This window comes from Aquarana catesbeiana, linkage group LG05 (assembly GCF_042186555.1).
Source record: "Aquarana catesbeiana isolate 2022-GZ linkage group LG05, ASM4218655v1, whole genome shotgun sequence".
Classification (NCBI taxonomy): Eukaryota; Metazoa; Chordata; class Amphibia; order Anura; family Ranidae; genus Aquarana; species Aquarana catesbeiana.
In genome coordinates, this window is record NC_133328.1 from 401,029,726 (window position 1) to 401,101,814 (window position 72,089).

The following is a 72,089-nucleotide window of genomic DNA, read 5'->3' on the forward strand; positions in this document are numbered from 1 at the left end:
TTAATTTTTGTTTTTTTCTTTTTTTTTTAGTTGTCAGTATTTTCTTCCAATCTATTTCTTTTTTGTTTATCTTAGTTCAAAAGAATTGTGTCTTTGCATTACACGTCTGTTGTTCACAATGTTAATTAAATTAAAATTTTTTTTTGCTTACAGTCACCTAGGGTTTCCCCCTTATGAACATTGCTGATATGTCTCAAGTTCAAAAAATGCAACAGAGCATCATTAGCAGTTGCACTTTTAAAAACTGTCTACCTAACTTCTGCCATGTTGGTATTTCATCAGTGCCATCGATCCAGCAACTTCAAGGTTAAATAAAATCCCCCATTATACCATTGTACCTTTCTATATCTTATATGCTTATTCTCTACTTCTCTAGTCTGTAGGATCCTCCAGTATTTAACTTAGCAGCATTCACACTCATATGTGTTGATAGGGAACTCAAGCGATTTTCTTTCTTTACACCCGTGAGAGAAAATTGCATAATCTATGGCCTGCCCTAGGCATTTAAAGTGTTTGTAAAATCTTACATATACCTAGTGAAGTGACTAGCCTCAGGTGATACACAGAAATGAAACAAATACTCCTACATAAGTTGTACCTGTTTAGCGGCAATCTTCTCTTCTCTACATCCATTCAAAGATGCTGAATTTTTAAAGCTTGTCTGAGAGTTCAGAAAAAAGGGGGCAGAGAGCTCAAATTACATACTGCAGAGCTCAGTCAGGAGAGCCCTGAGAGCTGATTGGAGGGAAGATACACCCCCTCCAAACAGGTCACAGGAACAGGGCTGAGGCTGTCAATCTGCTGGAGGTCCTAAAAACCTAAAAAAAAGCAGCACACTAGTGGTCAAAATACAATACCTATCTTTAATAACTTAAAGTGGTATTAAACCTCAAAACAAGAATTGTATATATTGCGGCTTACCGATCCTTATACATTATATGGTGGTTCTCTTTTTCAGGATTTAAATCTACCTTCACCTGGTGATCCAGCTAGTAACACACTTCCTATCTTAGGGTGTCTCCATTCTGGATTAAAGGCCAAAGGAGACACCTATGGATAGCACTGTCAACCTGGGAAGAGGGTAGTGTTTGATGCAAGACAAGACCAGAGAAAATTCTTAGCTCAACTCACAAACCAGTCTGCTTACCAACCGAATTAACCCCTCTAACAGTATGTGTTAAAAACAGGGATTTAGTTAGCACACATTTGCAAACACATGCGTAAGCTGCAGGACCCCTTCGCGGCACCCTGTATTACCTGCAGTCCTAACCCATGTAAATTTATCCAACAGTGGGAGCACATGCATTCTAATAAATGGATAGAGGGCAGATGGACCTGGAGGTAGCCAGGGGCACACTTAAAGGCACAGGAGCACACTGTACACCCAGCACATAGCACAATTACAGCAAAGGTAATTTTACATCAATAACAAACAATTGGCCCCTGCCCCATCTATAACTGGCCTTCACAGCAAGGAAGGGCAGTGCATGCAAGACAAAACCCGAGAAAATTCCCAGCTCAACTCGCCAACCAGTCCAACAATGATGCCCTGGGCCCCATCATTGTTGTGGGACCCAAAACAGCTGTTTCATACGTGCCAACTATCCCAGTTTAAATTCCCTTGTCTCTTGAAGTTTTAGTCCTGTGCTGTGTCCCAATAACTTAGTGTGAAGTTCTGTTAGTAATGCTGCCCAGCTCTGCCCTATTGCTGTATGCAGATGACTCACCTACAGACCTCATGTTTACATGCAAATAACCTGCATTGATATGTAAATAGTGGAGGCATTAATATGTAAACAGCCATGGACCGGCCGGGGAAGTAAAGGGGCATGCTTGAAAGTCCGGCCTACAACTGTGGTCATTAAGCCCACCATCAGCCTGTTCTGCAAAGGTAAGCAACTTGGATGTGGAACCATTTTTCAAACTAACATGGTGCCACAGCACCCTGAATTTTGGTGCATGTAAATACGCACACCTCAGCAGGTGCGTGAGGGTGTCATTAACAATTAATGGCACTGCTGTGTATCTGCTAAAGTGCAGTACATTTCTGTGGTGTCAGGAAAGTGATTTTTTTTGCATGCATTCCTGACACACACAAATGTGAACGCAGGCTAAATGTCTCAGTTACATTGATGGTTACTGTGAATGCTCCTATTACATTGGTGGCCAGTGTAGAAACTCCTCTTTATATTGGTAATCGGTAAAAAATCCCAAACTGGCCTTTGTGGTCAGTTTCAAATCCTTCATTGTTGGTCCATGTAGAAGCCCCCTTTAAATTGATGGTGAGTGTAAATCCCCCCTTACATTGGTGGCCAGTGTAGAAATCCCCCTTTATTGATGTAAAATCCCCCATTACATTGGTTGTCAGTGTAAATTATTCATTACATTGGTGCACATTTCCCTTTGCATTGGTGGCAAGTGCAGAATTGCCCTCACACTGGTGGTCAGTGTAAATCCCCTTTTACATTGGTGGTCAGTGTAAATCCCTCTAATATTGGTGGTCAGTGTAGAAGTGGCACCTTACATTGGTGGTCATACAAATATCCTGGACAATGGTTGTCAGTGTAATTTCCCCCTTACATGGAGGTCATTTTATATTCCCTCTTACACTGGTGGTTGGTGTAAATGCTCCTATTACATTGATGGCAGTGTAGAAATCCCTTTTTATATTAGTGGGTGGTGAAAAATGCCCTGTTACATAGTGGTCAGTGCAAATTCCTCCTCACATTGGCGGTCAGTGTAAATCCCCCCTCACATTGGTGTTCTTTGTAAATGCCTGTGCAAATGCGCAGCTCAGAGCAAATGTATGGCCTGCTCTGTGTGCCAATGTGACTCCTGTGTCCATGCGTGGGGGTGAAGTCACCTCGTCCCAGCCATTCAAGCAAGGGACCAGAGCAGTGCAGCCAGGGCTGCTGTTAGAAATCACGAGGCCCGTACAGCCTATCTGACAGCCCCCCGCCGAAAGTGACTGGGGACATAGATTTATCAGTCTCTTTCTCTACAGCCTGCCAGATGAATGAATAGGAAGCTCTGATGCTTCCTGCTCATTCACAAACTGAAGCACAGTAAACACAGTGCTTCAGTGATGAATTGATGAAGGAGTGATTGGTACCAATCCCTCACTGTGTTCATTCAGGAAAGAAAGGGGCCAGTACATGACATCCACCTGTGTGCCCGCAGCAGCTACCGGTGGGAGAGGAGGGAAGCTGGAAGCGCTGTAAGGGAAAGGAGCACACAGGTGGACCCAGACTGCAGATCGAAGCAGCGCACGTGCTAGAGCCAATCCCTTTGCGGGTGCAGCAGGAGGGAGGGAGAGGAGGAGAGGCTGCAATGGGAGACAGAAGAGGATAAGTGTCTGCAATAAGACAGTACAGCCAGCCCTCTTGCTCAACAGGTCCCTGGGCCCCCCTTTTTGAACTGATGGGGCTGGCCGTACTGCCTTATCAGCGGCCCTGAGCGCAGCCTAGTATGTTATGACCTAAACCTGCAGGGAGGGCCATTTTTTACATTATTACAAAGTCCATACTACTGCTATAACACCTTTTAAGCAGTTACAGCAGCAGGTTTTCTGCTCTGGGATTAAAGATTTACATAAATGAATAAAGAAGCTGACCACTGTAGCACCACTTTTAGTGGTAAATGGTTTATCTCGCTCTCTAATTTCCACTTTTGTTGTACAGCTTGTTCTGTTGAAATTTAACAGACTTACTTGCTGCAAAGACAACAAGTGGGGAAGGCACAAACACCTAGTGAATTATCCAAAAAATATTTTATTAACCACTTCAGCCCCAGAAGAATTTACCCCCTTCTTGACCAGAGCACTTTTTGCGATTCAGCACTGTGTCGCTTTAACTGACAATTGCCCAGTCCTGCAATGTTGTACCCAAACAAAACTGATGTCCTTTTTTTCCCCACAAATAGAGCTTTTTTTTGGTGGTATTTGATCGCCTCTGCGGTTTTTTTTTTGCGCTATAAACAAAAAAAGAGCGACAATTTTGAAAAAAATGCTTTATTTTTTACTTTTTGCTATAATAAATATCCCCCAAAAATATGTAAAAAAACACTTTTTTTTCCTCCAGTTTAGGCCGATATGTATTCTTCTACATATTTTTGGTTAAAAAAAATCGCAATAAGCTTATAGTGATTGGTTTGCGCAAAAGTTATAGCGTCTTCAAAATAGGGGATAGATTTATAGCATTTTATTATAATTATTTATAGTAATGGTGGTGATCTGAGATTTTTATTGTGACTGCGACATTATGGCGGACACATCGGACAATTTTAAATTAAAAATTAAATTAAAAATGCATTGATTACTGTAAAAATGTCACTGGCAGTGAAGGGGTTAACACTAGGGGGCTGTGAAGGGGTTAACTGTGTTCCCTGGGAGGTGATTCTAACTGAAGGGGGACGGATTAACTACAGGAAGTGACAGATCGTGGTTCCTCGCTAATAGGAAGACACGATCTGTCACTCCTGTCAGAACAGAACAGGGAAGTGTTTGTTTACACACACTTGTCCCTGTTCTGTGTCTCCAGCTCACGATTGCTCGTGGCTGGTGGTCATCATGACCGTCGGCCACGAGCATCGGCACCCCCGCTGTGCAGCGGGCGAGCACGCACGACTGCTATCCGGACCCCGCAAGCCCATGTACAGTTACGTGGTTTCACGCAGGGGAGCCAACCTGCCGCAGTAAAACTGCGGTGGCTGGCCCGGAAGCAGTTAAAAGACAATAAACCAATGAAATGCATACTCACAAAAGTGCAGTGATAAACAACATGCAAGCTGGAAGATGTCATGCAGCGCAAGGTACCAATGCTCCAACAATTTCCCGTGTCCTAGCAAGCTAATGCATTTCCAGGGTGCACCCCCTTTCTCAGAGCTGTGCTAACAGTCATAGTGTCAGTTTATTGGAAGTTGCTGTATGGAAACAAACGTATGGGCAATCAACTTATTTGCTGCTTTTTTTTGTTTCTATTATTGGAAAATGTTTCAGTCTTTAGTTTCATTATGTGTTTGATTTAAGATCAGCAGTACCTTTAACTGTTGTCTCATCCATAACAAACTTGTGCTTTTGTTTCAGGTAGGTGGTATTTTAGGGTTTTTATTTATTTTAGGGACCTAAAACAGTTGTTCCCAGTGCCACAAAACCAACATATGCAATGCAGTAATCCCACAATCCTGTAAGAGAATGAATGCAGTTGAAGACACCCAGTGGACCCTGAAGCAGATTAACAATGAATAACATAAAAACAGCGCAAAACACACTTCACTAAGACATATCTCAATAAAAAAAGGTTGATAATCAAAACACATCAATAGTAATAAATGGGTTCTGAAAACCATGAAAAGAACATGAGTTCATGTAAAACAATCCATATAAAATAATCACAGAGTCCCAAGGTATCAGTGGTAGCTGTCAAACGCCCAAGCAATCTGCCTCAATCAAAATCACTACTATGGAACACTGAAGGTACAGCCTGGTAATTCATATGTAACTGACAGAGAGACAGAGGAACTCCAATGAATAGTATGCCATATGCTTTGTAAAAACAATTGTGCACCCACATAGAAAAACCATTGTGTGTGAAGCAAATTCCATGAAGTAAGGCGAGAGAAGAGCTGCAGCAGGGCACAGTGCTTCATCGAATGAGGGCTCAGTAAGTAAAATGGATAGAGGGGTAAGGGGGGACACTGATGCCTAGACATTTTTTACCTAATGCAAGGAATGCATTAATTTAAGGTAAAATATGTTAAGGTTTTATAACCACTTTAATTCTCAAGTAGGGTTTGATTGAAATTGGCCAATGGCAGGATAGTTTTGCATGAGCAAGAACAGGGACAACCTCAGAGAACTACTGATAATTTTTTATCTACAGTCAATGCGGGCCTTTTACTGATTGATGAAAGAGCATGTGTTGCTGTTAAAACTACCTGAAAAAAAGCTTCTTTTTTCAAAAGCAAAATTTCAGTACAAAATGCACTAATGTTAATTTTAGGGCAGACAACCACAATAAATTACCCAGTTTTTTGGTAAAATATAAAAGATGAGTAAATAGATACCCAATATGTAAAATCTTAAAATTGTGTGCGTCCGTGAAATAGCAACAAACTTCAGTACTCTATATTTATCATAGGCGATGCTTTAAAAGCCTCTACTGGTCATCAGTTTAGTGTTACACAGGAGCTCTGGTGCCAAAATTATTGCTTTCACTCCAGAATGCACGGCAATATATAACATGCGTATCACAATCAAAGTTTTCCTGCATAGGCGCCCGACACGTATGTTTAAGATCGTATGTGTGTGTGACTATGGGAGTGGGGGCCTTTGAAACATTTTTTTTTTTGGGAGTGATTTTATGTTCTTGGGTGTAACTTACATTTTTTTACTTATTTTTTTGTACCTAACTTTTTTTTCATAATTTTTTTCTTTTTTTTTAGTGGCAGGCTATTGTTAATGACACTTCCGGGTCAGCAAGAAGAAGGGAAGTCCCCTCAGCTCCCTCCTCTCTACTCAGCATCACCTACCATGCCAGTCCAGGACCTGCAAGCGGAGCCTGAGGTACATGTCGGGGACACGCATGCGAGAAGGGCAGTCATTACCGGGGTATTTGGAAGCGATCAGACAGCTTCTCAGCTGCTGGATTGATTCTATCTGAAAGCCAGCAAGCGACTTGTCACATATACACACACTTCCATACAACATATGGACCTGGCAGTGAAACGGTTAAAGGATTTGTGTATTTTCAATGTTGTCCTCAACTCTGCATGAAACAAGCCTCTCTTTACTGTAGAATTTTTTTCAACTTTTTTTTGATATGTGTCCCCCTTGGCAATGCCCAGTTCTCCATACTTATTTTTCTCTAGTAGGTTGCCTATTAGCCATGACAATGGCCAGAACTTACAGTACAAACAAGATTTGCCTCCTATAGCCTGCAATGGGATTTGCCGCTAAGTTTGAGTTTGCAGAATTTCAAATCAGATTCAGCAAAACCTCAATGAATCAACTCGGTCATATTCACTCATCCCCAATTACAACTCACATTTTCCATTACCCTCGCTATACCCTATAATTTCACCTCCATTAATTTACATTGCTGTCCCTCCTCCATAACTGTTGAAATACTCCTCCAACCTTCCCATAAACTTAGCACATGGGACCATTCTGTTGCAAACTTTATTAAACATATGGGCTGTACCCTGATAAAAAAGGATACCAGTGCTGTAGAAACCCAAACATCAAGACTTAAAGTGGATGTAAACCCTCACATATACCCAGTGAAGTAAACAGCCTCAGATGAAACAAATCCCCCTACATAAGTTTTACATGAAAATCTGCAGTCTTCAGCTGTATATATTCTTTAGAAAGTGCTCTTCATGTTACAGATTTTCTCTTCCTGTTCACCACTGGGAGTAGATTATTGGCATACAGACATGACAGCTGATTGGAGGAAAGGCTCACACCCCGACTCCACATTGGCAAAGGAAGAAAGGAATGCACAGAGCTCTACTCTGAGATGGCAAGCTGTGTGCTAATCTATTTATAGCAACCTCCTATGACACAAACTTCAGGCTGCAGTCTCAGAGAACTTGTCAAAAGTTATCAGGCTGATAACAGAGGAACTGAGCATGAGAAAGCTACGGGACATAGTGCTTTGAATAGAGATAAGAAAACACTACAGATATATGTGCCCAGCTCAAATTTCAGGAATCGGGTTTACATCCACTTTAAGTGCTGTGTTTAGCTCTGTAAGCTTCTGTTGTCATTTCTGTGTTGTGTATGGAACCAGCAATATTATACAAAATGAAACCTTGGAGACAATTTCATTCAACTAATACCTAGTTTTCTAAACTGATTTAGACGGAAGCTTCAACATCTATGTATTCTGTCATTGGTCCCAACATGGATTCAGGACAACTGGGTCATACCCAATCTTTCCAGTGATTCATTCAGTTGGGGAGATCTTAGTGACAACTTATTCTATCTGTCTTCTTGTTGATACAATTTCCCATCACTAACATCTGTACGATTCACAGCCAGACTAGATGGGCTAATGTTAGGGGGGGATTAACATCCAAGGCTGCCACACCTTGGCAACCCTCACAAATTCAGTAAAATTGACAAATATCTTTGTGTGCTTGACCATGGGATCACAGGACTGGCCTTCCTTTTAAAAGACCTTCTATAACTCCCTCTAAGTTTTTTTATACTACTTTGCTTCATAAACCCAAAGTAAATGAAATGTCTTTAACTATTCATTGAAAGCAGAAATAAACTGGCATATAGACTATCATTTACATAATCTACAAATCTACTCAAAAGCACTACACATTTTCAAATGGTGGATTGGCTGAGGCATGAAGGGTGAACCCATAGAGGGCCTTGTTGTTTTCTTTTGACAGGCGGAATGAATTGATCAAAATCCCCAAAACTATACCTCTCACACGTGTACAGATAGAGATAGCGGCGCTAATATAAATTATGTAAAATAATGGGTCAGAGCAGCATAATGCTTATGACCCTCTACTTATGCATAAAAATATTAATAATAATAGTGTCATGAAAAATATTAATTTTATCATGAAAAGAAATTTCTTTAACACCCAGTGAAAAGTGTCACTATAAATAATAAATTACAAGAAATGAATGATCAAGTTCAACAGTTGTTTTTCAATCTTCTTGTGAAAAATCTTCTACTCTTCCACCACACCACCGTGATAGTGACACCACTCCCTCTGAAGAGCGCACTCACCAGATTGTATAGCCTCCCACTCTCGTGTTTGTCAAAACAGCAATTGAACCACACCTGGGTTGCATGTGATGAACCGTGACTCCAATCAAGCCAGCTCCATATGTGAAAAAATGAATAAAGTGCTCCACATAGCTTGATACCATTTTGACAGATTTATTAAAATAACTTCAAACACACTTCAATGGTTACACTCACTTTTAAACTGAAACATAAAAGCCTTTAAAAAGAAATCCACAGCAAGCACAGCAAGCAACAGGATCAGTGATCCAACAGTGCACTGCGGTCACAGCGGACCTGAAGTGTAAACTGGTGTATCTCTCACCCAACCTTCTAAGGCCCAGCCATCCGATCGGTGTAGTCCTCCTCAGACAGCGGCATCTAATGTCAGTGCGATGGAATGCTGTGTAACCATGCCCAAGACATGTTTCGTCGAATAGACTTTTTCAAATGGGATTGGCTACACGGATGGTTCATCAATCCTTATATATTATCTATGATTAGTCATGTGATCACCATCAGTCATGTGATCACCATCAGTCATGTGACCTCCTGCTCTGCACATGCTCACACTTCATGTCCCCCTGACCGTGAAGCACAGGTACAAAGACTGAATGCATTAGTGGATCCCAAACATTTTTACGGTGTGTAGTTAGAATGCTGCGTCCAGCATTACCATATATGACATATGACATATCCTAACTTATAATCCACCACTAGTTACAGTGCTAATGTGGAAACGTAACCAAAAAAAATGAATATTAATAAATTAAAATGAACATTTCAACAGGAGATAATGAATTTGTCTGGTTTAAAAATAGGATTTTTTAAAACAGCTTACCTGTAAAATCCTTTTCTTTCGAAGGACATCACGGGACACAGAGCCACAGTAATTACTGATGGGTTATATAGGTATCACTGGTGATTGGACACTGGCACACCCTATCAGGAAGTTCAACCCCCTATATAATCCCTCCCCCTTGCAGGGATACCTCAGTTTTGTAGCCAAGCAATATAGTGTATTAGAAGAGGGGCGGGACCTCTGTGTCCCGTGATGTCCTTCGAAAGAAAAGGATTTTACAGGTAAGCTGTTTTAAAAAATCCTATTTTCTTTCTCGAACATCAAGGGACACAGAGCCACAGTAATTACTGATGGGATGTCCCAGAGCAATGCTACCTGAGGGGGGGAACCACGACCAAGTAGGGTGCAATCAGACCTGAGGACCCTGTACCGCTGCCTGCAGCACACTACGCCCAAAGGCGATATCCTCATGCCTTCTCACATCCACCTGATAGAATCTGGTGAATGTATGAACTGAAGACCAGGTTGTGGCCTTGCAGATTTGAGCCATAGAGGCCCGGTGATGCACTGCCCAAGAAGCACCAATAGCCCTTGTGGAATGTGCCCTGATCTGAAACGGAGGAATCTTCTGTTTCAAACCGTAAGCTTGAATGATCAACTGTCGAATCCATTTAGAAATGGTAGCTTTTGACGCTGCCTGTCCTCTATTGGGACCCTCTGGCAGCACAAACAAAACATCCGTCTTGCGGATCTGAGTAGTTGCCCCTAGATAGGCCTTAACTGCTCTTACTACATCCAACGAATGTAGAGATCTCTCTTCCGGAGAACAGGGATCTGGAAAAAAGGAAGGTAGAACAATGTCTTGGTTTAAATGAAAATCAGAAACCACCTTCGGTAAAAAACTAGGATGAGGGCGTAGTACCACTCTATCCTTGTGTATAATCAAATAAGGCTCCTTACAGGAAAGAGCTGATAATTCTGATACTCTTCTAGCAGAAGAGATGGCCACCAGAAAAATTAATTTCCTTGTCAACAAGACCAAAGGAATCTGACTTATTGGTTCAAAAGGCTGTTTCTGTAACACAGCCAGGACCAAATTCAAGTCCCAGGGGTTTAGGGGCGCTTTAACCGGAGGATTAAGACGCATCACCCCCTGCATAAAGTTTCGGACCAAAGAATGCGAAGCAAGTGGCCGCTGAAATAATACTGATAAAGCAGAAACCTGGCCCTTGATGGTACTCAAGGCCAGCTTCATCTCTAATCCCATCTGTAGAAAATCAAGGATTCTACCTATGACATATTTCCTGGGATGCCAACCTCTGGATTCACACCAGGTTATATAAGCCTTCCAGACTCTATGATAAATCATCCTGGAAGCTGGCTTCCTTGCATTAATCAAGGTAGATATGACAGGACCTGAGAGCCCACGACTCTTCAGAACGTGGGTCTCAATAGCCAAACTGTCAAATTTAGCATTTGTAAGGCAGGATGGAACACTGGACCCTGAGATAACAGGTCTGGGCGTACCGGTAGGGTCCACGGGGAACCCACCGTCATCCTTACTATTTCTGCATACCAAGTCCTTCTGGGCCAAGCGGGGGCCACCAGAAGTACCGACTTCCTTTCCTGCCTGATCCTGCGAAGGAGTCGTGGTAGTAGCAGAATAGGCGGGAATGCGTAAATCAGTGAGAACCGATGCCACGGAATCACCAACGCATCCGTCCCGCATGCAAGAGGATCTTTTGTCCTTGCCACAAATCTGTCTATCTTTTTGTTGAATCGGGATGCAAAGAGATCTACATCTGGAACCCCCCATCTTTGGCATATGGCCCAAAAGACGTCGGGATGCAGAGACCATTCCCCTGGAAGTAACTGCTGGCGACTTAGATAGTCCGCCTGCCAATTCTCTATTCCCGGGATGAAAACTGCCGATATGCATGGCACATGCATCTCTGCCCAGACTAAGATCTGGTTCACCTCTTTTTGAGCAGCTCGGCTCCGGGTGCCTCCCTGATGATTGACATAAGCCACTGCTGTGGCATTGTCGGACTGGATCCTGACCGGACAACCCTGTAGCCTGATAGTCCAGGCTTTTAGAGCTAGATGTATCGCCCGGATCTCCAGAATGTTGATGGGAAAGGTCCTCTCTGTCTTGGACCATACCCCTTGGACCGCAGCCTGTTCCAGAACTGCTCCCCAACCTAACAGACTGGCATCTGTTGTTACCACCGTCCAGGTAACCGGTAGAAAGGATTTCCCCTTCTGCAGGTTTTCGGGTATGAGCCACCAATTGAGGCTCTGACGCACCGCATGCGACAGGTGCATCGGAAAGTCTAATGCCTGAACCTTCTTGTTCCAGGTCGACAGAATACTGTGTTGCAGCATTCTTGAGTGAAACTGAGCATAGGGAACTGCTTCGAATGAAGACACCATCTTCCCTAGTAGCCTCATACAAAGGCGGACTGAGGGACCCTTCTTGGTCCTTACTGTCAGAATCAGCTCTCTCAAAGCAGTGATCTTTGCCTGGGGTAGAAATATTTTCTCCTGGCTTGTATCTATAATCAGACCTAAATACTCCAGTCTTCTTACTGGTTTTAGGAAAGACTTTTCTAAGTTGAGGATCCAACCCAGGTGTTCTAGATACCTGACCGTGGTCCTCAAGTTTCCATTCAAAGAGGCTACCGACCGGTCTATCAAGAGCAGGTCGTCTAGGTATGCTATGACAGCTATACCCTGAGCCCTTAATCTGGCCAGAGGAGGAGCCAAGATCTTTGTGAACACTCGAGGTGCAGTGGCTATCCCAAAAGGCAGAGCCACAAACTGGAAATGGCGCCCTCCTACCTCGAAGCGCAGAAACTTCTGATGAGCAGGAAAAAAGAGCACATGCAGATATGCATCTCTGATGTCTATTGATGCCAGAAATTCTCCTCCCTGCAGGGTGGGAACTACTGTTCGAATTGATTCCATGCGGAAGGATTGAATCCTTAGGAATTGGTTCAGATCCCTTAAGTCCAAAATGGGCCTGACATTTGGCTTTTGGACCGTAAAAAGGTTGGAATAGAAGCCCAATCCCTGGTCCTTTGCGGGAACTATCATAATGACCTCCTGCGACAAAAGTCGCTCTAACGCTAGAAGGAGCGACTGCTTCTTCTCTGGGTCTCTGGGAACATTTGATCTGAGGAACCGAGGAGAAGGGAATTCCTGAAACTCCAGCTTGTACCCTAAGGTTACCGTGGAGACTACCCATCTGTCCTGGAAGTCCTCGTGCCAGAGCTCTGAGAACTGTCGCAGTCTTCCCCCCACTCGAGTGAGCGGGGGCGCCCCCTCATGCAGAGGTCTTAGTGTTTTGCCTAGTAGGCTTCTTTCCCCAGGACTTCTTTTGTCCCTGGGGTTGACTCTTGTCTCTGGACCCCGATGGAGGGGGCCGTCGAGACTGCCTGGAGGCTGAAGCCCCCGGCGCTGGGGAAAGAGTCCGTTTGAAAGAGGGACGCTTACTCTTCTTCTTGACAGATAAGAGAGTGCTTTTCCCACAAGAGATTCTCTTGATATAGTTATCCAAGTCCTCTCCAAACAACCTTGCACCACGAAATGGAAACCCAGCCAGTAGCTTCTTACATGGTGCTTCGGCTGACCAATTTTTCAACCATAGGATTCTACGTATATGCACCAACCCCAGTGAAAGACGGGAGGTTTGCACGATAGAATCTCTAATGGCGTCAACCACAAAGCATAAGGCCGCTGGAAGGTTAGCAAACCCCTGGGCCTGCTGTTCAGGTAATACTTTGATGACCTGCTTAACATGGTCTCTTAAGTATTGACAGACTCCAATCGCTGCTACTGCAGGTTGGGCCACTGATCCTGCTAAGGAGAAAACATCCTTCAATAGGGATTCCATCCTTTTATCTACAAGATCCCTGAGCATCTGAGCATCGTCTACAGGACAAGTCAGGCTATTATTTACGGAGGAAATGGCGGCATCAATAGCCGGTATTCCCCACATTTTAATAAACTTTTCTTCCATCGGATAAAGTGTTGAAAACTTTCTCGGCGGAAAAAAACGTTTGTCTGGGTGATCCCACTCAGAATAAATAAGCTTTTCAAGTAAAGTATGAACAGGAAAAGCATGTGCTGCTTGGAAAGGTTTCAGTGACCCCAAAGCAGAAGAGGATTATTTAGCAGTTTCAGGTATGGGCAACTTAAATGTGGAGCGGACCAATCCAGTGAGGATCTGCACTAAGACTTTCTCCTCTTGGGAAGTCGCAGAGGGTCCCTCTCCACCTGAATCCTCCGAAGGGGAATCATCCATCCCATCCCGATCCTCTGAAAGGGATTCATCTCCTTTATCCCAGAGCTCCTCTGTCTGAGGGTCTTGGGGAACAGAGGAAAGCCTAGTGCGTTTTCTTCCACTGAGTGAAGACGTAATCACGGCCATTAATCTTTCCTCTAGACCATTAATGGTTGAGGAAAAAACCTCTTGTGTAATATATACAGGGGCTGAAGTGCCAGAAGCAGGTGTAGCCCCTGACCCCGATGGCTCTCCCTGGCTAGCCGTCCCTGGCCCATCTTTAGGGGGGGAGGATGCTGCCGACAGGGGGCCCTCAGAACCTGAACGAGATCCCCTAGTGTCTCTGGTTCCTGGGGTGCTTGAACCTCTTCTACCCATAGTGCAAAGCAACAAGGTGTGAGGTATACAAATGAACACTGCCCGCTGAGCGATGTAGTCTGGCTAAAAGCCTTGCTACCCAATGCTCAGTCTGGTGTTACTTCAGTAAATGCTGCCTAGGAGAATGCCTGTGTCCCACCTTACATGCGACCGTCAGCTCTGTGTCTCTCAGAAGGCTGAGTGCACCTGTACAGAGTGCCTTTAATAGCCTGCAGCTGGCCTGAGTGGGAGTCTAAACACTCTGTGCTGACGTCCCGCCCCCTCCTCTACCGCCCCCCCCCTCGAGTTTTGAAAAAAACGAGCGCTTCCCGCACTGCCGACTCTCCTGTCATGCTTCTGGAGAAAAGGCTGGGGATGGGGGGGGAGGGAGGGAGGCTGGTAACAAGATCTGCCTGAACGGCTATCTTCAGAGATGGTGGCCATTAGGCCGCAGAGCCCGGGTGGTATAACCACTTTCTAGACCCCTGTGGCCCCTCTCTAGCCTGGGGGGAACATTCAAACATGAGAAATCCCCCTTTCCACCTTACCTGCTTGCAGCCTGCTTTGAGATGCTGGGACATAATCAGCACTGAACACCTGAGACAGTCAGTCAGCATGTGTAGGTTTGTGCTCTTGGCAGCCCCCGGTGGTCACAATAGGCATAGCATGCATTTACCTTAAAGGAGAAAAGCCACTAGAACTCAAAAATTCTGTGGAATCTCCTCTTACCTTATCCAGCCGCAGGGTGCTGTTTACACAGACCCAATCTTCACCTCTCACGGTGGGCTCCGTTTGAAAAAACCGTCAGAGACTGGGGCCCCCATCAGTAGGGGGATCCAACAGTTCTGGGACCGTAAAGCACCTCGCCAGAAATTAGGAAGTTTAAAGCCATTTTCTGATCTGCGGGGTCCAGCTCTCTAAAAAGATAAGCATTACGGGTAAAACCTCGTTTCTTCGGACACGAGGCCCGGGTACCATTCAATTCGGCCATGAAAAGACACTTTGAATGGATCCGGTTCGCCTGGCTTGCCCCAGTATAGGATCTTAGGATATTCCCTTTGGAGCTCAGCACAGGACATCTTTACACGTCCATCACCTAAGACACTGGCGTAAAAACTGAGGTATCCCTGCAAGGGGGAGGGATTATATAGGGGGTTGAACTTCCTGATAGGGTGTGCCAGTGTCCAATCACCAGTGATACCTATATAACCCATCAGTAATTACTGTGGCTCTGTGTCTCGTGATGTTCGAGAAAGAAATACAAGCTATATAGATTAGTCATGATACTATCATACAGCTGCATAGGACAAACAATGACTGAAACACAATCTGATCCTATTAATAAAAAATATGGATGACTGCAGACGAGTCTAAAAAAAAAGGAGAATAATAATGATACATCATCAGTGGTCAATGAATAAAACCACCTCAAACATGAAAACATCCCACCAAGTTTTAACTTGTTTACAATTAATGGCATCTAAGGCTGCAGGTGGTAAATAAATAGACAATGGTTTGTAGCAAGAGATATACAAATAAACCGCCCCTGAATCTCTCTTACTCCACTGCGCCAAAGAAAAGTGCAAAGCTATATAAAAGATGTGTAAATGAATACAAAATATGTGTACATACACAATGTACAGTGAAAAAAAGCTGCCACTTAAATAAATACATAAACTGATCAAAATCCCCAAAACTATACCTCTCACACGTGTACAGATAGAGATAGCGGTGCTAATATAAATTATGTAAAATAATGGGTCAGAGCAGCATAATGCTTATGACCCTCTACTTATGCATAAAAATATTAATAATAATAGTGTCATGAAAAATATTAATTTTATCATGAAAAGAAATTTCTTTAACACCCAGTGAAAAGTGTCACTATAAATAATAAATTACAAGAAATGAATGATCAAGTTCAACAGTTGTTTTTCAATCTTCTTGTGAAAAATCTTCTACTCTTCCACCACACCACCGTGATAGTGACACCACTCCCTCTGAAGAGCGCACTCACCAGATTGTATAGCCTCCCACTCTCGTGTTTGGCAAAACAGCAATTGAACCACACCTGGGTTGTATGTGATGAACCGTGACTCCAATCAAGCCAGCTCCATATGTGAAAAAATGAATAAAGTGCTCCACAACTGGTGTAACTGTTGTAAACTGGTGTATCTCTCACCCAACCTTCTAAGGCCCAGCCATCCGATCGGTGTAGTCCTCTTCAGACAGCGGCATCTAATGTCAGTGCGATGGAATGCCGTGTAACCATGCCCAAGACATGTTTCGTCGAATAGACTTTTTCAAATGGGATTGGCTACACGGATGGTTCATCAATCCTTATATATTATCTATGATTAGTCATGTGATCACCATCAGTCATGTGATCACCATCAGTCATGTGACCTCCTGCTCTGCACATGCTCACACTTCATGTCCCCCTGACCGTGAAGCACAGGTACAAAGACTGAATGCATTAGTGGATCCCAAACATTTTTACGGTGTGTAGTTAGAATGCTGCGTCCAGCATTACCATATATGACATATGACATATCCTAACTTATAATCCACCACTAGTTACAGTGCTAATGTGGAAAAGTAACCAATAAAAATGAATATTAATAAATTAAAATGAACATTTCAACAGGAGATAATGAATTTGTCTGGTTTAAAATACAAGCTATATAGATTAGTCATGATACTATCATACAGCTGCATAGGACAAACAATGACTGAAACACAGTGACACTTTTCACTGGGTGTTAAAGAAATTTCTTTTCATGATAAAATTAATATTTTTCATGACACTATTATTATTAATATTTTTATGCATAAGTAGAGGGTCATAAGCATTATGCTGCTCTGACCCATTATTTTACATAATTTATATTAGCGCCGCTATCTCTATCTGTACATGTGTGAGAGGTATAGTTTTGGGGATTTTGATCAGTTTATGTATTTATTTAAGTGGCAGCTTTTTTTCACTGTACATTGTGTATGTACACATTCTTTGTATTCATTTACACATCTTTTATATAGCTTTGCACTTTTCTTTGGCGCAGTGGAGTAAGAGGGTACCTCTGAATAACTTTGCTGCATGTATCCCTATTAGAGAGATGTCTTTCTATTCTCATCCTGCTCACAATTGTCACTGGGACACAAAGTAAGGGGAATTTCTCCAATATAAACATATACAGCAATAAAATCCTCCAGAGCAGGGAAGTGTTAAGTTTTCATTAGGTTTATATAGCTGTTGAGGTCTCCTTCGGATAGGTTTTTTTTAAATCTCTCTTCTTGCTCCTTCTTGACCACTGTCCCAACAAAGGCAATTATTCACAAGGCGCAAGCACTCTAACAATGTACAGACATAATTTACAAAAAGTGTCATAGTTACTTAATAAGGGGGAGAACATGGGGAGAACAATATCAATCATCATCAAAGCAAAAAAAAAAAAAGAAGAGAAATCATCCACACTGTATGCATTTAACCAATAATGATATGCAAATTACATTTAAGCTAATGTAATATTCCTCAATAAATGGTTATTTGGTTACACTGCATATGTAATGAATATTTATATGAATGCAAAAGACGACATGCCATTTCAAAATGTTTGTTTTCTTTATTATACATTCCAGTTTTTCTATATCTTTATTAAATTGGTGCTAGAAAGCCCAAAAGTGTAATTTCTACACAAAGACACAAAGATTAAGGCATTCTGACCTTTACATTTTAACACATACTAAACAGTTAAGTGTTTATATGTAACTTTTTAGTTATGATATTTACATTATTTTGAATTTCTAACATTCAGTGGACGACATTTAATAATAGAACTTGATTTTTAAGCCCAATGATGACATGACCTGGTAGGAATTGGGAAACCTTTTGCTGTATAAAAGGAACAGTAAAACATAATATTTCTTGTCATTTAGTACACTTTTGGTTTTGCATCAAAGAAAGACCATTACCCTTTCTTCAATGCACAACCCTGGGGCTGCATAAATTAGTTTATTCCAAACAGTACAAAGAGATGTGCATAATAATGGACAATATACAAACAGCTAAGAGGAAAGAAAAAATAAGTGCCGCCACTGGGGACTGACCCAAGCTGTGTAGACAGACTTTTCAAACGAACTATCTTCTTATATATTTTTTTTTTCTGTACACCTCAGTGCTCTACTGATCATTTTACTGCTCTAGCTATAAGAAAGGGATGTGCTAAATATTAAAAGGCATATGTAAACAAACAAAATAAACGCTAACTGTGGTATGATCAAATGTTCTATTGGATAAAAATATCTGTAAATGTAAAACTTTGTAATGTCATATAATGCAATTATAAATGTAACCTATAGCGTATTTAACCTAAAATTTTATATGCTGCAGAGAAGAAAGGTTATATATTTGTTTCTTGCACTTTTTAACAAAGTTTACTGTCTAGCATTAAAAAATTACAGTCACCGTGGCAAACAGCCGCCATAAAACCATAAATCATGTGCAGTTATCAAGGATTTTTTTTTTTATATCCTCTTAAAATCAATTTTTCAGTATGTTAATAGTAATAGGTCATGCAGCTTTACAAATAAAGAAATTGTAAATTAAATTATATTATTACTGTATACAGTATCTCACAAAAGTGAGTACACCCCTCACATTTTTGTAAATATTTTATTATATCTTTTCATGTGACACCACTGAAGAAATTACACTTTGCTACAATGTAAAGTAGTGAGTGTACAGCTTGTATAACAGTGTAAATTTGCTGTCCCCTCAAAATACCTCAACACACAGCCATTAATGTCTAAATTGCTGGCAACAAAAGTGAGTACACCACTAAGTGAAAATGTCAGAATTGGGGCCAATTAGCCATTTTCCCTCCTCGGTGTCATGTGACTCGTTGTTACAAGATCTCAGGTGTGAATGGGGAGCAGGTGTGTTAAATTTAGTGTTATCGTTCTCATTCTCTCATACTGGTTACTGGAAGTTCAACATGGCACCTCAAGGCAAAGAACTCTCTGAGGATCTGAAAAAAGAATTGTTGCTCTACATAAAGATGGCCTAGGCTATAAGAAGATTACCAAGAATCTGAAACTGAGCCGCAGCATGGTGGCCAAGACCATACAGAGATTTAACAGGACAGGTTCGACTCAGGCCTTGCCATGGTCGACCAAAGAAGTTAAGTGCACATGCTCAGCATCATATCCAGAGGTTGTCTTTGGGAAATAGATGTATGAGTGCTGACAGCATTGCTGAAGAGGTTGAAGAGGTAGGGGTTCAGCCTGTCAGTGCTCAGACGATACGCCACACACTGCATCAAATTGGTCTACATGGCTTTCGTCCCAGAAGGAAGCCTCTTCTAAAGAAAATACACAAGAAAGCCCGCAAACAGTTTGCTGAAGACAAGCAGACTAAGATCATGGATTACTGGAACCATGTCCTGTGGTCTGATGAGACCAAGATAAACTTATTTGGTTCAGATGGTACAACAAAAGTTACCAGTGCTCAATAGGTTAAAATGAAGGGAAGTTTCTCAATAGCAGTGATGCAATATGAACATTTTATTCAATAAGGATCATGTAGAAACAGTAATCCAAATGTCAAAGCACTTATAATATTGAGAAGGATAGGAGATAAAGGCTTGCAGTGACGCTAGAAGGTCCCCAGAGCAAGGAGGAGCTGACGGCATCCATGGATGGAAAGAACCTGGCAGTGGGGGGGAGCCAATGTCCCCACTGTGCTCAGCCAAACTAGGGACAGCTAGGCCTGCTGGTAATGGAGGGGGAGAAGGCAGTGGTCTGGGGGAGCTCTGTGCTCCACGTGTCAGAGTACCGGGTCAGCCGGCGTGCTGTCGGGGAATGGAGTGGAGCCGCGGTCCACGGATGGATGTTGCAATGCTCTCTCCGTCTGAGCCCAAGCAGGCATGTGGCTGCTCCCAGATGTAGGTGGGGATGCCCTGGTCCAAGTGTGGAAGCCGGGTAGAGGGAAACGGAGCAGGGTTGGCTGGCGTGGATAGCATGCAGCGCTTGTTGAGGCTGTGGTGGATAGCCAGGCTCGGGGACCAGCGTGACCCGCAAGCTCCAGGATTGCCGTGACTCGGTTCAGATGGTGTCAAGATGTGTGGCGGGAACCAGGTGATTAGTACAAAGACAAGTGTGTCTTGCCTACAGTCAAGCATGGTGGTGGGAGTGTCATGGCCTAGGTCTGCATGAGTTCTGCCAGAACTGGGGAACTATAGTTCATTGAGAGAACCATGAATGCCAACATGTCCTGTGACATCCTGAAGCAGAGCATGATTCCCTCCAACTGTTATCCAAGCTGTACACTACGATACTTTACATTGTAGCAAAGTGTAATTTCTTTAGTGTCGTTACATGAAAATATATAAAATATTTACAAAAATGTGAGGGGTGTACTCACTTTTGTGAGATACTGTATGATACTTTTAAAACAAAATTGAAAGTGGAAAAATTCTCAGGTCAAGCCTAAATGCTTTCACCAACTAAACTCTCACACCCCAAAGATGCCAATGGCAAATCCCACCATATTTAGGACTTAAGTCTGGCATCTACTGTAACCACACTGTGATGAATTTGAAATATCCAACAAAGATAGTTTAATTCCTACATAACCAAACTAAAAGGGTAAACCTAGAAATTCAAGTACATAGATCTCTCCACAAAAATCCGCTACAACCTAAAATGCAGTTATTATCCTTTCACATGCCTATGACTGCTGATAGAGGCTGTCAAATAAAATATTAAATAGATATGGTTTAACCACTTCATGACCAGGTCATTTTTTGCCATTTAGCATCCAACACTGTACCCTAATGAAATTTATATAATTTTTCACACAAATAGAGCTTTCTTTTGTGGTGTTTGATCACCAATGTGTTTTTTATTATCTAATGGATGTGGGGACAGGGGATTATAACGGTGCTAAGGTCAAAGAATGCAAGAAGGAGAGAAAAGGTTTAAAAAAGCAAAAATTACAAAGTTTATTTATTAGTAATAATACATACATAAGAAAACACACTTAAATCGATTTACACTTAAAATGGATTTGTATATTGCATGCGACCCAGGATATAGTAGAGTAGGCCAGATGGAGATGGCCATCGAAATGGGGGCTCAATTTCCTACATGTTTCGCCAAGACATTGGCTTCCTCAGGGAATAAGAGCTCAAAAATGAATATATAAAGGGGTCTGTATATGGGGATACAAAAAACATCATGTGAACAAAATTATTTAACAGTACAGTATTTGATACACACTATGCGCTGTTCTAACTTCTCCTCCCTCTATCCATTTCTCCCCAGGACTTATTGCACCTGTTGCCCTTTCAATAAAACTCTAACAATACTCTACCTCATGCATTTGACTGCGTCAAACCAGCTATTTATCTGGTAATGTACCTTACTAAGTCAGTTTCCCTTTGGAGATTTTCTCCTTGCTATTTTTAAAATGACCATTAGTTTCCCCCCCTAAAGTAACTTATTTTCCCATTCAAGCTATTCTCCAATTGATTGCTGATCCGGTTAATTGCTCTGCTTAGTGTGTGCATCCATCCACAGGCACCTTGTACCCATTGCAACCTACTGTTTTTAAAGAATAGTGTGAGTTCTCTATACTTCTTTAAATAGATATATGTATAATTTTTTCGCTCTATGCAACCGATGCATAATTGCATCACCTCTAGTACTCCCTTGAACGTAACGTTCAACACCCACTTACATATCTTCAATACATTCCTTGGCCAGGTCTACTGTGTGCCCTGCAGGCACATCACATGGCGCGGCCTGCCCTTTTCCCCTGTGGTGACGCCTTCCGCGCCCCCCCCCCCCTGTGTGTCGGGTTTTCAGGTACGTCTGCGCTACCGGAACTAGTGGGGCCACCTCTTTGCATGATTGTCCAGCCACAATACTGAATTTATTTAGTGTGTATCAAATACTGTACTGTTAAATAATTTTGTTCACATGATGTTTTTTGTATCCCCATATACAGACCCCTTTATATATTCATTTTTGAGCGCTTATTCCCTGAGGAAGCCAATGTCTTGGCGAAACATGTAGGAAATTGATCCCCCATTTCGATGGCCATCTCCATCTGGCCTACTCTACTATATCCTGGGTTGCATGCAATATACAAATCCATTTTAAGTGTAAATCGATTTAAGTGTGTTTTCTTATGTATGTATTATTACTAATAAATAAACTTTGTAATTTTTGCTTTTTTAAACCTTTTCTCTCCTTCTTGCATTCTTTGACCCGTTATAATCCCCTGTCCCCACATCCATTAGATATTTGATTATTTTGGGGATGAGGTGCTGTATTCTATGGTACCATCTAGCCACCACCATATTTCCCTAAGTGTTTTTTATTATGTTTGCAATGTAAATAATATGTGTATATTAACTAGTTTGTGAGAAAGTTATAGAGTCTACAAACTATGAGATATATACTGGAATTTTTATTTATTTTTTCATTATACTAGTAATGGCAGTGATCAGCGACGTATAGGGGGACTGTGCGGCAGACAATTTGACACTAGCTGACGATGGGGGGAACTGGCTAACTGCCACTGGCATCTCCAGTGACACTAATACAGTTATCAGTTCTAATACTAAACACTGCCACTGTACTAATGACACTGGCTGGGAAGGGGTTAACATCTAAAGGCAATCAGGGGGTTAATTGTGTGCCTAACAATGTGTTATGCGTGTAATATGTGCTGATTTTTACTACAGATCGATTTGTTTCGATTTGTGTTGACCTGATTGTCAACACAGGCTCACAGCCGATCAGCAGTACCCAGCCACGAATCATTGGGTGGGATCTGCTGACAAACTTCTGCTGTATCAAATCACAGGGGAGCAGGCAGGCAGGGATGCCGGCACGTGCCTGAAACCAGGAAGCGATGGACGGGATCGTCGCTGTTCCTGTAGGAACCACCCCCTCACAGTATATGTACTGCGGCACATCGCCAAGCGGCTAAATTCACAAATTATAAGCGCACAACCCTATGTTTCCTTGCTATGCTTTAATATTCTCCCTCAATTCAAAAAATGTATAGTGGCAGAGTAGCTAATCTGTCATTGCACAAATTGTGTGCATTTTCTGATTTTAGTATGGACAGTATACTATAAATTCCTCTGGGGCAGGGGGCATATTTGTAAAAAGTGAATCTGTAAGTGCTTTATACGAGAATGAAATAAATAAATGGGTAATTATTACTTTGATGGATGTTTTTATATTTGACTTTACAAATAGACCATAGCTTTTGACCTATTTTTTTTTTTGTGATTCTGGCAGCATGCAGATCTCTGATTTACATTGTTCTGTGTCATTATTTGGAAATAGCATCTTAGCATAAATTACCTCTTTTCCAATATCTGCATGCTTACAGTTGTCTTTTATTCAAACACAAAGGAAGAAAGAGAACAGAGCTCAATAAAATAGGCACAGTATGAATAATTACAAGGTAAGTGCACGTAGGCTATAAAGAATGGGTTCATTTTAACAAGAGGTTGCAGGACTGTGTTCAGCCTGGGGCAGCACTAAAAGATTCTGTGATAAGTTGCATAGGCTTCTCATGCCATTAGCTCTGCTATTCATGAAAAATAGGTTGTTGCCTTAGCAACCCAGTTACATATTATGCATTATTTTAGCAGTAAGAGTCCGTACTGATTTCAAAAGAAAAAAAATTACTTGATAATTTTTCTAATGTGTTTTTTTTTCTATATTAACAGCCTGCTTTAGAACAGTAATTTGTTATGGAAATCATGGCTTCTTTAAGCTCTTTATGATCCTGGACAAATATTATGAGCAATTGCTTTTGTCTTATTTGTGTTGGAAGTTTTCTCCTGAGCACAATGGGAAACTGAGAGCTTTTTCTGGCAAACCAGGCTAAGTTTCTTTCATTATTTTTAGTTGATATTAAGGAACAAGGGTGGTAGTAAGAAACCAAATAAGGTGATTTCTCGTGTCAAGACCCATGTTTCTAGTGATCTCCTTTTGAATATGCATTTACATAATATGCAAAAGTATGTGATTTCTCAGAGAGAAAGACATGTATGTGTGTTGGTGACCTGATATTGTTGTTTGGATATACTGAATATACAAGCGCACACACACACACTCTAATATTAAAATTATTTTCTACTCTGACTGTAATCTGCATTTTTATTATTATTATATATGTCATAGGTCCCAACTGTTCCTGATTTCGAGGGACTGTCCCTGATTTGGAAAAACGTCCCTCTGTCCCTCATTCGTCCCTTATTTTAGTCTGATCTATATAGTTGTATATAAAATGCACTATTTATCTTTCAAAAAGTGTTTCCCAGTGCTAAACTTTTCATCCAATTTCTAAATTGTTGCATATGTAAATACCAAAAGCCAATATAAAGGGATAGTAGTTGTAAAAAGCACTTGTGGGTTTAACCAATCATTTTTTATTTATACATTTCGCCTTTAAGGGGGCGTGGCAGGGGGCGTGCCCTATGCCTACATACTTTTGCTAATAGGTTTCCCTCATTCCCATTTCAGAAAGTTGGGAGGTATGGTTATGTCCCTATGCCCTATGCTTGGTTTACCTTTCTTTCATCTGTAGAGTGGCACAACAAGTATCTCATACAGTAAATACAAAATAGAAACATAATAAAAATATAAAATCATGAGAATTTTCTTGCGTCAATATGTTATAAAAATTCAAATGTGTGTTACTAACCCCACTCAATTGAAAACAGTCACTGCTGGAAAACTCCAAAGTACCCCCGTATCATAATCCACAACACACTAAATTATACAGTAATAGAGTTATTTTTGAACTAGCATACATTTCAAATTACAATGATAACATGTATATGTCCCCATTTAAATTTAAGAAGTTGGTGGAGTATCAACAGGAGCAAAAAAGTTCCAAACCAAAAAATTATTTGATTGGCTCAAGCCAACTGAACGCAGTCCTTATTTGCAGACACTGTAATGTTGTAAAATCGAATTAGGTCATGTGGCATAAATTGTAAGCCCACATAGATCATACAAAAGCCCTTAGAAATGATTCTCTTAGCAAATACCCAAGTGATTTAATTAACACATATAGGGGGTCATTTATGAAAGCTGTGAGCCGTCAGTAGAGGCGCATGGCGAGGCGCAACGCACATTTCCATATTTACAGAATGGTGCGCCGGTAACAGAGCACGAATCCACCATTTACTATAGCGATCTCGGCGCACAGGAGAATGCAATCTGTGCACCAATATGGACATGGCGCACGGCATCTCCAAATCAATATTGACAGCAGATGGAGGTGCCAATATTATGGGGTGATGTGAGGAAGTTCAGTAACAACTGCCCAAGTAACAAATATGCCCAAAATAGAATGAGAAAGTAACTTTTTCAGAGAAAACCTGCTGTGCCCGCAAGTACGTTTAGAACTGTGTGAGATCAATGTAAGCAGTGCGCATGTGCAAGCAGCTCTTGCGCCCATTCACATGCGTTAGTTCACTGCATGGCCAAAATCTCAGTAAATGTTAAGCAATGTACATGCAATTGCATGGGTTGAACGGGCGCACCTCTAAACGTGACAATTTTTTTTACGCTGGTTCACCTTTATGTATTTTTTTTAAGGAGATTTGCACACAGGTCATGTTAGCACGTTACGTTGCCAACATATGACATGCACCTTGTTAAAATTATGTAAAAAGACTCTCGCTCCTCTAGCTCCTCATAAAAGGGCATTTAACCTTCTCACTCTAATGCATTTCATTTCCTTGGGCTAGGTTTTGCTTTTAAAGGGGAACTCCACACTCCATTCTCCAATGCTCTTGTCTCCCCCTTCTAAGCCCTTGGATTTCCATGGGCTAACTTTTGCTTGTAAAGGGGGACCCCACACTCCATTCCCCAATGCTCTTGTCTCCCCCTCTAATCCCTTGGATTTCCATGGGCTAACTTTTGCTTTCAAAGGGGAACTCCACACTCCACTCCATTCTCAAAAGGCTGTGTGCTGCCTTCACCAATCCAAACCACATCCTTTTTCAGAGCATACAACAGGGCCAGCTAGGAAAGGGGCGAGAAGAGCGATCGCCCAACTCCCTCCTGAACCATACAAGGCCACATGCACTCAACATAGCTGGCTGCCTTTGAGGCATGTTGGGCTCAGCCCAATACCAACCACAAAGCACCTTGTACCCACTAGTTTAAAGGGGCTTTCCACATTCCGTAAAGCCCCCTTTCTGTAGCCCCCCACAACCCCAGCCTATGACTGTGTAGAAGACGCCCTTGTCCCCCTGAATATGAGAACAAGATGGTTAACTTTTGGGGTGCCCGAGCCCCTCCTGCCCCCAAGCATCCACCCCCTTTAATGGTCTGGCTTGCTGTGTGTTTGGCTAGGGGTTTGTTAGTATGTGGGAGGGGCACAATATTATTTTAGTTTGGGTGGTATTTTTCATGTGGGGGTTCTCATTTTAAGCCTTAACAGACCCAAATGGCATTGTATGTATTGGGGGCAGGCTATTTTTTGTTTTGGGTTACAATCTTGCAGATTTATACGTTTTCTCTAAAGCCGTACATCTTTAAAGCAGCATTTTGGATACATGCTATAGATGCACCACTTTACAGGCAGAGTAAGCCCCCCCCCCCCCAAGTTATTAGCTTTTAAGCAATTTTTTTTAAAGGCACTTCTCCTTGTTTCGTTTTTGGGATTGTCCAAATTGGTGACATTGATATATGTCCCTCATAGTGGGACCTGTGCCCCCATACCCATTTTAAGGCCAATAACTAGAATATATGCCAGCCAAGTGGGGACTAGCAAAATGAACAGTCAGTTCCCATAGACTGCAATGGTATTTGCTGTATAACTTTTGCCCATCTTAGGCTCTTTGTTTGCCCCCCTGGACCGGGGCGGGGGTGTTTGTCCCATCTGTAATTTTGTAGCATGCTGGATGATGTGCTTAATTTTGGACAGAGGGGTGGCTTATTTTGTGCTAGCTGCATTTGGGTTGTTCTGGGCATGCTCAGGGACTTTGTTTTTTTCTTTTTTTGTGTTTTTTGTGTGTGAACAGCACTTGGATTTTTATTGGCATGCTCAGAGAGTGTGTTTTTTGGGTTAGTAATTTAAAGCGGGGTTCCACCCAAATTTTGAACATTATCTCTATGCATTCTCTTCCCTGCCTAGATGCTGACATGCTGTGTAAATAAATTTAAATCGCCATAATTACCTTTTTTTTCTAATCTTCTTAGCACTTCCTGGTTTTCCTACCATGGGAGTAGGCGTGTTTCTAGCCTCTCCCAGACCTCCCACAGTCCCCTGGGAGCTAGTCTCAGGCTTCCCAGCATGCATTGTGCAACAGCGTCATCACAACATCTCGGTGAATGCTGGGAGCACAGCAGTCACCGCATCCAGGAAATACATGCTTGTGGGCTTCAAATGCCCACAATGAAGATGGAAACCGCCTTCAGTGAATTTTATAAGTTATTCTTTACAACAAAATCAGACACAGGCGGACTTATTACACAGAACATGTTAGTAGATAATCATGAGAAGAAAAGTTTGTGAATGAACTCCAAAAAAAAAAAAACGATAGATAGGTGGACCCCCGCTTTAAGGACATCCATAACAGGTGTACCCACTTTGAAGTTCTGTCTCTACATTGGGTGAACTTGCATTTTGTGTGTTTCATGGACTGTGCATGTGTTTTCAATTGACTCATTAGCACACAAACCTATGTTATATAAAGCTTGCAGATAGCATTCTTTACCTTACCTTGCCTTCAAAAGAGTGTGTGTGTGTTACATTAGGGTGTCCTTATAGCGTTTGTAACACATGTGTTTTCTCTTTGTATTTTGTTTGTTATGTCTTTTAAAAATTGATGTGTTAGAGCAAGTATTTTTTACTTTTGTTTATTTATTTATTTATTTAATTTGGGAGGGGGATATTTTTCACTGAAATATTTTTTTTGTTGTCAAACTGTGTTGTTTGGAGGTTGTTAGTTTGACATTGATTTAATTGTCTGTGCTGCATTATCTTGCAAAATCTTCTTCAAGATATTGTAACTAATAAATGTTTAAATCCTTAAGAGACTGTCCATTGTGGGTGCAGTCCCTTTAACTCCTGTGAATTTCCTCTGCAAAATGGTCAGACCTCAAAACCATATTCTGTTAGTGTCTCAAATTAACATACATGTGTTTTTTGCTTTCCTTGCTCTTTTCCAAGTCCTGTTTTGTTGACCAATAAAATTTGTAGCAAATTTTTATGTTTATGTGTTTTGTTTATAATTTGTTTTGCAGATGCATGCTCAATCCAAGCATTTTACACTCCCCCCCCAAACAATTTTCATGCAAAAGATTTCCCAGCTGCAGCTTAACTAGGCTGATTGGCATGGCAAAACAAAATAAGTTGCGATTTGTCTAAAAGCTACTGTCCTGTTGCCTTCATGGTAGCATATGCATGGATTGTGTGTATACTGCCATGGATAGACACCAGGAAAGGAAAATTACAGAGAGGTAAGTATTCAATTTTCCATTTTAGTGCAGTGGTTCTCAGCCTCAGTCCTCAAGTACCCTCGACAGAACATATTTTGGGAATTTATCTTAGCTAAAATAGCTGTCCAAAATACCAAGTCATTGACTCTGATTTAAAGCACCCGTGCAAGATGAAGGTAAACCTGGAAACATGGCCTGTTGGGGGTACTTGAAGACAGGGTTGAGAAGCACTGATTTAGAGCACGGAGCTAAAATCTAGCTCAAGACAATCCTATTCTAATTGTGGGCATTTGAGGGAAACCAAGTGAGTGTTATAACCCCTGCTTGTCTTTTTTAGGTTGGGCTTTGTGCCCCTTTTCTGAAAATTGGCTTCACTTCCTGTCACATAGACAAACAGGAAGTGAGGGTAAAACCTTACCAATGTCTTTCCTTGGGGACACAGGTCAATCTAACTAGTGTCCCCATTAAGCAAATTGCACTCTAGCACTTTGTTGTGTACACCCCAAATTATTAGGTATTTTGGGGTATTTTAGAAGCAAAGATGCAGTTTTTTTATTTTCCTTGCATGTCCCCCTCGGATCTCCAGCAACTGCACTTCCAAGTGCACTTGTAGTGCAACGTGGATTTGCCTTTAGTAAATAAACCCCAAAGTCCAAGATACCTAATAATTTGGGGTGTACACAGAAAAATACTAGAGTGCAATTTACTTAATGGAGGGAACTATTTAGATTGACCTCTGTGTCCCCAAGGAACGACATTGGTAGAGTTTTACCCTCACTTCCTGTTTGGCTATGTGACAGGAAGTGAATAAATTTGAAGGAGAAGCAAAATTTGGGAGGTGGCTTCACCCTATCAGGTGTGCAGACATCCTCAAAAACTGACAAGATTTCTAATCCCTCTGCACTCTATCCCCAAGCAAAAATAAGAAAGGATTTCATTTAGTTTAACTTTGCAAAGACACATTCCTAAGTTCAACTGTGATGCATGTCAATGGCCCATTTAGTCCTTGTTTAATAGAAAACATCAGTTGCCTTTCACTAGAAACATTTGTTAGTCTAGTCTGGGAAATCTCTTTACTATTAATTTCCATAAAAATTGGGTTCCTGCAGCTAGATGCGTGACAACTAGGGTATGGCAGATATGGCAAGTGCCATGGGCGCCACCTGAAGGGGGCGCTGGTGAGTGGCTGGGCAGCAAGGCACTTTCCAGGGCATACATGCCAACAGTCAAAATTTTGCTAGGACATTTCTGGGCTGTGGCCATCCCGGGTAGTTTCCCTAAAAATTGTTTTTGTCCCAGGCAAGGATGGACTGGGTCGAGTTGTCTGATTCCCCCCCCCTAAAAAAGATGAACTGCTCCGGCTCGTCATCACCTGGCGCCGCCCACACAGTATGCTAACAGCCAGCTACTAGCTAAAAAGATAGCAGGGGCTACGCTCCGCCCTCACAGGTGTCAGCTGACTGCCATCACATGACAAGAAAGATGGCCGCCACATGCTGCATGCTGCTGGTTCCCTCAGCCCTGATGTGTCTATTATCCAGAGAACACTCTCTGGGAGCATCAGCACTGTGCCCAGGAGGAGGGGGGCCGCTGTATCCTGGGCTGCACTGAAGGATACCTGACACCATCAAGCAGAAGAAAGGGTGAGCAATACAGGCTGACTGTAGGAGGGAGGAAGGGATGGAGCTCTGCTAGATAATGTGATGGCAGGAGAAGGTGGGAGCTCATTATAGAGCTGACACAAGGAGGGGCATCCATTGTTTATGTGACACCTAAAGAGGATGGAGGAGTGCTGAGTCTCTCTCTCTCACACACACACACAAAATGCCAGCTGCAGATGTCTAAGCTCGCCTATCCTATATGCAGATCAGCCAATGCTCACACTGGTTAGGAAATGATTCCCCTTGCTCTTCTCTTTAGGCTCGGTTCACACTTGCTGCCAAAGTCCAGTGTGCTCTGCATGATTTGTTTGTTATTATATTGCCTTTCAGAATTTAGGCTGGTCAGGCTTGGATCTTCACAGACTTATTAACCATTTATGGTCTTACTAACAGTCTTACTAACTGTGCTTGGCAAATGGACTGTTAGTAAGACAGAAACTGCAGTTTCTGATCTCCTGTTTAATGTCTGCAGTATCTGTCTCCTGCACCATGTCTGCACATTCTCTAACCATCTCTTGTATCTGATGGGACCTGCGTAGGGGGATGGTGTTTGGAGTATCTTTATCTGCTGATTATTAAACTTTCTGGAATACACATACTGTATTGCTATTGTGGTCTAGGAACTGGGCCTGCTATCCTTCTATCCTTCTTTCTTTCCCTTCTCCTTCTTTCATCTGAGACTCTAACGACACCCCCTTTAGGTTATCTGAAAGATGAGTTTCAAATGTTTTGACAGGGGCGCAGTTTCAGTGCTTGCCATAGGCTCCATTTTCACTAGATATGCCTCTGGCGCGGAGGTATGTACCCGTGGCGCATATCTGGTTCCCAGATGCAGTGGACAGCACACAGGAATGACATCACACCCCTCCAGGAATTTGCTTGTACTGCTGCTAATTTCTTCCCATCACCATGTCCAGCTCACTGTTCTCTGAGGAAGAGATGATCCTTATTTGCAAATTAAGATCATTTTTAAATTATTTTTACATAGGATGGTGTTTGTGTGGGTCATATGTGTATGTCTAAATGATTTGGCCACAAACTATATATAGGTTCTTGTGTCCACCAGCAGAGAGAAGTTGGGTAGATGCCACACTCCCAATTCTGGAGGCATAATAATGGTCTAGCACAGGGGTCTTCAAACTACGGGCCTCCTGTTGTTCAGCAACTATAATTCCCATCATGCCTAGTCATGTCTGTGAATGTCAGAGTTTTACAATGCCTCATGGGATGTGCAGTTCCGCAACAGCTGGAGAGCCGTAGTTTGAAGATCCCTGATCACTCTAGCATGTCTTGAAAAAAGGTGGTTTTTCATGTGCCCTGTATAATGCCCTAGAAATATTGTTTGGAAAATACAAGTGGGTCATGGCACATCTACATTTCAAATTTGGCGCTTAAGATGGTCATGCACTATGAAATCTGATTGGCCAATTTCTGTTCAACTCGATATTTAGGCAAAACAGATAATAGGAAGACGCACTTGAACAATTAAATCAAATTATAGGAAATCAAACAGACTCTTGCACTAAATCTAATTTATTTAAGCTCTAATGGATTGCAGTGTATGGTCACCTTTAAAGACCAAGATCTGAAAAAATTAATTTATTGGGTTTAGTAACACTTCTCTGTTCTTTGTAATGTATTGAAAGATTTGGGTAAAAAAAAGAAAAAAACACAATTTCAAAGATATATTAGAAGTGATAGGTATAATATTAGCATCAAAAGGGTTAATTAACTGAGAACACCTACTAATTGCCTAACAAGACACATCCAATGAGATCAAATTAACCAATTGTATTGGATGTGCGCTATTATCAATGAGAAAATCGCAGTTACCCTAGTGACAGTTGCAGTTTACATATGCAGGTATTTTCTATCGCTATTTGCGCTTCAATGTGCGCCATTTCGGACATGCGAATGCGAATGACTTTTCCGGCGTAACAATTAATGTATGAACTGGTGCAGTGCCTTCTTCTTAGTAAATCACCCCCATGGTGTTATAAAGCTTAAGAATAACACCAGGAAATATTGATATACTTCCCCCACTCTTTAAATACAGATATTTCTGGATAGTTCTTTCAAACAAAAGTGTTTATCTATATAATGGGTTTTTTACTTTACATAGCATATAATAGGCCCCACAAATTGATAATCCTTTCCATGCATGATGTAAATTAGCACTTCTAGCAACGAATACATACATAGCTCTAAAACCTACATATGCTGCCACTACAATGTTAATTTAAAGGGTAGAGTCCCCAATAGACCTAAAGAAGTTTTATGTACACATCAAAGAAGTTTTAATGCATTGCTCATCATCATTTACTAACAGTATCTCACAAAAGAGTGTATACTCCTCACATTTTTGTGAATATTTTATTGTATCTTTTCATGTGACAACAATGAAGAAATGACACCTTGCTACATTGTAAAGTAGTGAGTGTACACCTTGTATAACAGTGTAAATTTGCTGTCCCCTCAAAATAACTCAACACACAGCCATTAATGTCTAATCCGCTGGTAACAAAAGTGAGTACACCCCTAAGTGAAAATGTCCAAATTGGGCCCAGTTAGCCATTTTCCCTCCCCGGTCTCATGTGATTCATTAGTGTTACAAGGTCTCAGGTGTGAATGGGGAGCAGGTGGGTTACATTTGGTGTTATCGCTCACGCTCTCTCATACAGGTCACTGGAAGTTCAACATGGCACCTCATGGCAAATAACTCTCTGAGGATCTGAAAAAAATAATTGTTGCTCTACATAAAGATGGCCTAGTTTATAAGAAGATTGCCAAGAAACTGAGCTGCAGCCATAGGCGTGCGCACAGGGTGTGCTAGGTGTGCCTGGGCACACCCTAATTACCCTGTGTGGTGCAAATTCCCCCTATTTAAATCACCTGTAATTTTACCAAAACCCCCTAGCAGTGCTCCCACAAAAAATTGTAAATAAAAAAAACAATAAAAAATGTATGTAAAATATAATTAAAAACAAATAATAAAAATAAAAAATTACTGACACCATGCACTGCCCTACTGACACTGTCCACTGCTCTACTGACACTATCAGTATACAATATATGCACATGCACACAGGTTTGAGCTTTGAGGTGCACACCCTAATGCAATAGGCTGTGCACACCTATGGCTGCAGCACAGTGTCCAAGATCATACAGTGGTTTAACAGAACAGGTTCCACTCAGAACAGGCCTCGCTATGGTCGACCAAAGAAGTTGAGTGCACATGCTCAGCGTCATATACAAAGGTTGTCTTTGGGAAATAGACGTATGAGTGCTGCCAGCATTGCTGCAGAGGTTGAAGGGGTGGGGGGGCAGCCTGTCAATGCTCAGACCATATGCCGCACACCGAATCAAATTGCTCTGCATGGCTGTCATCCCAGAAGGAAGCCTCTTCTAAAGATGATTCACAAAAAGCCTGCAAACAGTTTGCTGAAGACAAGCAGACTAAGGACACGGATTACTAGAACCATGTCCTGTGGTCTGCTAAGACCAATATAAACATGTATGGTTCAGATGGTGTCAAGCGTGTGTTGCGGCAACCAGGTGAAGAGTACAAAGACAAGTGCTGCCCGCACTGGGGAGCTACAGTTCATTGAGGGAGCCATGAATGCCTACATGTACTGTGAAATACTGAAGCAGAGCACGATCCCCTCCTTTTGGAGACTGGGCCGCAGGTAGTATTCCAACATGATAATCACCCCAAACACACCTCCAAGAAGACCGCTGCCTTGCTAAAGAAGCTGAGGGTAAAGGTGATGGACTGGCCAAGCATGTCTCCAGACCTAAACCCTATTGAGCATCTGTGGGGCATCCTCAAAAGGAAGGTGAAAGAGCGCAAGGTCTCTAACATCCACCAGCTCCGTAATGTCGTCATGGAGGAGTGGAAGAGGACTCCAGTGGCAACCTGTGAAGCTCTGGTGAACTCCATGCCCAAGAGGGTTAAGGCAGTGCTGAAAAATAATGGTGGCCACACAAAATATTGACACTTTGGGTCCAGTTTGGACATTTTCACGTAGGGGTGTACTCACTTTTGTTGCCAGTTTCTGGGTTTCTGTAAATTATGCATTAAATGAAGTGTACAACCCCAATAATGAATAATCAGATGCATAATAAGTATATCTTAAGCCACCTACAGTATCTCACAAAAGTGAGTACACCCCTCACATTTTTGTAAATATTTTATTATATCTTTTCATGTGACAACACTGAAGAAATGACACTTTGCTACAATGTAAAGTAGTGAGTGTACAGCTTGTATAACAGTGTAAATTTGCTGTCCCCTCAAAATACCTCAACACACAGCCTTTAATGTCTAAACTGCTGGCAACAAAAGTGAGTACACGCCTAAGTGAAAATGTCCAAATTGGGCCCAAAGTGTCAATATTTTGTGTGGCCACCATTATTTTCCAGCACTGCCCTAACCCTCTTGGGCATGGAGTTCACCAGAGCTTTACAGGTTGCCCCTGGAGTCCTCTTCCACTCCTCCATGACAACATCACAGAGTGGGTGGATGTTAGAGACTAGGGATGAGCTTCGTGTTCGAGTCGAACCCATGTTCGACTCGAACATCGGCTGTTCGATCGTTCGCCGAATTGCGAACGTTATGGGCCATTCGCGCTAAATTCGTGTGGCGCGTCACGGCCCATAATTCACTGCGGCATCGCAGTGCATTGCTGGCTGATGATTGGCCAAGCATGCACTATGACCCGCATGCTTGGCCAATCACAGCGCCGTCAGTAGAGAGAGCTGTAATTGGCCAAAGCCAGGGTGGCTTTGGCCAATTATGACTCAGGGGATTTAGTACACACCCCACACTATATAAGGCCGCCTGCACGGCGGCCCTGTGTAGTGTGTGTTCCGGTGTGCTGAGAGATAGAGAGAGAGAGAGACAGTGTCATTTGATTTGAGTTAGATAGATTAGGCAGAACAGTCAGTCAGTTAGCTGCACTTACAGTGTATTGTGTATATATATGCATCCCAGGTGTTGCATATATATATATACACTGTATTCAGTTTAGCTAGATCCGTTCCTGTTATCTTCTATCTAGACTATTTACATTTAATGCAGTGCGTCCTGCTCACAGTGTTCAGCTAGATCCGTTCCTGCTATTTACATTTAGTGCAGTGCGTCCTGCTCACAGTGTTCAGCTAGATCCGTTCCTGTTATCTTCTAGACTATTTACATTTAGTGCAGTGCGTCCTGCTCACAGTGTTCAGCTAGATCCGTTCCTGCAATTTACATTTAGTGCAGTGCGTCCTGCTCACAGTGTTCAGCTAGATCCGTTCCTGCTATTTACATTTAGTGCAGTGCGTCCTGCTCACAGTGTTCAGCTAGATCCGTTCCTGCTATTTACATTTAGTGCAGTGCGTCCTGCTCACAGTGTTCAGCTAGATCCGTTCCTGCTATTTACATTTAGTGCAGTGCGTCCTGCTCACAGTGTTCAGCTAGATCCGTTCCTGCTATTTACATTTAGTGCAGTGCGTCCTGCTCACAGTGTTCAGCTAGATCCGTTCCTGCTATTTACATTTAGTGCAGTGCGTCCTGCTCACAGTGTTCAGCTAGATCCGTTCCTGCTATTTACATTTAGTGCAGTGCGTCCTGCTCACAGTGTTCAGCTAGATCCGTTCCTGCTATTTACATTTAGTGCAGTGCGTCCTGCGCACAGTGTTCAGCTAGAGCCGTTCCTGCTATTTACATTTAGTGCAGTGCGTCCTGCTCACAGTGTTCAGCTAGATCCGTTCCTGTTATCTTCTAGACTATTTACATTTAGTGCAGTGCGTCCTGCTCACAGTGTTCAGCTAGATCCGTTCCTGCTATTTACATTTAGTGCAGTGCGTCCTGCTCACAGTGTTCAGCTAGATCCGTTCCTGTTATCTTCTAGACTATTTACATTTAGTGCAGTGCGTCCTGCTCACAGTGTTCAGCTAGATCCGTTCCTGTTATCTTCTAGACTATTTACATTTAGTGCAGGGCGTCCTGCTCACAGTGTTCAGCTAGATCCGTTCCTGCTATTTACATTTAGTGCAGTGCGTCCTGCTCACAGTGTTCAGCTAGATCCGTTCCTGTTATCTTCTAGACTATTTACATTTAGTGCAGTGCGTCCTGCTCACAGTGTTCAGCTAGATCCGTTCCTGTTATCTTCTAGACTATTTACATTTAGTGCAGTGCGTCCTGCTCACAATGTTCAGCTAGATCCGTTCCTGTTATCTTCTAGACTATTTACATTTAGTGCAGTGCGTCCTGCTCACAGTGTTCAGCTAGATCCGTTCCTGTTAAATTCCTACTGACAGGCAGGCTTGTCTGGTTACAGTATATAAAGCTACCTGAAGAAAATTACAGGTGTTCTATTTGATCCTATTAGTACCACGGTCAGGCAGCTAGACTATTTACATTTAGTACAGTGCGTCCTGCTCACAGTGTTCAGCTAGATCCGTTCCTGTTATCTTCCTACTGACAGGCAGGCTTGTCTGGTTACAGTATATAAAGCTACCTGAAGAAAATTACAGGTGTTCTATTTGATCCTATTAGTACCACGGTCAGGCAGCTAGACTATTCACATTTAGTACAGTGCGTCCTGCTCACAGTGTACAGCTAGATCCGTTCCTGTTATCTTCCTACTGACAGGCAGGCTTGTCTGGTTACAGTATATAAAGCTACCTGAAGAAAATTACAGGTGTTCTATTTGATCCTATTAGTACCACGGTCAGGCAGCTAGACTATTTACATTTAGTACAGTGCGTCCTGCTCACAGTGTTCAGCTAGATCCGTTCCTGTTATCTTCCTACTGACAGGCAGGCTTGTCTGGTTACAGTATATAAAGCTACCTGAAGAAAATTACAGGTGTTCTATTTGATCCTATTAGTACCACGGTCAGGCAGCTAGACTATTTACATTTAGTACAGTGCGTCCTGCTCACAGTGTACAGCTAGATCCGTTCCTGTTATCTTCCTACTGACAGGCAGGCTTGTCTGGTTACAGTATATAAAGCTACCTGAAGAAAATTACAGGTGTTCTATTTGATCCTATTAGTACCACGGTCAGGCAGCTAGACTATTTACATTTAGTACAGTGCGTCCTGCTCACAGTGTTCAGCTAGATCCGTTCCTGTTATCTTCCTACTGACAGGCAGGCTTGTCTGGTTACAGTATATAAAGCTACTTGAAGAAAATTACAGGTGTTCTATCCCAGCTTAGTGCAGCTACAGGCCATTAGTATGTCTGGAAGGCCAAGAAGGAGAGGCAGACAGTCACAAGCCAATAAGAGAGGGCAAGCAGGCTCTGTGTCTAGTGCTGGTCGTGGAGACGGTGCATCCTCATCAGCACGTGGCCATGGGACACGCTTGGCCTTTTTTTCGGCAGCTGGCCGTGTTGAGCCGCAACATGCGGAAGACTTGGTCGAGTGGATGACCAAGCCGTCCTCATCCTCCTCATCCTCTCTCACCCATGCCCAGGGTGCTTTGTCTGGCAAAGCAGCGGCCTCTTCCCTCAGCTCAATGTCATCAGTGACTCCTTCCCTAGCTCCACCATGTCCTCATGAGGATTCCCTCGAACTGTTTGACCACAGTGTTGGGTACATGCTCCAGGAGGATGCCCAGCGTTTGGAAGGCTCTGATGACGATACTGAGCTCGATGAAGGCAGTAACATGAGCGCGGATAGAGGGGGTGCCCAAGAAGGACAGCAATCTGGCAGTCATGCTCCCCCTGCTGCAGCATACTGCCAGGTTTGCTCCAGTGATGAGAAGGGAGGGGATGATGAGGTCACTGACTCAACGTGGGTGCCTGATAGGAGAGAGGAGGAGGAGGAGGAGGAGGAGGAGGCGGCAGCACATCACCAACGAGGCAGGATGCCCTCCAGGGGCCAGCCTAAGGGCAGCACATTGACTGCATCACACCCCAAAGCTCCACATGTGCAGGGCGCTGCAGTCTCTGCGCATTATTCAAAAAGTTCTTTGGTGTGGGCCTTTTTTGAGACGAGTGCATCAGATCGCACCGCTGCTATTTGCAACATATGTCTCAAGCGTATCTCGCGTGGCCAAAACATCTCCCGCTTGGGTACCACATGCTTGACCAGACATATGTTGACCTGCCATGCAGTTCGTTGGCAAGCGTATCTAAAAGACCCACACCAAAGAACAAAGAGGATCTCTCCTTGCTCCTCATCAGCTGAGATTTCCAACCCCACTAGACCTTCAGTCCTCTCTGAGACCTGCAGTGAGAGGAATGAAGGTGTAGAATTAGGTGTGTCACAGCCAAGTACTTGTGGGCAATCTGCTTTTGGTACACCGACGTCAGATTGTACCAGGCAAATTTCCCTGCCCCAGCTGTTGCACCGCCGAAAGAAGTTTGCTCCCAGCCATCCACATGCCCAGCGGTTGAATGCTAGCTTGGCAAAATTGCTAGCACTTCAACTGCTGCCTTTTCAGTTGGTAGACTCTGCCCCCTTCCGTGAGTTTGTGGAATGTGCGGTTCCTCAGTGGCAGGTACCCAAACGCCACTTTTTCTCACGGAAGGCGATTCCGGCTCTCTACCGGCATGTGGAAGGCAATGTCCATGCCTCGCTGGACAGGGCGGTCAGCGGTAAGGTGCATATTACCGCTGACTCATGGTCCAGCAGGCATGGACAGGGACGTTACCTAAGTTTCACGGCGCATTGGGTGACTCTGCTGGCAGCTGGGAAGGATGCAGGACAAGGTGCAGTAGTGTTGGAGGTTGTTCCGCCACCACGCCTCCAAAATGCTGATTGTGACACACCTCTCTCCTCCACCCCCTCCTCTTCTTCTTCCTCCATGGCCTCTTCCTCGGAACCAGCGGTGCTCCGTAGGCGTTCAAGGGGCTACGCAAGTACGCAGGCCAAAAGATGCCATGCGGTGCTTGAGCTGGTGTGCTTGGGGGACAGGAGCCACACTGGGGCAGAGGTTCTGTCAGCTCTGCAGGGGCAGGTTCAGAGGTGGTTGACGCCACGCCAACTTAAGGCAGGAATGGTGGTTTGCGACAATGGCACCAACCTCCTCTCTGCCCTCCGACAGGGACAAATGACCCATGTGCCCTGTTTGGCTCACGTCCTTAACTTGGTGGTGCAGCGGTTCTTGGGCAGGTACCCGGGCTTACAGGATGTCCTGAGGCAGGCCAGGAAAGTCTGTGTGCATTTCCGCCGGTCATATAATGCCAGTGCTCGGCTGACGGACCTCCAAAAGGAGTTTAACCTGCCCAAGAACCGCCTAATCTGTGACATGCCCACCAGGTGGAACTCAACGTTGGCCATGCTGCAGCGGCTGCACATGCAGCAGAGGGCCATCAATGAGTACCTGTGCGACTATGGCACCAGGACAGGGTCAGGGGAGCTTGTTTTTTTTTCCCCACGCCAGTGGGCCATGATCAGGGATGCATGCACTGTCCTGTCACCATTCGAGGAGGCCACGAGGATGGTGAGCAGTGACAGTGCATGCATCAGTGACACTGTCCCCCTTGTCCACCTGTTGGAGCACACGCTGCGTGGAATAATGGACAGGGCACTTGAGGCAGAACAGAGGCAGGAAGAGGAGGACTTCCTTAGCTCTCAAGGCCCCCTTTATCCAGACAGTGTTCCTGCGTGCCCGCCGATCACACAGGAAGAGGACGAGGAGGAAGAGGAGGAGGAGGAAGATTGTGTCAGTATGGAGGTGGAGCCTGGCACTCAGCATCAGCAGCAGTCTTTAAGGGATCAGTCCCAAGAAACACATGGACTTGTACGTGGCTGGGAGGAGGTGGCTGCGGACCATGTCGTTCTTAGTGACCCAGAGGACTCCGGACCGAATGCCTCAGCAAACCTACGCTGCATGGCCTCCCTGATCCTGCAAAGCCTGCGTAAGGATCCTCGTATTCGTGGTATCAAGGAGAAGGACCAATACTGGCTGGCAACCCTCCTTGATCCACGTTACAAGGGTAAGGTTGCGGACCTTATCTTGCCATCGCAGAGGGAGCAGAGGATGAAACATCTTCGGGAGGCCTTGCAGAAAGGTCTGTGCAACGCGTTCCCAGAGACTGGGAGGTTACAAACTCCTGTTTCTGGACAACGTGTTGCTGAGGCTTCGGTCAGTCAAAGAAGGAGCGGTGGAGAAGGTGGCCGTCTGACCGATGCGTTCAGACAATTTTTTGGTCCGCAGCCCCAAGGTATGATCGGTTCCAGCAACCATCGCCAGCGTCTGTTTTACATGGTGCAGGAATACCTAGGGGCAAGATCAGACTTGGACACCTTTCCCACCGAAAATCCTCTGGGTTACTGGGTCTTGAGGATGGATCACTGGCCAGAGCTTGCACAGTATGCAATTGAGCTACTGGCCTGTCCTGCATCCAGCGTTCTTTCGGAACGCACATTCAGTGCTGCTGGAGGCGTGGTAACCGATCACAGGGTGCGTCTGTCCACCGACTCGGTCAATCGGCTGACCTTCATAAAAATGAATGAGTCTTGGATCACCACCAGCTACCAAGCACCTGATGCTGATGTAACCGAATAATTTTTTTTGAAATCTCAGATCCCTTCAAAGACTGCCTATGCTGATGCTGAGTGACTATCCCTGAGTAATTATCCTCTTCCTCCTCAATCATCACGCTGATAGCTTGTAAGAACATTTTTGGTTCTGGGCGCCACCACCAGTGCCTAAGGCACAATTTTTCAGCCCCTGTTTAACAGGGGCGTGTAATTACAATTTTTGATGTAATACTTTGCAGCAGGGCTCGTTCCTGCATTCCAACTAGAGTGTCTGTGAGGGGTTGCAGTGTTGTGGCACCAGCACCAGTGCCTAGGGCCCAATTTTTCTGCCCCTGTCTAACAGGGGCGTGTAATTACAATTTTTGATGCAATACTTTGCAGCAGGGCTCGTTCCTGCGTTCCAACTAGAGTGTCTGTGAGGGGTTGCAGTGTTGTGGCACCAGCACCAGTGCCTAAGGCCCAATTTTTCTGCCCCTGTCTAACAGGGGCGTGTAATTACAATTTTTGATGCAATACTTTGCAGCAGGGCTCGTTCCTGCGTTCCAACTAGAGTGTCTGTGAGGGGTTGCAGTTTTGTGGCACCAGCACCAGTGCCTAAGGCCCAATTTTTCTGCCCCTGTCTAACAGGGGCGTGTAATTACAATTTTTGATGCAATACTTTGCAGCAGGGCTCGTTCCTGCGTTCCAACTAGAGTGTCTGTGAGGGGTTGCAGTGTTGTGGCACCAGCACCAGTGCCTAAGGCCCAATTTTTCTGCCCCTGTCTAACAGGGGCGTGTAATTACAATTTTTGATGCAATACTTTGCAGCAGGGCTCGTTCCTGCGTTCCAACTAGAGTGTCTGTGAGGGGTTGCAGTGTTGTGGCACCAGCACCAGTGCCTAAGGCCCAATTTTTCTGCCCCTGTCTAACAGAGGCGTGTAATTACAATTTTTGATGCAATACTTTGCAGCAGGGCTCGTTCCTGCGTTCCAACTAGAGTGTCTGTGAGGGGTTGCAGTGTTGTGGCACCAGCACCAGTGCCTAAGGCCCAATTTTTCTGCCCCTGTCTAACAGGGGCGTGTAATTACAATTTTTGATGCAATACTTTGCAGCAGGGCTCGTTCCTGCGTTCCAACTAGAGTGTCTGTGAGGGGTTGCAGTTTTGTGGCACCAGCACCAGTGCCTAAGGCCCAATTTTTCTGCCCCTGTCTAACAGGGGCGTGTAATTACAATTTTTGATGCAATACTTTGCAGCAGGGCTCGTTCCTGCGTTCCAACTAGAGTGTCTGTGAGGGGTTGCAGTTTTGTGGCACCAGCACCAGTGCCTAAGGCCCAATTTTTCTGCCCCTGTCTAACAGGGGCGTGTAATTACAATTTTTGATGCAATACTTTGCAGCAGGGCTCGTTCCTGCGTTCCAACTAGAGTGTCTGTGAGGGGTTGCAGTGTTGTGGCACCAGCACCAGTGCCTAAGGCCCAATTTTTCTGCCCCTGTCTAACAGGGGCGTGTAATTACAATTTTTGATGCAATACTTTGCAGCAGGGCTCGTTCCTGCGTTCCAACTAGAGTGTCTGTGAGGGGTTGCAGTGTTGTGGCACCAGCACCAGTGCCTAAGGCCCAATTTTTCTGCCCCTGTCTAACAGAGGCGTGTAATTACAATTTTTGATGCAATACTTTGCAGCAGGGCTCGTTCCTGCGTTCCAACTAGAGTGTCTGTGAGGGGTTGCAGTGTTGTGGCACCAGCACCAGTGCCTAAGGCCCAATTTTTCTGCCCCTGTCTAACAGGGGCGTGTAATTACAATTTTTGATGCAATACTTTGCAGCAGGGCTCGTTCCTGCGTTCCAACTAGAGTGTCTGTGAGGGGTTGCAGTGTTGTGGCACCAGCACCAGTGCCTAAGGCCCAATTTTTCTGCCCCTGTCTAACAGGGGCGTGTAATTACAATTTTTGAAGCAATAATTTGCAGCAGGGCTCGTTCCTGCGTTCCAACTAGAGTGTCTGTGAGGGGTTGCAGTGTTGTGGCACCAGCACCAGTGCCTAAGGCCTAATTTTTCAGCTCCTGTTCAACAGGGGCATGTAATTACAATTCTTGATCTAATATTTCACAGCAGGGCCCTGTGAGGGCTTACAGTGTTGTGGCCACAGCAACACCTAAGGCCCAAATTTCTGCTGAGTATATAGGGCAGGACCCTACTTTCAAACATCTAACTTACAAACGACTCCTACTTGCAAACGGAAGGAGACAACAGGAAGTGAGATGAAATCTACCCCTAGGAAGGGAAATTCTCTCCTGTAAGAGTTAATATGGGAAAACAATTTCTCCTTTCCACTGATGCTTTCCAATCCTTGTTCCACAAAAAAACCCAAATTTTCAAAAAACATTTTTCATTGGGACAAAAAAGTGAGGTGAAATCTTCTGAAGAGGAGGAAAGACAGCAAAACAAATGTCACAGGGGTGATAACCCTTCCCTATGTTTTCCAAAAAGCTTAGAAAAGATTTTTTGGCTGGAGCTAAACACGTTAAAAATGTTCAAAATTACAAACAGATTCTACTTAACAACAAACCTACAGTCCCTGTCTTGTTTGCACCGCCTGTATACTGCTGTTCAGAGTATATAGGGCCTGGTGGCCCCACACCTTTCCTTATTTTAATTTGGGTGCGGGGTTCCCCTTAATATCCATACAAGACCCAAAGGGCCTGGTAATGGACTGGGGGGTACCCATGCCGTTTGTCTCACTGATTTTCATCCATATTGCCATGACCCGACATGACATTAAACCCGCAAGCAGTTTTAAATGAGATTTTTTCCTTTAAAAATGCAGGGACTGTTCTAAACATGGGAAACACGCGTCACTTTACAGGCATACTATAGACACCCCCCAGGTACGATATTTAAAGGAATATTTCACTTTTTTTTTTTTACTTTAAGCATCATTAAAATCACTGCTCCCGAAAAAACGGCCGTTTTTAAAAGTTTTTTTTGCATTGATACATGTCCCCTGGGGTAGGACCCGGGTCCCCAAACCCTTTTTAGGACAATACCATGCAAATTAGCCTTTAAAATGAGCACTTTTGATTTCGAACGTTCGAGTCCCATAGACGTCAATGGGGTTCTAACGTTCGTGCGAACTTTCGGTCCGTTCGCGGGTTCTGGTGCGAACCGAACCGGGGGGTGTTCGGCTCATCCCTATTAGAGACCTTGTGTTCCTTCACCTTTCATTTGAGGATGCCCCACAGATGCTCAATAGGGTTTAGGTCTGGAGACATGCTTGGCCAGTCCATCACCTTTATCCTCAGCTTCTTTAGCAAGGCAGTGGTCATCTTGGAGGTGTGTTTGGGGTCGTTATCAGGTCGGAATACTGCCCTGCGGCCCAGTCTCCGAAGGGAGGGGATCATGCTCTGCTTCAGTATGTCAGAGTTCATGTTGGCATTCATGGTTCCCTCAATGAACTGTAGCTCCCCAGTGCCGGCAGCACTCATGCAGCCCCAGACCATGAGAATCCCACCACCATGCTTGACTGTAGGCAAGACACACTTGTCTTTGTACTCTTTAGCTGGTTGCCGCCACAAACGCCTGACACCATCTGAAACAAATAAGTTTATCTTGGTCTCATCAGACCACAGCACTTGGTTCCAGTAATCCATGTCCTTAGACTGCTTGTCTTCAGCAAACTGTTTGCGGGCTTTCTTGTGCACTATCTTTAGAAGAGACTTCCTTCTGGGACAACAGCCATGCAGACCAATTTGATGCAGTGTGCGGCGTATGGTCTGATGACTGACAGGCTGACCCCCCCACCCCTTCAACCTCTGCAGCAATGCTGGCAGCACTCATATGTCTATTTGCCAAAGACAACCTCTGGATATGACGCTGAGCATGTGCACCCAACTTCTTTGGTCGACCATGGCGAGGCCTGTTCTGAGTGGAACCTGTCCTGTTAAACCTGTATGGTCTTGGTCACCATGCTGCAGCTTAGTTTCAGGGTCTTGGCAATCTTCTTATAGCCTAGGCCAACTTTATGTAGAGTAGCAATTATTTTTTTCAGATCCTCAGAGAGTTCTTTGCCATGAGGTGCCATGTTGAACTTCCAGTGACCAGTATGAGAGAGTGAGAGCGATAACACCAAATGTAACACATATGCTCCCCATTCACACCTGAGACCTTGTAACACTAATGAATCACATGACACCGGGGAGGGAAACTGGCTAATTGGGCCCAAATTGGAAATTTCCACTTAGGGGTGTACTCACTTTTATTGCCAGCAGTTTACACATTAATGGCTGTGTGTTGAGTTATTTTGAGGGGGCAGCTAATTTACACTATTATACAAGCTGTACACTCACTACTTTACATTGTAGCAAAGTGTGATTTCTTCAGTGTTGTCACATAAAAAGGTATAATAAAATATTTACAAAAACGATACATAGTGCACACAGTGCATTCGGCGGTGTTCAGTTTCAAATACAGTGCAGGCGGTGTACACAGTATATAATACAGTGTGTACAGTTTCAAATACACTTCAGGTAGTTTACACAGTATATAATACAGTGTAGTGCAGTGTTAAAAAAAAATACCCATCATGTCAAGCAGCCTCTGAAATAAAATTTAACAGCAGGGACCGTTCCTACACCCAACAAGAGTAACTAAGGGGTTACAGTGTTCTGGCACCACCAACACCTAAGGCCCAATGTTTCTGCCCCTGTTTAACAGGGGCATGCAATTACAATTTTCAAAACAATATTTAACAGCAGGGACCGATCCTGCACCCAACAAGAGTAACTGTGAGGGTTTACCGTGTTCTACCACCAACACCTAAGGCCCAATTTTTCAACAGAGTATATAGTGCCTCCAGTGTAGTATATATAATACAGTGCAAGGTATATAGTGCAATGTTCAATATATAATATAGTGTATTGAAGTGGTTAAAGGGAGCCCTATGACAGAATTAAGAAAAAAACAGCATAGGTTCCCCCGTCCATACCAGGCCCCTTGGGTCTGGTATGGATATTGGGGGGGACCCCATGCCATTTAAAAAAAAAAAACTCGCATGGAGTTCACCTTAATATCCATACCAGACCCAAAGGGCCTGGTATGGACTAGGAGGGGAACTCATGCTCTTTTTTTAAATGATTTTTTATGTATATTGTCGGGATCTGGCAATACATTACAGCGTGAGCAATTTTAAATGTCATTTTTTCCTTTAGAAATGTCATTTTGCAGTACTTTTCTAAACATGGGAAAAATGTGCTACTTTACAGTCAGACTTAGGGGACCCCCAGGCACGATATTTAAAGGCATATTTTATTTTTATTGTTTCACTTTAAGCATTCTTAAAATCACTGCCCCAGAAAAAATTCAGTTTTAAAACCTTTTTTTTTTTGCATCGATACTTGTCCCCTGAGGTAGTACCTGGGTCCCCAAACACTTTTTATGGCAAAAACATGCATATAAGCCTTTAAAATTAGCACTTTTGATTTTTCGTGTCCCATAGACTTTAACAGTGTTTGCATGTTCACTCAAATTTTTTGTCTGTTCGCAAGTTCTGGTCCAAACCGAACTGGGAGGGGGGGGGGTGTTCGGCTCATCCCTAACTGTGACCAGTGGGCAGGTTTTTTTGCTGTCTGGTTCCATGTTAAGGAAATTCATTTGTCACTTGGACAGAAATCATTCTGAAGATCAAGTTGTTACATGAACAGGAGGTAGGGGGGAAATTTTCAAACAGGGACACCTGTTTTGATGACAGGGAGGAGGAGCCAGTAACCTCAGCGTGCAGACACTTGAACGGGCTGAGAGGACAAAAAAGCCTGACTGCTACACATGCTGTCCCATTCAGCGAATACAAGTGAGTGCATCAGCTTGAGACAGCTGATAGGAAGTCTCTGCAGTACTACACTATTGTTTTTTCTTTTCACATGTCTGAGCCTTGGAAGATATGGCGACCATCAGCATAGAGTAATCAAATCAACTGGGCACACTCCATCTGCAAGCCGCCGTATGCAAGAGCCATTGTCTGAAAGGATCTGGTACTTTTATTTGTTGCTATTGACATTTAAGTGTTTTTCACCTGGCCGCAGTTCATTCTATCGGCAGTAATAACTATGGATAAAACTCTTTATTATGAAATTTATTGAGTACCAGTGCTTGGTATAGAGGTTGTTGGTTTTTCATTAGGAGGATCCACTTTTGTGTGCGATATATATATATATATATATATATAATCCTTTATTTATATATACACATTTTTGTTGTGTTTTAATGGAAATTTATTTATTTATAGAAGATTAGCACACCATATTTCACACATATTTAGGCACATTTTAAAGTCAGAGATCACTAGTTTTTGGTTCCAGCTTTTCACCACGCAACATAGATATTATTGTTTACTATACCAGCGCATGAGTATCAATATTATTACTGTTTTGATGACAGTTGTCTTAAAGGGTATACCCCCTCGCTCATTCAGGACATGGTGTAAACGGAAATCTCAAAAATAGGACATAGACAAGTTAAAACAAATCTAAATCTAATCTACTCTATCCAAAACAAAATGTAAACAAATGTTACTATAGATATGTTTTTACAATAGATTCCTCCTACCTCTCCTTTTTAGCCATCTCCCATTTCTACTTCACTTAAGAATCGCTAAACTAGTTTACAATTAGTACATCAGATTAGTACATCAGAATACAACCCGTTCTAAACCATCCCCTAAAGAAGGAATTACATATCCAAGTATATGCTGTATATTCCGAAACATGTTAGGATCCTAGGTATCCATCTACACTGTTTTAACCTCCAAACTGTGAGATCATCATATGGTCTAGAACTCAACTGTGTTTATTATAACTTCCATATGAATATCTTTTTGTGTTTTTAAATTATTCTATGCGACATTTATGTCATTTTTTTGTATATATATATATATATATATATATATATATAATTTTGTACTCAATAAATTTGTACTTTACTACACTTTTTTCTACTCTACTCTGTATCTGGTATTTTTCCTTGCCCACAAAATCCCTAGGGGCATCCCTTTTTTTTTTTTCTTTTTCTTATACACATCAAAACACCAACAAAGGTTGGTCCTTTTAGTAATAATTTCCTAACATTATATACTAGCTTTTCCAAAGAAAATTAAAAATCATTAAAGGAATATTGAACTAACAAAAAAAAATCACTAAACAGAATAAAACAGTAAAAAGCAAAATCAGCATGTTTGTAGTACTGTATTTAGACAGGTTATTTTCATAAAGGTGCAAAAAATGTAGCGCTAGCAAAATATGTGTACCAATAAAAAGTGCACAAAAAGTTCAAAAGTCCAACATATTGAAAAGGACAAATGTAAAAGTTTATAAAATCTCATAACTTGAATCCAAAGGGATTAGGTGAAAGTCCAATAACGAAGTGATATTCATCAAAGATGCGGGTGTAGTGTGGAGCATCAACCATAAGTGAATCCAACAAATGAATAAGATAGGATACCCTTACCAGAGCAGTTTAACCCGGATGTCAGCGACACCGAATCATAAAGGCTTGTATATAAGGATAGATGGTTCTTTCGGATGAGTACAGGAACCCGAAGTCTCCAGGGATGTCTTCCAATGACCTCCAGGATCTTGACCAACCTGGAAAGGTAGTTCATCCAAAACGCACGCCACGACCACTCTCATCCAAATAGTTGTATATAAAAAAAGAGAGAGAGGGGGGCTCCAAATGGTGCAGGTCAAAAAGGTAGGTTTATTAAAACCAACATACAAAATCGAATAAAATAAAACAAAAGTGATCACAATTGATAAAAGCAATGTGGGGAGTGATGAACCTTGTCCGACGCGTTTCGTTCTAATGGGACATCTACAGGGGCAATTATTTCACATATTTTCATAAAGCCATTTTGGCTCTTACTCTAAGACTTAAGAGCCCTTTTCACATGCTTCAATTAATAAAAGAACAAATCTTAAAGGACTGTTAGAAATCAGAAACATTTATACATTCATCATTTGACTTTTCAATAAACCTACATATATTGCAGTCACATATTTGAACATACAACAAGGCAAAGTTCTTTTTTTACACATCTCTTTTTTACATTAGCATCTCCCCATTCTTCCTCGCTGTGAGACAATCGCGGGTATCCCCGCGGACATCGGGTCCGCGTGATCTGCGATCACGGTCACGGAGCTCCCAGCGTACACATGCCCGCAAGCCGCCTCTTAAAGGGCAACGTACAGGTAGGTTAATCTGCCTGTACATGCCCTTCTGCCGCAGTATATCTGCGTGAGGCGGTCAGGAAGCGGTTAAGCAGCAAGAACACGACAAATTTTTGTCCATGTATACTGCTGTTTGTTCAACAGAAGCCGGTCTAACAATTGGCTTTTGTTGAATGGTTATGCTAGAAAACCAGCATTTGATCAGTGCTTGCAGCCAATGGCCTATGGTAAAACATATTAACATAAACCTCTCTACCTTAACATAGGTTTATGTTAAAAAAAATATTAACAGCTCTCCTCCCACCTTTATAAGAAATAGGGAATTTACTATATTTAGCTTTAGGCAATCAGATATTTTCCAGTCCAATAGTACCAATTTGGGCAATTGTCAATTTTACACCATTTTCCCTCTACTTACATTAGTATAAACCTGAGCCCCTTCACAATACGTTTCTATGCTTCATAATTTAACTAGGCTCTGGAATCTTATTATGCCATGTCAATTTAAAACTGATTCATTATTTTCACTTTTTAATTGTACACACTGACTACTGGCATACTTTTTCACTTGTTATCCTGACACCTCTCATGTGCTAGAAACACATCAACGGTGTGTGTGTACGTACTTACAACTTTATTAATTTAATTGGAGCGACAACACTGTTTAAAAAAGTAATACATTTACAGTTCTCATGATCTCATTCTTAATAAAATTAGAAATATTTTCTACACCAAATACAATATAGGAAGGAGAATTTTTGCACAGTAAGTAACACAGTATCACTTGAACTGACAGGTACACATTCGTGCACAACAAACAATGTATTATGACTTTCTACATTTTGAATGTATAATGAGTTCATTCTAATACTCTTGTACAGAATTGGCTCAAATAGTACATGGATCATCTAAAGTCCAAATGAACTCTCAGTTTAAGTAAGTACATTTAAGTATTTAAGTATTTAAGTACATTAAATACATTTCAAAATGCGCTCCTGCTCCATAAACGCGTCGCCTATTGGTTCTTCACAATCCGGAAGTGACGTCATCCCTCGGCTCCCTGCGTGTTCCAGATCCAGGAAGCGTTGGCGACCACTGGCACAACTCGCTCTGTGTCACCAGCAAGCAGCTCCACGGATGCACCCCCTTCTCAGGACACTCGGCAATTTGTGCCTAAAATGCCTGTTATTTCCCTACTTTTCTGAGTACTTATATCCGTTTTGTGCATTAAATTTACTGTTATACTGCACTTAGAGTGGCACCTGTGTGTTTTATCCTCAGCTTTTCCAAGAGCCCCTTCTTATCTTCCACTGGGAAGCCTCCAAGGTGCTATCATACGGACTATTTGGACTTTTTCTCAGTTATCTTTTAAAATTCCTCTCAATCATCCCCCATCCCCTATGTGTGTATTAGGCTGGTGGGCTAACACTGAGCTTGGTACAAGCGCCAACTTTATTCTATGTGTATTACAAGGTTTAGGAGTGTGTCTATGGGAATGTTTAACCATTCTTCCAGAAGCGCATTTGTGAGGTCAGGCGCTGATGTGGACGAGAAGGCCTGGCTCGCAGTCACCACTCGAATTCATCCCAAAGGTGTTCTATCGGGTTGAAGTGCAGGCCAGTCAAGTTCCTCCACCCCAATCCCGCTCATCCATGTCTTTATGGGCCTTGCCCTGTGCAATGATTTAAATCATTTGGTGGAGGGGGGATTATGGTGTGGGGTTGTTTTTCAGGGGTTGGGCTTGGCCCCTTAGTTCCAGTGATGAGAACTCTTAAGGCATCAGCATACCAAGACATTTTGGACAAATTCATGTTCCCACTTCGTGGGAACAGTTTGGGGATGGCCCCTTCATGTTCCAACATGACTGTGCACCAGTGCACAAAGCAAGGTCCATAAAGACATGGATAAGCGAGTTTCGGATGGCCTTGTTTACAGTCTTCCCAGAAAAGGTAAAGCTGTTATAGGTGCAAAGGGTGGGCCAACTCAATATTGAACCCTACGGACTAAAATTGGGATGCCATAAAAGTTCATGTGTGTGTGTAATGGCAGGTGTCCCAATACTTTTGGTAATATAGCATACAGTATATGCATGCATGTATGTTATATTAAGAGCTGTTTACTGGATGATAAATTATACACTCTAACTGTAATTTGCAGTGAATTGGGCCATTTCTCTGCAGATGTAAATTCATAACATTTTACGTTCAAAAAGGGTAATTTTCATATTGGTACTATGTACACTTTCATGGTTGACAGGGCACACAATGTTATAGCTTAGTTTCAAGCATCCATCGGATTCTTAGTAGCAGGCATGTAACAGGGGTGATGGTGTTTGACAACCTGCAAAAAAACATGATCTAGCTGCAGCTGCCATTTAGGCCTTATGCACACTAGAAAGCTAAAAACTGCTGTAAAAACATTGGACAAAAAAGGCTAATGTTTTAGCGTTTTCTTTGCCGGCATTTAGCAATGTTGAGTCTAATGTGTAAGTTATGTTTTGTAGCTGCAGAGCTAAGGAGAGTGGCTGCTGGCATCCTTAACAACCAGTTAATAGCTGGTTGTTAAGGAGCAGGCAGGGAAGCTGGCCACCGTTTTTCTAACAACGGATAAGTCATCAGCTGTTAGCTGGTTTCCCCGCTGACAACTGATTGTAAAAAAAACATTTCCGGCAATACAAAAAAGTGAAAAAAATGACATGGGTCACGACCAGACCAGAAAAAAAGAAAAGAAAAGCTCCGCTAGTGATGAAGGCTACCCCCGTCTGCCTGCTCAGTGTGACAGTTCTTAAATTGGCAATGTCACCTGGTGGCACTACCCCTTGTGATGTCCCTGACCGCTAAGTGGAGCAAGCAGCTGAGCAAGCAGTCGGCGGTAGCCTTCATCACTCTTAAAGTGCCTCAAAGAAGCTGCTTGCAGGACTTTTTTTGACGTCCTGCCAGCGCAGTACCCCAGTGTGAAAGCACTTGGGATTTTACACTGGGATTGCAGATGAGTCATTTTTCAGGCGCTTTACAGGTGCTATTTTTAGCGCTAAAGCGCCTGAAAAATGCCTCCAGTGTGAAAGGGGTCTTAGGTTCCACAGTTAGTATAACAAGCATGCTTTACTGCATATACACACACTGATTTTATCGTTATGGGTTTAGTAACACTTTAAGAAAGTTATAGATTGGTTGTAAATGTCAATGTAAATAAATAAATAAATAAATAAAATGCCCATTTTACCAACTTCACCCCTACTCCTCAATTAATACATCTGATCAGTGGAATATATATGAAAAGTAGTCAAAGGATAATAAACATAAATGACATTCACCCCAAATACAATCTACATGCCACAGCAAATACCACAAATACATCCTACATATGGCATTATGCACCCCAAACACACTCCAGACCCCATAGCATACGCCACAAATATTGCCTGCACACTGTACTATGCACCCAGAATATATTGTACACACTAAAGACACCTGCACATTGCAACATGTACCCCTATTTCACTCAGGACAGGAATTAATGAGAAAAATTAACAGGGACACAGATAAAATCAAAAACACATTTTTAGTAAGAGGAAGGGTTAGAACTTCAGAGAATGTTTTTATTACAGCCCTGTCTTAATGTGCTGCTGACCTCCTGTCGCCATTTCATGCTTGAGCTTCAAAGACACAGGAAGTGAAGGAAAATCTCCCCAATGGGAAGGCAGACGTACAGTAAATAAAAACTTGACAGAACTGTTACCTCTTCCTCACGCTCTTTAAAACTAAATTAAAGTTGTTAATGTATTGATTATGTCCACATGTGTCTGATATAAAGCTATAGATATACAGTATATGTCTGATATGGCTATTTTTTAATTTAAATAGAATTATAATGTTTTAGCACCTGCAGTGTTTACAGTACTTTAAATTTTCAGGAGAAATGCTGCTGTGAAAAAAAATAAAAGTCAGCATCTCCAAAAACTGAACTCCAGTATGATAACATAGCCTTTTCCTCATACCAGCAGAGAAAGTATATAGTAATATAATTATGTGAAGTTAATTAGAAGTAAATCCCAAGAGTTAGTATTTAAGATTATATTTGTAACAAGCAACCAACTGTGACGGGTGGCATGGAGCATCCCAATTCACAGATGAATAATCTGGAGCCACACTGTAACCACTCCTTGTGGATTTTCAATATAAACAAGTTTTTGCTTTGCTGTGTTGCCTTGCAGATTTTCACTTTTAAGAGGGTAGTTTATGGTGTATGTATACAGTTTGAATGTGCAGTAGTGCAATTCAGTATTTTCATCAACAGGGATCACAAAATAAATTGTTGCTGCTAACCACTTTAGTAGCGGACACTTTCAACCCCTTCCTGCCCAGGCCAATTTTCAGATTTTAGCTCTGTCACACTTTGAATGACAATTACTCTGTCATGCAACACTGTACCCAAATAAAATGTTTATAATTTTTTGTAGACACCAAGATTGGAGTGATCAGACTCAAGCGGTAGGTGTGTTTTCAGTGAGCACGCCAGTCCAAAATTGTATTTTTAAGGGCTTGGTAGCCCACTTTTATTTAAAAGCACGGAAAGGTTCACAAAGACATCAGTAGCCCATGCAGGGGGGTTCCACCATTACTGTATCTTGCACACTCAATACTTTAGCCTCCTGGCTTACATTCTTGCCATACGGCTGATTCAGGCCTTTAGCCTAGGCCTGAGGTCTGCGCTTTAGAATAAAAGACTTATCATGTTTATCTATGTTTATCTAGGTTTATCGCTCCTCTACTCAATGAAGCAACGGTGCTCCCCATGGTCCTACCGTATGGTCCTACCAACATAAAGGAGACCTCACAGACAACTGAGACATTACACAACAAACTCAAAGGAGCAATTAAGAAATGCTTTCATGTCCCCTTATTATTCGCATTAGCGCTTGAACCCTTAGCTACAGCAATACTGCACAACCCAGATATAAAAGGTTATAACTCTAACAATAATACCTATAAATTGAGTATGTATGCGGACGACATGGTATTATTCCTCACACAACCCAATATTGCTTTACCAAATTTACTACATACTCTTAAAACATTTGCCTCACTATCTGGCCTATCAGTGAATGTCACCAAATCTATAGGTATGCCAATTAACATCCCATCATCCCAATTAGACTCCTTACGTTCCTCATTCAATTTCTCATGGTCAATGTATTCTCTCCCTTATCTTGGTATATTTCCTACACCAAATATTAATGACCTTTCCTTAAAAAACTACACCCCATTAATACAAAAAATGAGATTGATGCTCAAATTATGGAAATCTTTTAAAATATTGTTTCTTGGCCGAATTACAGCGATTAAGATGACAATCATACCAAAAATTTTAGAGCTCTCCCAATCAGATTAAATGAAGTAACTATTACTAAATTCCAAACAGAAATCAATAAATTTATCTGGTCTCCCGTCCACGTCTATCTAGATCAGTATTACACAATCCACAGAAAAATGGTGGTCTAGGTCTCCCAGACTTCTGGCTTTATTACCTAGCCACCAGATGGTCACAAATAGCACAATGGCACATTCCCAACCCCAAAGTCCCTTGGTTTAGATTTGAAAAAGACTCCATCCAACCATATTCTATCTCAAGTATATTATGGGGTAATAAAGTACCAACTAACATCCTAGACAACCTTAATCAATTAGTCTCACATTCATATCAATTATGGAAACTACATAACAAAAAATATAACTTAACCTCTAACACACCTCCACTTGCATCTTTTATCGGTGACCCAAAATTCCCCCTTACCTCAAATGAGAGAGGAGACTTTTCATGGTGGACAAATAATAACCTAATAACCCTCTATAATTTTTTAGAAAACAACAACTTTACTTCATTCTCTTCATTGAAATCTAGACATCAGATCCCCCATACAGAGTTTAATAAATTTCTCCAAATTAGACATTTTTTTAGTACATATTTCCAAACAGTAAACTCACTCCCACCATCATTTTTTGAAAACATTTGTCTAAAAACACGTAGGAGAGCAGGCCTGATATCTGAAATCTACTCTAATCTAGTCAATAATGCAGAACAATCCAAACTTCCCTATATGCTCAAGTGGGAACAAGAATGTGATTTCTCATTTACAATAGAAAATTGAGACAAATGTATCATTAACTTACACAAATGCACAAGATCAATCACGATCAAGGAAACTGCAATCAAACTTTTTACTAGGTGGTATTATACTCCAGTTAAAATTCATGCTATTTTCCCTGACACCCCCATACATGTTTCAGAGGTTGCAATTCAGCAGGATCCTTTTCTCATATCTTCTGGGATTGTGATAGAGTTACTCAGATATGGAAACAACTGGAAAAATTTGCCTCCAAAATCTCAAATAGCAACATAAACATCACTATATATAACTGTCTCCTATTTTCCCCTATCATCGGTCTTTCCATACATAATATGAGATTGATCCACACAATATGTGTTGCTGTACACTGGTTGATAGCATACCATTGGAAATCCCCCACAGTTCCTCTTTCACATTTGAAAACCAGAATTAACAATATTAATTTAATGGAAAAAATATTCCACACACTACAAAACACTAACCAATTCTACACAAAGAAATGGGACCCATGGTTTAACCACGCTAATCTCTTCTTTAACCCTGAATAATTCTACCAAATACCGAAGTTCACTGAAGAGTATTATATTAATATAGAGTTTATTGTATAATAGGAATAGCTATATTTATATATAAATATATACTCCATTCAAGAACCACTTAACATATTTTGTTATTCCTTTTTGTAGAAATTTCTTTGATTGTACATTTTATGGCATATGTCAATAAGCTTTTTGTACTATTTCTTTGTACCAAATAAAAAAGTTTGTAAACAAAAAGAAATGCTTTCATGTCATACACTTTGCCTTTCGCTAAAAACTGTTTCTGACCATGTTGGATGTACTGACACTGATAAATCCTTTTGAGAGAAAAGAAAAACTACAGACAGATGCATATGGAAAACCTAGAAGTTGCTGTCTCAAAAAAGTATTTTCACTTCAAAACCATAATCCTTGGCATACTGGAATCAAGCTACCCTCTCACCACCATCATAAATGCAGGTTTAAAATCACTCTATAATGGTACTTCTATGAGTGCAATGTTGTAAATGTTTACAAATGTGAAAATAAAAGTGATCTACTCCACTACAATCAAAGTATACATGTACAACTAATTAAAAACAATAAAAATAAAATAATAAATTAATAATTTATATGAACAAATGAAATAAATAAGCCCTAATAAAAATCGTGTGTTCCTGCTCTTTTTTGGGCAGAACCAGGACACATGCTACTGACTTGCTTCTTGTCAAATGTAAGTGCATAGACCTAATAAATCCTTTGTGTCATACGATTTTTCGCTATCCGAGAGTGCCAGTTTGTGGAGACAACGCTGGTGGGGCTTACAAGCTGGATTATTGCTATAGTGAGGTGACCATATGGTATGGAAAGTGTTGTTTGACCACTTTTGATTGGAGGTCATTCCAATCTGGTAAGCCCCCCCCCCCCCACCTGTTGCACTAGACTTCTGAAGGCTTCTGGGACACACATTTATCTCCCTATTATTATTTACCAGTAAATAGACAATTTGTAAGCGAAACCAGCATTGTAAGAATTTTGAGGATGATTTATCTCTCTTTTTGGCTAGCTGCCTGAATATCATGATGGTGAAGGCGATCATGATGGTGACATGGCTTTTATACTTTCTGAGTCAATACTCAGAATAAGAATGGATATTAAGGCATTAGTGCATGATGCATTAAGGCTGCCCATTCAGTTGAATGTACCAACCCCCCCCCCCAAGAGGTGCCTGTAGGAATGCATGTCACTGTGGTGCACAACACATATAGTACGAGTTTATGAACCGTGCTGGAAGGATCCTGCCACAAAACACAGAGGAAGCCCTTCCTGAAGGCACGGGAGCAAATGGATGACAGTGTGAGGAGAGCAGCACTACTGGGGACTTACAAGGGGGGAGACGGTAATACATAGCCAGTTCTCCCTGAAGACAGTGTTGTGCCAAGTCTTCATCCCTTCTCTGGGAGATCTCCTGCAGAGTCATTGGGGTGGGCTGGTGTGAGTCAGTCTGGAGGACTATGAAGGAAAGTTAGCCTGGAGGGATAGTGAAAGGGGCAGCTGCAGCCAGGTGGGTTGGCAGTGCCTGAAGAGGTGGTGCTGGGACCGGCAGCCACAGGAGGGATAGTGCAAGCTGATCACTGTGTACTGCTACACAACAAGCTTCGGGTTACTGCCTGCAAAAGGCCATTGCTAAATCTGACTGTGCCTGTCAGATTCATTTACAGTGATCCAGCTGGAGTCTGTAAGCAAGTAAAGTACAGTAGGAGTTTCAAGGAGACTGTATATAGACTGTGTATAGGAAGATGTCCTGAAGATGTTGCTAAAGTGTTGTTGCTAAAGTCAAGTGGGCATTCCATAATTTCCCATCCTCATCTGAGTTAAAAGCCTCAATATACCACAAAAAACAACATCATACACTGTTCTTTGACTCTGAAGTGCCTGTGAAAATTCGGTATGCCTGGCTGTGCAGGATGGGGGATCCCAGTTCAACTGTGGCTCCTTAGCTGGTGCGCTAGACATACTTGTTTTGAATCAGTGACTCAAAGTATTGAAGCCAGGCAATTAACATTTTCAGAATGGTCACCTGTTATCAGCTTATATATGTATCTCTGTACAAATGTCCTTCAAGCCTCCTTTCCTTGCTCTAAAAGCTGAGCTCCAACCAAAATGGGAAGGTCCACTTTAAGGACTCACCCCCCACTCCTCTCAAAGAATTGGTACTTTTGAGGGGTGGGGTGGATGCCCAATTTTGACAGGTACCCGCTCCCACTTCTGCTCCAACCTTCTAGGCAATCGGAGCATAAGTTCTTCTCGCTCCCCCTCTGCAGTCTTCTGGGACATGTGACAGGTCCCAGAAGACTGCATCCACCATTCATGATGCACATCGCTGTTCACGCATGCACAGTGGGCACCCGGCTGTGAAGCTGTCACAGCCAGGTGCCAATAGTGAAGATGCCGGCGCCGAGGAAAGAAGACAGCGGGTGAAACTGGCTGGGGTGAGCACACAGCTGGATACTGGGACATGTGAGTGGCTTTTTTTTAAAAAGTCAGCAGCTTCAGTTTTTGGAGATGCTGACTTTTATTTTTTTTCACAGGAGACTGGAACTCTACTTTAATGTTATAGATACGGAACATGAAAATGAACATAGAGATGGGAAAACATACATAGAACTTGTAAATGATTATAGCAGATTTTATTTTGAGGATCTTTTTCCTTTAGAGTGTCTTACTAAATCTTCATGTTATTGGAATATATTACTAAAATGTTTTCTATTGCTTATGTTTAAATGTAATATGCCAAATTAGTTTTATTAAAATAATCTAAAATAAACACTCTGAAAGCTTTAGAGTGTGTAGTTAATTTTTGATTTGTAAATTATAATTATATACAATTACCATATCAGAATAAATGTGCATACTGATATTTAGTTGTTTTGTATATGTTTTTCTCTGCTGTTATTCTGATCTAAAGCACTAATTATATGTCAACACTATCACAAACATTCATGCCCATATTCATGCTTGGCCACAACATTTTTACAACATTTTTACATTCAATTTAGAAATAAACAAAAGATTTTACTGATCGATGGTTAAATATTAATATTTACTTGTGTTGTGTAGGTTTATGATGGCTTTAGCCTGATAAAATATATTTATTGCAGGCAGCTTATAACGCCGCAATACAATCTTTGTATATTAAAGAAAAGGTACATTCAAAATTTAATAAATATACTTTCCATAAAAATTAATTTGGCTGTAATTAAAATTACTAATTGAACTCTCAAAGTAATTTTCGCTGCATGTTTTAATCTCTTGAATTATTTTTTTTCTGTACAAATCCTCCTGATGTCCTTGGTGTAATTATAATGGTATTGGAGTTAAAAGTATTTAAGAAATGAACTCTGCAAAATTTCATAAAAAGCTGAATAGTTTCACAAAACAAGCATACTGTATACGATATGTGAAAATTGCCATTAATAAAATGCATTTACCTCTACCCAGTAAAATGGGAGTTAATCCAAAAGCATGGAACAGTGGTAACAAGCATTAAGTCATAAGCATATTTCACAATGTTCAAGGGTTCAAAAAATACAAAAGGACCTAGGAAAAAAATATAAAATATATATAATCCAGGGTATAATCGGATAAGAATGTTACTACATAATACAGAAAGCTTTTCATAGACAACTGCAAATAACTTAAACTGCAATTAAAATGTATAAACCCACAACATAAAAATCACTTTAAACAGTCCTTTTCTACATTGACATTTATCATACCAAGATTTTGCTCATATATGTCTAATAATAATCCAATGAGTGCAACACAATACCTGCTGATCCTGCCAGCATGTGCCTCAGTTCCTCACATTGAATGAATGACAACGCTAGTGACGGACTCCTTTTGCTGTGCTAGTGTTGTCAGCACTCCATGTCTATGAAGTTCTAAAGCCATGCAGATGCCGATAGCACTAACTGGACAATCCCCTTTCACTGACAAGCAGTTGTGGGAGTTATAGGTTTTGGGAGGTACAGATTAGATGTTTGTCATTTTTCAGATAAAATAAATTGTGCAGTTTGATTTGTAGTGGTTGCAATTACAGACAAGGGGGTTATTTACAAAGGGCAAATCCACTTTACACTACAAGTGCACTTGAAAGTGCACTGGGAAGTGCAGTCGCAGTAGATCCGAGAGGGGACATACAAAGAGAATAAAAAACAGCATTTTAGCTTGTACATGATTGGATGACAAAATCAGCAGAGCTTCCCCTCATTTCATTTCAGAACTTCTCCTCAGATTTACAGCGACTGCACTTCCAAATGCACTGTCAGTGCACTTTCAAGTGCACTTGTAGTGCAAAGTGGATTTGCCTTTTGTAAATAACCCCCCCATGTTTTGTCAAGTCTAGGCTTCACGTCTACTTTATATTGTACTTACAGATAAGGAAAAGTGGGTTTGAATGGAAGCTTGGGCAATTTGTTTGAACTCCATATAGTAGTATAGTAGTATAGTAGCCTCCCATTATCAATATTTGATAGCTTACTTCATCTGGAATGGTTGCTAAGGAAGCCGTAGGCCCCATTCACTTGCTGGTCTGGAATCCTCAGCCATAACAGTCACCCTTCTACTATAAGCTTATGGCCACTTCAGTGACCTAGAACACATAGAAAAACTATTCAACAGATTCTGCTGAATAAAAGAATGATTGCAGCTATTCACCTAAAATTTGACCCCTCCCTGCCGCTGCTGCTCTGCCCTATCTCCACTCCACAATCCCCCGCCACTCTACCTGTCCCTGCAAGCTCTCTAAATGCCCCTGTCACTCTTTTCTGCCCCCATGCTTCTATCCCCCTGCAGCATTGATCCCTCTGTGGCCCCCACTGCTGCAGGGGAGCCGTAGGGGATCAAACTCTGTAAACCGATCCTCCCCTGTTACTTCACATCCCTAATGCTGGAACCCCTCTCCCTGCAGCACTGATCCCCCAGAACCCCTTTCCTACAGTGTTTCTGGCCAGCTTCTCCTCCTCCCGCTGGCTTTTAGTGAAAATATAGTTTTGATAAACGTTTGTGCAACTATTGTGGGACCAAAAAAAATCAGTAGCACTTTCTTTTACTTATATTGGCCCTACTCTTTCAGCAAATGGTCTGGGGTCTTTTACCAAATTTGGAAAATGAGAACCTTCAGGTTTTTAGAGTAAGATGCTTTTTTACAGTTATGCAAACAGAACCTTCAATTTTCACCATTTTGCAAAATGTTAAAATGTACAAAATGTGTTATTTATTAACTCAGTACAGTTTTAGCCTTTATATTTAGTAAGTCTCAAGAATTTTGTAATTTTTGCTGTGTTTGTGTCTTCTAGTAATAATGTTAGTGTATTCTTTAGCAAAAATATAGTTTTGATAAGCATTTGCGCAAATATCACTGGCACCTTCTTTTTATTCGACTGGTCCTTTCTTTTTATTCAACTAGTCCTATGTGTTATTAGAAAATGTAGGGTATGAGAGTGTATGAGATCATTATAAAAATGAATACATTATCTCAGAGTTATATTTTGTTTATTATAATACTGTATGTGAGTTTTTCTCAGCTCATAAGGACAAACTGATTCATACTTTAAAACTGATTCTTCAAATGTCCTTTTGAGGATAGTTAGCCTAAATTATGTTCCACATGTTATTACTCAACTGATACAATATATAGTGTCATACAGTATATGAGTAATATATTGTTATTGCTTATGCACACACATACTAGATATAAAAACCACAGTTATAATCTCAAAAAATATATAAATATATGTGCGGGTCAGTGTGTGTCTGCATGTGTGTTCTCGTGTGTATACATACTGTATGTGTATAGTAATATCACTTTAGCAACACCAAATCAAAACGCATGAAGAATGCTTTAAACCTGCAAAATAGAGTTGCTTTATTTAAATGTGTCTGTTCTTTTATTTGCATCTTGATTGATTGCTGTGTCTTATATTTTTATATTTTGCACCCTCAGATATCTATAATTTATTTTTAAATTAGTTAATTAATCTCTCCTGGAAAGATTTATAAAACTTTAATTCACTTAGACAACACTTTGTCAATCATCACTCTGTTGAAAACAGTCTACTTGTCCATTCTCATTAACATTAATAAAGTGTTATGAAATGAATTTCTAACCAATTTAAATTTGCTATAATTCAATACCTTAAATTGAGCATCCGTGCGACTGTCTAGAAATATTTGATAATAGGTTTGGAGAGTAATCCATAGAAATGTATATTGCTATACATAAAAAGCTTTGTCTCACTTTCTATGGAAATTTCTATAGAAAACATAACCATTTTTAATCTTTAGGACTTCCGTTATTATGACAGTTATTATTTACCTAATGTAGCCCTAGACATGTGCACAATGAAATATTTAGTTTCAGAATTTCGTTTTCGTCCGAAAAATAAATTTATTTAGTTACTCCCGAAATTCGTTTTTATTTATTTAGTTTCGTTTAAAAAAAATGCATTCGTTCGAAAATCCGATATAATTAAGGTCGAATCTGTCATTGAAGGCTTTTAGTGTCTGTCGAATGTTCTAAGCAGATTCGACGGAGCAGCTAAACTGTAAGAACGCCGCAATCGCACATTTCCGGTCGAATATTCCACCTACAAGCTATAGTAGAATTCTAATGTTGTATGACACTAGTAATAATTATATTTATTAATTATTATTACTAGTCGACCAACATTAGAATTCTTCTATAGCCTATGGGGGGAGCATTTGACCATAAATGTCCATGCGTGGCGACTGCTTCGTCGAATCTTTATGTCGAATCTTTTCTCTCTATGTCAAATAATCTTGGACTAATAGAGTTAGGTTAGGCACATTCAACCTTTTTTGCTATTGTCTCTATAATGTTGAATCTTTTCTTTCTATGTCGAATCTTTTCTCTCTATGTAGAATAATCTTGGACCAATAGAGCTAAGATTAGGCACATTCGACCACAGGTTCAATGGACACAGATCACTATTGTCAGCGTTATGTCGAATCTCCTATCTATATCGAACTGTTGTCGCAACAAAAATTAAAATAAAGCATTTGTTTATGCCGGATCTTTTGGTTTTCGGATTCTGCGCGTTCGTTATCGTTTGTTAAAACGCTAACGAAAATACCTGAAATTCGGAGGAAAATGCATTTGGACGAAAACGCATTCAGACGAAAATGAATGCACATGTCTAGGTAGCCCCACCTTAGCTCTATGAGGTGGATAAGGACCCTCAGATGACTTGGTGGGCTAGCATCTCAAATCTCAGGAAGGAATCCTTGATTCTTTGTGGGGTAAACGAAACTGGGTGCCAGTCCTTTTAGAACATTCAAAAATTTTTTTTTTTAGGCAAAATAAACTTAGGAGAGGGGGTTAAGGAACAGGATACCCAAAATGTGTTTATAAATGACTCCAGATATCTCTACTAGTAACAGTCAATACAGAAATAAGAACATTTAAGCCGAGACCAGCCATTTGTACTCTTCACACTGTGAAGCAGCTTCAACAGGAACATATACTGTACCTTTTCAGTTGAACCTCCATATTTCCTGCAATGTCCACTATAAGCTTTTACCCAGCTCTCTAGGACTCTCTTTAGCAGCTATGTTCCTTTCCCTAGTGCTCTATGAAAGGCTCCAGCTTCAGTCCTCCTTCAGCAAGGCAATGTAAGATTTTCAGGCCCTATAGGCAGGCCCCTCTTTCAGCAACAATCTCCCCATAGCAGCAGGCTCGGGAGGCAAAAGACCCCCAGCACAATTTCCTTCCTAGGCAAAGACCTTTCTGGAAGGTCACCCCAAATTTTTAAAATACTTCTCCAACATTAACCACTGGCAATAACCTCCTAGTGAAAAAAAACATATAGATATAAATATTCATATATAAGCAACATTTTATTTTTCTGTGCCATTGTCTGAGCCAATCCACAACAGCACGCAAAAGCAAACAATAAACTGAATTTAGGGGAAACCCAACAAAAGCAGAATTCTAATAATTCAGAGCTTAGGCTAAGTACAGCCTAACTGCAATGCATTAGGAATATTCTTACTTAGGGCAGGGTACCTACACTATAAATGAACAAAAATGTTTTACCTAGTAGTATTAAAATATTTTTCTTGCACATTTTTCTCATTGTGGAGTCTTGTTCTTGTTATATAATCTGTCTCATTAAATGAAATGGTTTACATTTTCCCAGTGAAGATTTTAATTTTTATTATTTAAAAAAAATATTTTTTCATATTTAAAATTCAGCCTTTGTCTATGGAATTTTTTAAGCACAATTAGATAGAGAAAACCAACAAAACAAAGTAATCTCAGTCCTTTTAGAACATTCAAGAATTTTTTTTTTTAGGCAAAATAAACTTAGGAGAGGGGGTTAAGGAACGGATACCCAAAATGTGTTTATAAATGACTCCAGATATCTCTACTAGTAACAGTCAATACTGAAATAAAAACATTTAAGCCGAGACCAACCATTTGTACTCTTCACACTGTGAAGCAGCTTCAACAGGAACATATACTGTACCTTTTCAGTTGAACCTCCATATTTCCTGTAATGTCCACTATAAGCTTTTACCCAGCTCTCTAGGACTCTCTTTAGCAGCTATGTTCCTTTCCCTAGTGCTCTATGAAAGGCTCCAGCTTCAGTCCTCCTTCAGCAAGGCAATGTAAGATTTTCAGGCCCTATAGGCAGGCCCCTCTTTCAGCAACAATCTCCCCATAGCAACAGGCTCGGGAGGCAAAAGACCCCCAGCACAATTTCCTTCTAGGCAAAGACCTTTCTGGAAGGTCACCCCAAATTTTTAAAATACTTCTCCAACATTAACCACTGGCAATAACCTCCTAGTGAAAAAAAACATATAGATATAAATATTCATATATAAGCAAAATTTTATCTTTCTGTGCCATTGTCTGAGCCAATCCACAACAGCACGCAAAAGCAAACAATAAACTGAATTTAGGGGAAACCCAACAAAAGCAGAATTCTAATAATTCAGAGCTTAGGCTAAGTACAGCCTAACTGCAATGCATTAGGAATATTCTTACTTAGGGCAGGGTACCTACACTATAAATGAGCAAAAATGTTTTACCTAGTAGTATTAAAATATTTTTCTTGCACATTTTTCTCATTGTGGAGTCTTGTTCTTGTTATATAATCTGTCTCATTAAATTAAATGTTTTACATTTTCCCAGTGAAGATTTTAATTTTTATTATTTAAAAAAAAAATTTTTTTTCATATTTAAAATTCAGCCTTTGTCTATGGAATTTTTTAAGTACAATTAGATAGAGAAAAGCAACAAAATGAAGTAATCTCAGTGTAGAATCTCAACAACATTGGATTATACAAAACTGTACAGGGACACTACTTCAATCAAAAAGGTTATGAATTAAAACTTACAGAACAACTGGTAGAAAAAAGATCATCCATAGTCAGTAGAAACGTGCTTGTAGGCATTAGTGTACTGGTACACTAATGTTACATTTTCTACAGGTTGAAAACCTATCCTTTCTATCACCTACTTGTGGTCGGAAAGAAATTATGTAATAGGGATAGAGTGGAAAATCTGCATTCAGCAGATTGTGTGGCCACAGCATCACTGGGAATAGTAATAAGATGAAAAAAGAGAAGTATAGAAAGGTAAAAAGGAAGAGAGGTGGGAAAGGGGGTAAGAGGGACATACATTAGTGGAGGAGTATCGAGGAAATACAAAGGAGCATGGGGGAGCTCATGTCCATAATGTGGGTGGTAGTGACACAGCCCCAAATGATCCACAATGGCTCAAAAGGGATATGGTCCAGAAATATTTTGACAGAATAAAGGTGGATAAAGCACCTGAACCAGATGGCATCCACCCACGGATCCTAAAAGAATTGAGCTCTGTAATTTCAAAGATATTGTATCTAATTTTTAGGGACTCATTAATGACGGGAATAGTACCACTGGATTGGCATAGGGCCAATGTGGTGCCTAGATTTAAAAAGGGAACAAAGTTTTTACCAAGTAACTATAGACCTGTTTGTTTAATTTCTATAGTCTGGAAGATACTGGAGAGTTTGATAAAAGACCACATAGACGAGTTCTAGCTGTAAAAAATATTTTAAGCAACAGACAGCATGGATTCATGAAAGATAGAAGTTGTTAAACTAACCTGATTTCTTTTTATGAGGAGGTAAGTAAAACCTTGAACAGAGGGGTGGCTGTGGACGTAGTATACTTGGATTTTGCAAAAGCGTTTGACACAGTTCCCCACACACGGCTCATGTGTAAAGTAAAGTCTACAGGCTTGGAAATATCAGTTTGTAAATGGATAGAAAACTGGCTAAAAGACAGAATTCAGAGAATAGTGTCTAATGATTCTTACTCTGAATGGTCTAAGGTTATCAGTGGTGTACCCCAAGGTTCAGTGCTGGGACCCTTACTTTTTAATATCTTTATAAATGATATTGGGTTTGGGATTAAAAGTAACATTTCTGTCTTTGCAGATGACACTAAGCTATGCAGTGGAATAATGTCCATACAGGATGTCTCCAATTTACAAGCTTAATTCAATGCACTGTCTAATTGTCGACTATGTGGCAGATGAGGTTTAATGTTGATAAATGTAAAGTTATGTACTTGGGGACTAAGATTATGCATGCATCATACATACTAGAGGGAGTGCAACTGGGGAAATCAATGGTGGAGAAGGATCTGGGGGTTTTGGTAGATCATAAGCTCAATAATAACATGCAATGCCAAGCTGTGGTTTCCAAAGCGAGCAAAGTCCTTTCTTGTATTCATTTAACAAGAGGTAGCAGCGCGAGATAACCCCTAAAATAGAAATCACACACCAGTATATATAATGTGCAAAAAAATTGGAATTTAGCAAACAAATAAATAATTGTCCATTTCAAAAAGATATACTGAGCTTGAATAGACAAAATGTGCATGTAGTTCACTTCTTAAAGTCCATCCTCCACCGCACCACAAGTGAAAAATCACACAGAATGCTTGCTTACCAGACAACAAGCTCAGATTAGCTTGCGACCTATACCCGGCCAGGGCCTTTGCCAATGGAGGACGAAATCAAGACACAGCCCTTCAGGATGGTCAGCATGTTTAACAGAGACCGACTCCCCAATCATAGATCGTATAAATGGTCAGAAAATGATGGCATTCAGTTGTTCCCAGAATGAAAGAAGATCACCATAGCGTAATACTGACAGACATATTTATTAGATAAAAAAGAGTATCACTTACAATGTTCCAATTGATTAAAAGCGAATCAGCCGGCCGGCTAGTACAGCACCCGTCCCTCGAACGGTACACGCGAGACGTCAGCACGTCAACTCCTCCCAGCACGCGTTTCGTCATACGATGACGTAGTCTGGGGCATGGCCTTTCTTGTATTAAGAGAGGTATGGACTCCAGAGAGAGAGATATCATTTTGCCCTTGTACAAATCATTAGTAAGACCAGTTAAGTTTTGGGCACCAGTTTTCAAAAAGGATAACGGGGAAATGGAGAAAGTGCAGAGAAGGGCAACCAAACTGATAAGAGGCATGGAGGAGCTCAACTATGAGGAAGGATTAGAGGAACTGAATTTATTCACTCTTGAGAAGAGGAGATTAAGGAGGGATATGATCACCATGTATAAATATATAAGGGGTCCATATAGTGAACTTGGTGTTGATTTTTTCACTTTACGGTCAACACTGAGGACAAGGGGGCACTCTTTACGTCTGGAGGAAAAGAAATTTCATCTCCGAATGCGGAAAGGTTTCTTCACAGTTAGAGCTGTGAAAATGTGGAGACTCCCTCCAGAGGTGGTTCTGGCCAGCTCAGTAGATTGCTTTAAGAAAGGCCTGGATTGTTTCCTAAATGTACATAATATAACTGGGTACTAACATTTATAGGTAAAGTTGATCCAGGGAAAATCTGATTGCCTCTCTGGGATCAGGAAGGAATTTTTTTCCCTGCTAGAGCAAATTGGATCCTGCTTTTCTGAGGGTTTTTTTCGCCTTCCTCTGGATCAACTGTGGATATAGGATTGGGTATTTGGGATTGTATGATATTCTTTTATTTTATTTATTTATTTTATATGGTTGAACTAGATGGGCTTGTGTCTTTTTTCAACCTGACTAACTATGTAACTATGTAAATAGGTGAAAACAATGGAGAAAAAGCTTTAAAAAATGGTGGGGTCTTTCCAGTGAGAGACATGCACTATAAAGAACGAGAAAGTGGGGCAAGAGATGAAAATGAGGTAAAAGATTCAAATAGCTTGGGTGTGGATCACCCTGGGTACCTGTCTCTTGTTTAGCATGGGAATGGCAGTTCAGTAAGTATTGAGAATCTCCTGATTTCTTTTTATTGATAAGAATCTTATGCGTGGATTTTTAGATGGCAGAGACTATTTTGGCAGTGAAATGATGCCATACAGACCATGTTAAGGTGTTATTTGAAACTGCTTTTGCTTCTTCCATCTGGGCTAGGAATATCACCCTACACATCTAATCCTTCAGTGTGGGGGGGACCTTGGATCTCTAGTGGGCAAGAATCAAAAACTTGGCAGCATTCAGAAGGTCAAAAATGGATGAGAAGCAAAGACAGTATTGTTTGGAGTTGAAAGGTAACCATGCACCTAAAATCTGTGAAATTGAAAGGTGGACTGCTGTTGATTGTCTTTACAATTCCACCATATGAGAAAGATGGAGCTAAATTCCCTATTACATCACATACATCTAACCAAAACCTGTGAGAACCAACTGTTGTGTTTATAAAAAAATGTTCTGCACCAATGACATGGGAGTTGATAAGTTGCTTCCTGGAGTTTTGCATTAATTGAGCCTGTGCTAATGTGCTCCTAAATAGGGATGAGCTGAACACCCCCCGGTTCGGTTCGCACCAGAACCTGCGAATGGACCGAAAATTTGCGCAAACTTTAGAATCCCATTGAAGTCTATGGGACTCGAACATTTGAAATCAAAAGTACTAATTTTGAAGGCTAATTTGCATGGTATTGTCCTAAAAAGGGTTTGGGGACCCGGGTCCTGCCCCAGGGGACATGTATGAATGCAAAAAAAACTTTTAAAAAAGGATGTTTTTTCGGGAGCAGTGATTTTAGTGATGCTTAAAGTGAAAAAAAAAAAGTGAAATATTCCTTTAAATATCATACCTGGGGGGTGTCTATAGTATGCCTGTAAAGTGGCGCATGTTTCCCGTGCTTAGAACAGTCCCTGCAAAAAATGACATTTTTAAAGGATTAAAAGTCATTTAAAACTGCTTGCGGCTTTAATGTAATTTTGGGTCCCGGCAATATGGATGAAAATCAGTGAGACAAATGGCATGGGTACCCCCCCACCCCCCAGTCCATTACCAGGCTCTTTGGGTCTTGTATGGATATTAAGGGGAACCCCGGGCCCTATATACTCTGAACAGCAGTATACAGGCAGTGCAAACAAGACAGGTACTGTAGGTTTGTTGTTAAGTAGAATCTGTTTGTAATTTTGAACTGGTACATTTTTAACGTGTTTAGCTCCAGCCAAAAAATCTATTTTGAGCTTTTTGGAAAACATAGGGAAGGGTTATCACCCCTGTGACATTTGTTTTGCTATCTGTGCTCCTCTTCAGAAGATTTCACCTCACTTTCTGTCCCAATGACAAATGTTTTTTGACAATTTATGGTTTTTAGTGAAACAAGGATTGTTGATAAAACATCAATGGAGAGGAGACATGTTTTTCCCATATTAACTCTTACAGGAGAGAATTTCCCTTCCTAGGGGTAGATTTAATCTCACTTCCTGTTGTCTCCTTCCGTTTGCAAGTAGAAGTTAGGGATGAGCTTCGAGTTCGAGTCGAACTCATGTTCGACTCGAACACTGGCTGTTCGCCAGTTTGCTGAACAGCGAACAATTTAGGGTGTTCGCAGCAAATTCGAAAGCCGCAGAACACCCTTTAAAAGTCTATGGGAGAAATCAAAAGTGTTAATTTGAAAGGTTTATATGCAAGTTATTGTCATAAAAAATGTTTGGGGACCTGGGTCCTGCCCCAGGGGACATGGATCAATGCAAGAAAAAGTTTTAAAAATGGCCGTTTTTTCAGGAGCAGTGATTTTAATAATGATTAAAGTGAAACAATAAAAGTGTAATATTCCTTTAAATTTTGTACCTGGGGGTGTCTATAGTATGCCTGTAAAGGGGCGCATGTTTCCTGTGTTTAGAACAGTCTGACAGCAAAATGACATTTCAAAGGAAAAAAAAGTCATTTAAAACTACTCACGGCTATTAATGAATTGCTGGTCCGACAATACACATAAAAGTTCATTGATAAAAATGGCATGGGAATTCCCCACAGGGGAACCCCGAACCAAAATGTAAAAAAAAATGACGTGGGGGTCCCCCTAAATTCCATACCAGGCCCTTCAGGTCTGCTATGGATTTTAAGGAGAACCCCGCACCAAATTTTTTTTTAAAAATGGCATGGGGTCTCCCCAAAAATCCATACCAGACACTTATCCGAGCATGCAACCTGGCAGGCCGCAGGAAAAGAGGGGGGACATGAGAGTGCCCCTCTCCTGAACCGTACCAGGCCACATGCCCTCAACATTGGGAGTGTGCTTTGGGGTAGCCCCCAAAAACACCTTGTCCCCATGTTGATGGGGACAAGGACCTCATCACCACAACCCTTGCCCGGTGGTTGTGGGGGTTTGTGGGCAGGGGGGCTTAACGGAATCTGGAAGCCCCCTTTAACAAGGGGACCCCAGATCCCGGCCCTCCCCCCTGTGTGAAATGGTAAGGGAGTACCCCTACCATTTCACAAAAAAAGTGTCAAAAATGTTAAAAATGACAAGAGACAGTTTTTGACAATTCCTTTATTTAAATGCTTCTTCTTTCTTCTATCTTCTTTCTTCTATCTTCCTTCGGTTTCTTCCTCCATCTTCTTCTTCTTCTGGTTCTTCTGGTTCTTCCTCCAGTGTTCTCGGTGTTCTTCTGTTCATCTTCCTCCGCGGCGCAGGCATCTTCCCAATGTTGAGGGAATGTGGCCTGGTATGGTTCAGGAGGGGTGGTGCTCTCTCGCCCCCCCCCTCTTTTCCTGCAGCCTGCTAGGTTGCGTGCACGGATAAGGGTCTGGTATGGATTTTTGGGTGGACCCCACGCCATTTTTTAAAAAATTTTGGCACGGGGTTCCCCTTAAAATCCATACTAGACCTGAAGGGTCTGGTATAGATTTTGAGGGGGACCCCATGCCATTTTTTTTTTAATTTTGGTTCGGGGTTCCCCTGTGGGGAATTCCCATGCCGTTTTTATCAATGAACTTTTATGTGTATTGTTGGACCGGCAATTCATTAATAGCCGCGAGTAGTTTTTAAATGACTTTTTTTCCTTTGAAATGTCATTTTGCTGTCAGACTGTTCTAAACACGGGAAACATGTGCCCTTTTACAGGCATACTATAGACACCCCCCAGGTATGAAATTTAAAGGAACATTACACTTTTATTGTTTCACTTTAAGCATTATTAAAATCACTGCTCCCAAAAAAAGTCCGTTTTTAAAACTTTTTTTGCATTGATCCATGTCCCCTGGGGCAGGACCCAGGTTCCCAAACACTTTTTATGACAATAACTTGCATACAAGCCTTTAAAATTAGCACTTTTGATTATTCATGTTCGAGTCCCATAGACTTTAACGGTGTTCGCGTGTTCAAACAAATTTTTTGCTTGTTCGCATGTTTTGGTGCGAACCGAACAGGGGGGTGTTTGGCTCATCACTAATAGGAGTCATTTGTAAGTTGGATGTTTGAAAGTAGGGGCCTGCCCTATATACTCTGCAGAAATTGGGGCCTTAGGTTTTGGTGTTGCCACAACACTGTAAGCCCTCACAGTTACTCTTGGTGGGCGCAGGAACGGTCCCTGCTGTGAAATATTAGATCAAGAATTGTAATTACATGCCCCTGTTGAACAGGGTCAGAAAAATTGGGCCTTTGGTGGTGGTGCTGCTGGTGCTGGTGCCACAACACTGTAAGTCCTCACAGTTACTCTTGGTGGGCGCAGAAACAGGCCCTGCTGTGAAATATTAGATCAAGAATTGTAATTACATGCACCTGTTGAACAGGGGCAGACAAATTGGGCCTTTGGTGGTGATGGCGGTGTTGCCACAACACTGTAAGTCCTTACAGTTACTCTTGGTGGGCGCTGGAACGGGCCCTGCTTTGAAATATTAGATCAAGAATTGTAATTACATGCACCTGTTGAACAGGGGCAGAAAAATTGGACCTTTGGTGGTGGTGCTGGTGCCACAACACTGCAAGTCCCCACAGTTACTCTTGGTGGGCGCAAAAACGGGCCCTGCTGTGAAATATTAGATCAAGAATTGTAATTACATGTCCCTGTTGAACAGGCGCAGAAAAATTGGGCCTTAGGCTCT